This window comes from Gracilinanus agilis, chromosome 1 (assembly GCF_016433145.1).
Source record: "Gracilinanus agilis isolate LMUSP501 chromosome 1, AgileGrace, whole genome shotgun sequence".
NCBI lineage: Eukaryota > Metazoa > Chordata > Mammalia > Didelphimorphia > Didelphidae > Gracilinanus > Gracilinanus agilis.
Genome location: NC_058130.1, coordinates 92229808 through 92296759, shown reverse-complemented (window position 1 = coordinate 92296759; position 66952 = coordinate 92229808). Strand labels below are relative to the sequence as shown.

General features: G+C 41.1%; 3 protein-coding genes and 1 pseudogene across 6 annotated transcripts; 1 reads left to right on the top strand and 3 right to left on the bottom strand.

Moving 5' to 3' along the window:
- Positions 1–11620: 11620 nt before the first annotated feature.
- NDUFAF3 (NADH:ubiquinone oxidoreductase complex assembly factor 3) lies at positions 11621–30828 on the top strand. Its single transcript, XM_044656964.1, has 5 exons — positions 11621–11765; positions 27743–27935; positions 29840–29906; positions 30452–30552; positions 30696–30828. The coding sequence occupies exons 1-5, from the start codon at positions 11692–11694 to the stop codon at positions 30813–30815; spliced, it is 555 nt and encodes a 184-aa protein (XP_044512899.1). The 5' UTR covers positions 11621–11691; the 3' UTR covers positions 30816–30828.
- Positions 30829–33343: 2515 nt separating this feature from the next.
- Positions 33344–41582, bottom strand: IMPDH2 (inosine monophosphate dehydrogenase 2). 4 transcript variants are annotated; one of them, XM_044679471.1, is made up of 15 exons: positions 41380–41581; positions 40774–40822; positions 40392–40493; positions 40236–40310; positions 39725–39931; positions 39236–39323; positions 38953–39152; positions 38764–38854; positions 38424–38519; positions 37986–38057; positions 37077–37220; positions 36404–36548; positions 35893–36036; positions 35682–35765; positions 33344–35334 (listed from the first exon to the last, which is right to left on the bottom strand). In XM_044679471.1, exons 1-15 carry the CDS (start codon positions 41475–41477, stop codon positions 35313–35315), a joined length of 1617 nt encoding a protein of 538 aa, XP_044535406.1. In that variant the 5' UTR covers positions 41478–41581; the 3' UTR covers positions 33344–35312. The 4 variants fall into 4 exon arrangements, with proteins under 4 accessions (XP_044535406.1, XP_044535561.1, XP_044535478.1 ...); XM_044679626.1 differs by lacking the exon at positions 37986–38057 and having other exon boundaries at positions 40251–40310; positions 41380–41582; XM_044679543.1 differs by lacking the exon at positions 37986–38057 and having other exon boundaries at positions 41380–41580.
- Positions 41583–43829: 2247 nt separating this feature from the next.
- On the bottom strand, positions 43830–51968 carry QRICH1 (glutamine rich 1; the record flags this gene model as incomplete). The annotated part of the gene is made up of 7 exons (XM_044676846.1): positions 43830–44843; positions 45315–45405; positions 45852–46003; positions 46426–46534; positions 48174–48288; positions 50117–50271; positions 51767–51968. Coding segments are annotated over 7 exons (1017 nt in total), but the record flags the coding sequence as incomplete, so codon positions are not given.
- Positions 51969–59473: 7505 nt separating this feature from the next.
- LOC123250319 lies at positions 59474–60930 on the bottom strand (annotated as a pseudogene).
- Positions 60931–66952: the final 6022 nt, after the last annotated feature.

Here is a 66952-nt window from a genome sequence, read left to right as displayed (position 1 = left end):
CCGCCCCGCCCCCCCCCTCCCGCTGGGAGCTCCGCTGCAGCCAATCAGCGTGCACCTTCCCTTCCTCCGAACCCCGCACGGCTGGTGGCCGAGCTGCCGCTGCTGGGCTTCGGGGTTGGGCGGAAGGAGGGGTCACACTGCCCCTCCCGCCTCTACCCCTATCCGAGTGAGTGGCGGCGCCCCCTAACGGCCGTGGCCCCGACGGTTGAGAAAGTTCCTGGCTGCCGAGACGGGACTAGGCGGGGCACTCCCCCTGTGAGCGGTTGCCCTCCGGCCTGAGGACTAGAAGGCTGGGAGTGGAACAGCCCTGGGATGCAGCATCACCAAGCCCCCACTTCCAATCCCCGACGCCCGGAACTGCCCCCTAGGCCCAGGCCTTGTTCCTGCAGCCCTATCCTCCTGACTACCAGTTCAGGCCCTGCAATCCTACCCACCCCCACCCCCGGCCCCCAGGCTTGTCTGCTCAGCCCCAATCCTACTCCCGAGACTGAGCCTCAGTCCAGCCCCCGACGTCCTCAACCTAGTCTTTGCCCTCCTATGCTGTCCCAGAGACCTCTAGTCCTCCCACCCGCCTCCAGATCCCTGCGGCCAGTCCCTCCCTCACAGCTTCAATCGTTGCCCCCATTCTTTCCCTCAGTTATGCCTCCTCTCCCCTTCCTAAACGTTTTCCATTTCTTCCCCTAATTCCTCTCCCACAGCCCCCAGACCCTCCCCTAGATCCATCAGTCCCTTACCTATAGCCCTTCTTCCTCAAACAGCCTTGCCAGAGACCACAATTATGTACCCATAGCCTCAGCCCTCTTCCCCTGCTCAAGTCTTAGCCACACAGCCCCATCCTGCATCCTCTCATCTATTGTCCCAATTATAAATCCAGGGAAGAAGTAGCAAATGGAACTTGGCCAGAAAAATCTTCATTGTTAGAGAGGTCGCCCCAAAGTTTTTGTTTTTTCCCTTGAGTTTTCAGTCCCAAGTCGAGAGGAGGATGGGTCACTTTGGACTTTTCTCTTTCCCAAATTGAGAGGGGGATAAAGGTGAAAAACTTGAGATTAGATCAAAGGAAGACAAAGCAAAACTGGGAAGGAATCAAAGTATTAGTTAGCAGGGAGTGGAAAATTGCGGGAGATGGGGGTGGTAGAACAAATATGAACTAGGGACCAGGGAAGGGGACAATGTTGAGAGGCACCTCTAGGCAGTAGTGATAGTGGAAAGAGCTTAGGACTTGGAATCAGAAGAGCTGAGTTTGAATCCTTCTCATAATATTTTCTAACTCTGTGGCTCTTGGCAAACTTTGCCTTTGCCATTCTGAGAGTTTTTTCTTCTTTCAAATAGAGACAAAATTTGTACCATGTCCCTCAAGATTGTTGTAGGGAAGGCATTTTATGAATCATTCTAGAAATGGAAGCTAATATGAGCAGTAATACCACTACTATTAACAATTACTGTATGGTAACAGCCTCAGGCATTGTAGACCCCACTAGGAGACGGGCACAAACCAAGAAGGGATCCTGTCAAGGAGTTTGGAAGCAAATATAAGGAAACACTTTTTCCCCTCCAAATAAAGGCATTCAGGTGCTGGTAGTAGAAAAGAAAGGACTATGGCCCTGGCTCAATGCCCCTCCCCTTCCCTCCTCCCGCAGCTGGTGCTTGTTGGGAAACTTGATACCTGAAAACTGATCGGATTAGCCAGGTCCCCTTTCTGCCATGGCACAAAGCCAGCTTACAGGTGTTCAGGTCCCTTCTTCCCTCTCCTGTGCCCCTGTCTCCAGCTCCTTTCCCACAGTCCCAACACACTCCTCATGAGTCCCTCACTTTCTACGCTTAATAATTATTATCAACATCATTAGGATAGGACCTGCCTTTGAGATGTAAGTGGCCTAAGAATTAGTGTTGACTCTCCACAGCTACTGGAGCCTTTGCCAAGCTGGATGGTGCCTTCATGCTCTTTCTAGGCTGTTTTTCTGGGTGCTTGTTTCTGCCGGGACATCCTGGGCCCTGGAAAATCCATATTCCAAAAGAGGCCAAGGCTAAACTACTTGGCTTGGCCTTTCTTATTCTATACTCCTGTAGTAAACTAAGAGGAAAGTCTCAGTGAGGTGCTAGTGAATCATAGTGATGAAATATAGAACAGATTCAATGCACCTCTCTTCTACTCAGAAATGTTCACTTTTAGACCTCTCCATTGCTGTTGACAGTTCAGAAATAGCCCTGGGTTTGAAATTAGATGAGCTTGCATATTAGTTCTATCTATCTACCTACTTCTACTCTCTATGGAATAATTATATAACTTTGGACAATTAACTTCATCTGTTTGTGTCCAAGTTTCTTTATAAATGAAGGTTTGGACTGTAAGATCTCTTCTAATGTTCTATGATCTTGTCTAAACCCCTGATGATAGCATTCCAAGACCTCTACAATCTTATGCTAACTTAGCATTCTGGCCTTATGCTAGTCTATACAGCCCAATACCTTTTTTCCACTCTATATGCATCTTGCTTTTGTCTACATGTCTCTGTAGAGAGCAGCTAGATGGTACAGTGGATAGAATCCTGGGCCTGAAGTCAGGAAGACATCTCCCTGGGTTCAAATATGGCCTCAGACACTTATACCTGTGTGACCCTGGGCAAGTCATTTAACCTTGTTTGCTTCAATTTCCACATATGTAAAATGAGATAAAGAGAGAAATGGCAAATTGTTATTTCTGACAAGAAAATCCAAATGAGTTGGACATACCTAAAAAACAGCTGAACATTTGTAAGCTCCTTGATTCACAGGAGACAGACAGTGGATATAGTTTTATAATTAATGTATGAGGGAATTGTGGGAATAGAATCAACCACATTGGACTAGTCCATCCTGTGACTCAAATCTAGAATTAGCTCAGTTCCTTTCCATGCAATTATGGCTCTAGTCCAATTTCCATCTTGGGAGAAAATTGTATGCAATTATAGGAATTGTGAGAAAACTTTATTGCATTGTTTCACTCTATCCCTTTGTGGCTAGGAAGCTGGACCACCTCTACCTGTCGCTTAGAGACCCTTATGAAAGAACCTAGGTTATACTGAGACCCAGTTAGAGCCTAAGATTAATACTAGCAGCTTTCCCATAATTGTACATCTCATGCAACCCATCTGTCTAATCTGAAAACAGGCCCTGTACCAGTCAATTACTGTTTCTTTGTTCCTTTGATTGAATACAGACACTTGGAGGGGGGGGAGTTGGGCACTTTTTCTGATTTCAGGGAATTACACTTGTTTGCTCTCTCCCTTCTAACTTGGTAAACCTCTAATTTTCCCTCCAAATAAAAATCAGATTACCTAATCTAACAGGTTTTATTATATCCTGTTGTTTTCTTTTAATGCATAAAAATCTGTCACCCCTGTATTTGGGGTCCAGTGCCAAGCCGAGAAGGCCTGGTCCCAATTTGTTATCCAATTGGCATGCATTGCTTAATAAATCGATGTGCTTAGAAACTCGGCTCAAACTTTTGTTTCCTCAGTTATTTTATAACCAGCCACATGTGCTGAATTCATATATACTTAAGAAACCCTTTTTGTTGTTCAGTCATGTCTGGTTCTTTGTGATGCTACAGACCATAGCAAGTCAGGCCTTTCTGTCTTCCCCTATCTCTCAAAGTCTGTCTAAGTCCATGTTCATTGTTTCCACGACACTATCCATCTCATCGTCTGCCCTCCCCTTTTTTTCTTTTGCCTTCAGTCTTTCCCAGCATCAAGATCTTTTCCAATGAGTCCTGTCTTGTCATTATGTGGCCAAAATATTTAATCTTCCACTTCAGTAACTGACCTTCCAGTAAGTAGTCTAAATTAGTTTAAGTATAGTGGTTTGTAATGAAGACCTAAGCCATCTAGACCAACTCCCTGATTTTATATGAGGGAACAATGTTAAGTGCTTTACCAAAGGTCATAGATTTATTTGTTTAAGGCAGTGGTCGGCAACGTATGGCTCTCGAACCATATCTGGCTCTTTTGAGGGCCAAATATGGCTCTTTCTGCAGGAGCCATAAAGTCAATTTTTTTTCAGGTGCTGTTACACTGTGAGCACTGTACGGCTCTCACGAAATTACATTTTAAAAAATGTGGCGTTTAAGGCTCTCACAGCCAAAAAGGTTGCCAACCTCAGTTTAAGGTATTAAATTTTATTTTCCCCCCAATTACCTGTAAAAAGTTTCCAACATTTTTCAAAGAATGTTGATTATTTAATTCTCTCCCTCCCCCTGCCCCAATCCCCTATCTCCCCTTGAGAGGGTAAGCAATCTCACATAGATTTTACATGTGCAATCATTTAAGACATTTTTCCATATTAATCCTTTTGTGGAAGGATACTCAAATAGAAAAAAACAAAGTGAAAAAAGTTTGCTTTGGACTGGATTCAGATTCGGTTCCTTTTCTCTGAAAGTAAATGGCCTTTTTAATCATGAATCCTTCGGATTAGTGCTAGATCATTGTATTGCTGAGAATAGCTGTTATTCACAGCTGTTCATTGTAAAGTATTCCTGTCACTGTACAATGTTCTCCTTGTTCTGCTTATTTCACTTTCCTTCAGTTTGTATAAGTCTTTCCAGGTTTTTCTGAACTCCTCCTGCTTGTCATTTCTTCAGCAAAATAATATTCCATGACAATCATATGCTATAACTTTCTAACTATTCCCCAATTGATGGGTATCCTCTCACTTTCCAAATCTTTACCCCCCCCCCAAAGAAACAACTTTAAATATTTCTGTACATATAGGTCCATCCTCCCTTTTTCTTCTTTTTTTTAATCTCTTTTTTTTAACCCTTACCTTCCATCTTAGAATCAATACTGTGTATTGGTTCCAAGGCAGAAGATTGGTAAGGGCTAGTGTGAAAGGGAATTTTTGATTCTCTTTGAGTTCATACCTTACTTGATGCTAGGTGAGAACAAGCCAGAAACTTAAGAGCTGAGGAGCTCACAAACCACTTAGTGAGTTCACACCTTACTTGATGCTAGGTAAGAACAAGCCAGAAATTTAAGAGTTCACACACTCAGAAAGGTGTGGTTCCAAAAATGAGAACTCAGACAATTTGGAAATTGTGATTGTCCCCCATGAAAAGGGGCAGGGACAGGAAACCACCATGAAAATCCCTGAGGAGAAGGTTGGTGAAGGAATCTGGTGAAGGAGACTAGTAGAGAGTGAACTCCAAGAAGGAAGTTGGCTTCAAGAAGAAGGGTGGGCTCAAAGAAGAAAGTCAGCCTCAGGAGTCACCTTCAGCTCCAGTCATTGTCTTGGGTGAGTGGAGAGCTGGTTTTCCCTTCCTGTCTTCTGGAGAGAGTTTAATTCTGATCGAAGGTTAACAAGTCCTGGCTGAGCCAAGCACTGAAACAATATTTAGTTAGATAGGATTATGTCTTTTCTACCCTTTTGTACTTTCACTCTTTCTACCTCTTTTATAAATAAAAGATTTATAATTTTCATATATTTAGCCAAACCATTAATTTTAACACTTACACTAGGCAATTGGGGGGTGGGGGTGGAGTTAAGTGACTTACCCAGGGTTACACAGCTAGGAAGTATCTGAGGCCAGATTTGAATCTAGGACCTCCCATTTCTAGGCCTGGCTTTCAATCCACTGAGCCACCCAGTTGCCCCCTTTTTATTTCTTTGGAATACAAACTTAGTAGTGGTTTTGTTGGGTCAAAGGGTATACCAGTGATGGTGAACCTTTTAGGGACCAAGTGCCCAAACTGAACCCTCATGCAGCATGTGAGCCATCCTCTTAACCCAGACAGGGGAGGAAGGAAGCACTCCATTGGGCTGCTGGGCAGAGGGATGGGTGATGTAAAAAAATGTCCTCAGGCTTGGTGGAGAGGGAAAAGAGAACAGCCTTCTCTGGCACCCGTTCCATAGGTTCACCAACACAAGTATATACTGTTTTATAGCCCTTTGTACATAGGTCCCAACTGTTCTCCTGAAAATTGAATCAGTTCACAACTTCCCTAACAATGCATCATATCCCAGCTTTCCTATATCCCCTCCAAGTTTTGTCATTTTCCTTTTCTGTTATAATTGCCAAACTGTTAGGTAAGGGGTGGTACTTCAAAGTTGTTTTAATTTGCCTTTCTCTAAGAGTGATTTAGAGCATTTTTTTGCTTGACATTAGAATTTTAATTACTGTGTTTAAGAACTGCCTGTTCATATCTTTTGACCATTATCAATTAGGGAATGACTTGTATTCTTAGACGTTCAAATAATTTCACTATGTATTTGAGAAATGAGGCCTTTATTGGAGAGATTTGTAGAACAAATTTTATACCATTATATTACTTTTTATCCTATTAGCCCCTATTTAACTTTTGACTGCCATCTCCCCCAATTTGTCCTCTTTTCTATCAGTGTTACCCCCCCCCCTCTTTTTTAATTCCCTTCCCCTCCTATTTTCCTGTAGGATAAGATAGCTTTCTATATCCAGCTGATTGTGTATGTTCTTCCCTCATTGAGCCAATTCTGATGAGATGTATTTTTATAAAATCCACGATTTAATTTTTTGTTCCAGAAAAATTCTCAGGGAAAGAAGCTTGATGACTACTTAATCCAGAGAATGAGCTGTTTGCAGAAAGATTCCTGAAGAATCTACATTGCATCAAGAGATCCAGAATGAACTTTGGGGTATAATTGATTGAACTGATGGGGTTTGAACAGTTACTTTGAATGTACATTTTATGCCAATAAGGGACTGCCCCCAATTGTTTTTTTTTGTCAATGTGCCTAAAAAAACATTCTCTCCCTTCTACTCCCCTCTTATCTCTAACTATTGTAGTTAGAAGACCTTTGTGGGTACAAGATGATTATGTAAAGTGATCAATGAGGTGACTAGGCACCCAAGAATCATCAGGGGGGATTGTGTGAATGGAATTAGCTCACCCTCATTCATTTGTTCAGACTCTAGCCACCAGGGATAATGTCACCCCACCCAACTTAGAATTAAGTGGGAGGGGAAGGTCTGTTACCCACACATGATAGTAAGTAACAAATCAAAAACAAGGGATTGCCCTTTGGGCAGTCCAAAACAGTATCGAGGCTGCCATTTGTCCACTTGAAATTGGAGGTGGACTCAGGAAGTGACAAAAGATGCTACCTTTTAAATATGATGGTAACTTCCTGTGGAGGCAGTTGTAGCTTTGAACTTGGTGTTGAAGGATCTCTGGTGAGTTCTCAGACTGCTTCCCTTTGAATTGTCATGTGGGTAAGTTAGGCTGACTCTCTCTCTCTCTTCCCTTGGTGTTTCTGGAGGTTCTAGCCATAAGGAGGCCTCTCTTCTTGGAGGAGGCCTAGTGGCTAGAAGCCTTGTTTAATTAACCTCTGTGCCCCTCTGCTGGGGCCTTTAAATTCCTACTTGGTTCGGGCTTCTGGTCCAGGCCAGAGTTTCTCTCTCAATTTCCCTACCTTCAACCTTCCTAATTGCAAATAAACCACCATAAAAGTCATCCTTACTTGGATCTATTTTATTTTAAAATCGAGTTAATCAATTTCTGGCAACCACACCTTAAATACCTAGTTTCCCTTCTTACAGAAAGGTTCACATGCTCTCCTCTCCACCTTCCCCATCTTCCCCTCCATGTGCAACAATTTACTCCATTCTATTTTTCCTTTTCCTTTCCCCCTCCTCCCAATGCATTCTTCTTTCTCATGCCTTAATTTAATTTTGTATATCATCCCATCATATTCAACTCACACTCTTGCCCTCTGTCTATGTATAATCTTAATGGTTAATGACAAAGTTCTTTGGTATTATAAAAATCATCTTCCCATGTAGGTAGGTTCATAGTTTAACCTTATTAAATATCTTTTGATTCTCTTTCCTGTTTATCTTTTTATGATTCTCTTGAGTTCTGTATTTGAGAGTCAAATTTTCCATTCAGCTCTGGTCTTTTCATCAGGAATCTTTGAAAGACCTCTATTTCATTGAATACACATTTCCCTCCCCCAAAAGGATTATGCTTAATTTTGGTGGGCAAGAAGTCCTAGCTCCTTTATGCTCTGGAATATCATATTCCAGGTCCTCTAATCCTTTAAAGGAGAAGCTACTGTCATGTTATTCTGACTGTGGCTCCATGATATTTGAATTATTTCTTTTTGGCTACTTGTAATATTTTATCCTTGATCTAGGAGTTTTGAAATTTGGGTATAGTATTTCTGGGAGTTATCCTTTTAGGATCTCAGGAGGTGATCAGTAAATTCTTTCAATTTATATTTTGACCTCTGGTTCTAGAATACTGTGGCAGTTTTCTTTGATGATTTCTTGAAAGATGATGTCTAAGCTCTTTTTTTTTTTTAAATCATGGCTTTCAGGTAGTCCAATTATTCTTAAATTATCTCTCTTGGATTTATTTTCCAGGTCAGTTGTTTTTCCCATGTGATATTTCACATTTTCTTCTATTTTTTTTTCATTCTTTTGACTTTGATTGTTTCTTGATGTCTCATGGAATCATTAGCTTCTATTTGCCCAATTCTAATTTTTAAGACATGATTTTCTTGAGTGAGATTTTGCAACTCTTTTTCCATTTGGTCAATTCTACTTCATAGAATTCTTTTCCTCAGTTAAATTTTTATACTTCTTTTTCCAAAGAGCTAGTCCTGTTTTTCAAGAAGTTTTTCTCTTCAGTGTATCTTTGTATATCTTTTTCCATTTGACCAGTTCTGTTTTTGAAAAAAGTTATGTACTTTTGATTTTTGTGTCTCTTTTACCAATTGGCCTATTATGTTTTTTAAGATATTAATTTCTTCAGGTTTTTTTTTGTGCCTCCTTTGCCAAGCTATTGATTCATTTTTTATGATTTTCCTGTATCTCATTTCTTTTCCCAAATTTTCTTCCTCTTCTCTTATTTGATTTCTAAAATCTTTTTCAGTTTCTAATTTTTGGGCTTGAGAGCAGACAATATTTTTCTTGGAGGATTTGGATGCAGCAGTATTAACTTTGTTGTCTTCTGCATTTGAGTCTAATATGTCACCAAAATTACTTTCTCTGTTGAGTTTCTTTTTTTTTGTCATTTGTTCATTTTTCTGCCTTTTTCTTTTCTTTTAGTTAAAAAAAACTGTTAGGCTTTATAACTGTGGTCAAGGTAGTATGTTCCATGCTTCAGGTTCTTTGTGCAGCTGCCTTGAGAGTTGGCACTGGGGAACTCTCTGCTTTCAGATCTTTCAAGGAGAGGTGTGTTTAATGCTCTCCCTCCCTGTGTCTGTCAGTAATCCCAAATACTCTTTCACCTTTTTGAACTGTGACTAGGGACTCCTGCTCCCATGTGGCTGCAAGTATATGCTGTTGCTCCCCTCACCCTGAAATCTCACCTTCAGACTGCAATCTAGTTCTGCATATGGGTAATAGGACAAAAGTCTTACACACAGAGCCAGCAAAGGGACCTCTATAATCTCTACCTGAGCAGTTTTCTGACCCCACCTCTCCCCTTACCATCTGTGGCGGAGAGTTCCAGAAGCCTTGGCTATTGCTTCAGTTGTACCTAAGGCCTGTTGTCTTGGTGGGGATCTGCCCAGGTCTGTTCTGTTCCACCTCCAAATGCACTAGATATCTTGTGCCAGTCTTCTAAGTTGTTTTGGGCTGAAAAATTACTGCTCCATGTCTTTTTGTGAGTTATGCTGCTCCAGAATTCATTTTGAGGTGTTAGTGCTTTTTGGAGGAAAATTTGGTAGAAATCAGCTGGGTCTGGGGCAGCTGGGTAACTCAGTGGAGTGAGAGTCAGGCCTAGAGACAGGAGGTCCTAGGTTCAAACCCGGCCTCAGCCACTTCCCAGCTGTGTGACCCTGGGCAAGTCACTTGACCCCCATTGCCCACCCTTACCACTCTTCCACCTATGAGACAATACACCGAAGTACAAGGGTTAAAAAAAAAAAAAAAAAGAAATCAGCTGGGTCTGTGTACCTTCTCTGTCATCATGGCTCCACCCCTCCCCACAAAGGTCACAGATTTTAGTGACTGAGACAGGGGTTGAGCATGGGTCATCTGACTCCAAAGCCAGTTTTCTAGTTCCACTGTACCATGCTGCTTCCTTCTCCCTTCAGTCTTTGTTCAGATACAGATGTTCCCAGGTCCAGAACACACTCAATCCTGTCTCCATGTGCTCATGTCTTATCAAGGCCCAACTCAGCCTATATATCCTCCTGAAGCCTTCCCTGATTTGTCCATATTGTCAATCAAGGTGAAAGTCAACTCTCCTTCAGTTTATTTCAACTTAGAGCCCTTTACCCCAGGGCTCTAAGTCACAGAATGTAAAGTTATAAGGTTCCTTATTACATGATTGGGAATGTAGACTGGAAAGGACCACACCAATGCAACTATCAATAATATGGAAATAGGTCTTGATCGATGACAAATGTTAAAACTAGTGGAAATGCAAGTTGACTATGGGGAGGATTGGGGGGAGGGTGAAGGGGAAAGTAAGAACATGAATCATGTAACCATGGAAATTTTTTCTAAAAAATAAAATTTTAAATGCAAATAAACAAACAAACAAATGAATTAATCGGAAACATTTGGATAAGAGGGGAAAAAAAAAGAAGGTTCCTTATTGTTCTTAGTAACCTGCAAGGTTAACCCAAATCAGAAAAAGATTGACAAGTGGTCATGGTCATTCAGCCTTTGCTTAAAGACCTTCAATGAGAGGAAGATCCCTGGCCTTCTAAGGCCCATTCTATTTTTAGAAAGATTTCCCTAAGTCAAGCCGGGAATTGCTTTTCTGCAACCTCCAGTCATGCTCTGAAGAGATTTCAACCATATCAATCAAGGAAGGTCCTTCCCTCTGATGCCAAACAGAGCTAATCCAGTTCCTTGGTGATTGATAGACCTTATTCCCTTTTCAGTTTTCTCCTTTGCATTTATCTTACTCTCCTGTGTATCCTCAGGTGTTTTTTGTTTTTACATTTTCTCCCCCTCTTCTCATTACCATTTAGAGATGAAAACTATCTTTAAAAATAGTGTGTCCTTTTATTTTTCTATCTGGGGAAACTGAGACCCAGGGCTCCACTCCCCCAAAATTTGAGAACATGGGCCAGTAGACACTGCAGCTGGCAAGCTGCGGGGGTGGGGTAAGGGCATCCATCCACTCCCCCCCCCTCCCTCCCGTTTCCCTTTCCTTCCACCCAGTACTTTAGAGGGGGCCCAGGTGTCTGCTGCAGGCCTGAGGGAGCACCCGGGAGAGCTCAGAGGGAAGCGATGTTGCAGTGACACCTGAGCAGGGGAGGGACCCGGATGGCGCCCGGCAGGCTGCACAATGCCTTGGGGCCTGGTGGGGCCATGCAGGCAGGTGCCCACCTTACCCAGCGGGACACCTGAGCAGGGGCACAGACCGCAGGGTCCCCCAGCCCCCACGTCCCAGGGGTGCCCGGGGTCTTGACAGCAGGAGTGGGGGAAACCCCAGCCCCAGGGGAGCTTGGGGGCTTTCTGGAGACGCCAGAAGCCTCAAACAGTGAAACCGGCCGGGAGTGGGAGGTGGGGGAGGGCGAGTGGTGCCCGGTCCAAGGGGAGTGGCGAGAAAGGGAGTAGGGCGGGGTCTAACGAAAGGGCGGGGTCCCTCGCTGTAATGCGCACGGCACCCCACCGGACAGACGGGGGCGCTGGGCTCTGCTCTGCCTTCGCTACTAGGCTGCTGGCCGCTCTTGGGGCTGGCGCTGGCTAGTCCATCCTCGGGACCTGTCTAGGAGCCAATGGCCGCCTTCGCTACAGCTGCGCTCCGGGGACTAACGCGCTCTGTGCCCGTGCTGAGACCGATTCTGGTGGGGTGAGAGAGAGGCCCCTTTGCCCTTCACCAAGTGACCGTCGAGCTTACCCTACACACCGCGACCTCCCCCCCCCCCAGTAAACCCGCCCCGGTCCTACCCTCCCCATCTCCGCCGCCCGCATACCTACGTGACCGGGACATTGAGTGAGCTCCGAGGCGAACGTGACCCCAACACTGCTTGACCCCCCCCCCGCCCTAACTCTGCCTGTGCCCCTTGTCCCTAAGTCTGTTTGTGCTCCGTGCCCCTAACGCCGCGGGTAACTGCTTTTCGTACCCGCGTGATACTGCATGTTTCCTGACCCTGACATCATACCCCCAACCTTGAAACACATGTGCCTCACTTTTCACTGGGGACATCCCCGAGTGCCTCGTGAAGGTCGTTTGATTCCCACGACCTCTTGTAACCCACCCGGATAACCTTTGCATCCTAACCACTGACACTTTTGGGCACCCCTGGCAGGCACTGTGGGCCTCCAACCCTAACTGCCCCTTCGGATGCTGCATATTTCCTTATGTTTTTTGTTTTTGTTTTTGTTTTTTTTTGTATAGATATCTGAGGATATTTTTTCTTGCTTGCTCATTTCCTGCATCTTTTCTGTGAGTTTCTGAGTACATTTACTGCTGTTCTTTCTGCATTGTACCTGCTGTCTATAGTACTATGTATATTGACAGTGGTTTTCTTCCCCATTTTCCTTTTCAGTCTAAAGCTTTTTTTTTTTTTTTAAATTAAACTATGTTCAGATTCACATTTTCTTCCACTCCCTCCACTGAGAAAGCAAGAAAAATAAAAGCTTTGTTTAAATATATATATAGTCAAAAACAAATTGGTGCACCAAAAAAATTCCCAGTGTGCATATTCTGTCACCAGTCTATCAGGGAAGTGGGTATCATATTTCATAAAGCCTTTTTGATTAGGCTTTCAAGACATATATTCTTACAAGGCATTGTGTGCCAGATATTCAATCCCACTCCAGGATTTATCATTTGAGTATTTTTTTAAGTCATGGTCCACAAGTCAAACTCTGATTTCCAGACAATATATATATTTTTTAAACCCTTAGCTTCTGTGTATTGGCTCCTTGGTGGAAGAGTGGTAAGGGTGGGCAATGGGGGTCAAGTGACTTGCCCAGGGTCACACAGCTGGGAAGTATCTGAGGCCGGATTTGAACCTAGAACCTCCTGTCTCTAGTCCTGACTCTTAATCCACTGAGCTACCCAGCTGCCCCTCCAGACAATATTTTCTTAATCATCTGTTTAGTTTCCAAATTTGCTGCGTAGCCTTTGACTAGCACCATCTGTGCCCCTAAGCCCTTGTTGCCTAGAACTTTTTTTTTCTTAGCAGTCCTTAAAGTACCACCATAAGTTTTTTTCTTTTTTTTTTTAACAAGTTTTGGGAGGGTGCTCTGTCAAACCCTTAATACATAATTCCAGGATATAAAAAACATTGTTATCACGTTGACAAATTCTTGTTTTGTTTCCTTCTTTGGGGAATCCTCATTCATCACTATTTAGCTTTTCTTATGCTTACATATCTCACCTAACTGCACCTGTAGATCAGATAATTTTGTCTTGGAGGACTAGCAGCTGCTTCTTGGAAGATCTAGTTCCCCTCCTTTGGAAAGAACCTCTTATTTCGTCATGAACTCTTTTCCTTTCCATAAATCTGACAAGTAATTTCTTTCTTCCTCCTCTAATTTATAATGTCATCCTTTATGTCTAAACCATGTACCCCTTTGGAGCTTATCTTGGTATGCAGTGTGAGATGCTGATCTCTACCTACTTCTGGCCAAACTGTTTTCCAGTTTCCCCAGCAATTTTTATTGAATAGAGAGTTCTTTCCTCAATAGCTACAACCTTGGATTTATCAAATTCTAGGATACTGTGTTCTTTTGCTTTGGTATAATGTGTACCTAATCTGTTCCACTCATAAGTCTCAATTTTTTTAAAGAAGAAGTATCAAAAATGTTTTTCTTCCTTAAATTTATTTTTCAATTACATGTAGAAATAATTTTTGGCAATTATTTTCTGATATTTTATAGTTTAAATACCATCTCCACCCCCTGCTGTGGTAAAAAACGAATGTTTTCATGCAGTATAACTCTATTGCTTATGCTGTGACAGAAGACATATCACACATAAAATAAACTCATAAAGGAAACAAATGGAAGATGGCATGCTTTGATCTGCAATCAGACTCCCAACAGTTCCTTCTTTGACTGTAGAGAGCATTTTTCATCATGAGTCCTTTGTGGATGTCTTGGAAACTTGCTTTGCTCATAATAGTTTAGTCCTTCAAAGTTGATCACACTATATTTCCATTACTGTTTATAGTTCTCCTGGTTCTATTCACTTCATTTTTCATCAGTTCATATAGGTTTTAGTAGGTTTTTCTGAACTCATCCTGTTTGTCATTTCTTATGGCTCAGTAATATTATATACCACAACTTGTTCAGCCATTCTCCAATTGATGGATATTTCTTCAGTTTCTAGTTTTTTGTTGCCACAAAGAGAACTGAAATAAATACTTTTGTGCACATGGGTCCTGTAAAAAGGGGAAAATGGGAAAGATTATGGTTGGACTGGATATTTAAAGTTTGGTCACCAGGAATCAATCACTCAATTCCAAAATAACAGACCCAAGTCAGGATGACTTTTATGGTGGTTTATTTACAATTAGGAAGATTGAAGGTAGGGAAAATGAGAGAGAGAAACTCAGGCCTAAACCAGGTAGGGCTTCAGAGGCCCCAGCAGAGGGGGCACAGAGGTTAATTAAACAAGGCTTCTGGCAACAAGGCCTTCTCTAAGATGAGAGGCCTCTTGAGGCTAGGGACTCCAGAGACACCAAGGGAAAAAGGAAAGAGAGTCAGCCTAACTTACCCATGTGACAATTCAAGGGGAAGCAGTCTGAGGTCTCACCCCAGCTCCTCCACTGCCAAGTTCAAAAGGCAAAAAGCCCTTCACAAGAAGTTACCATCATATTTAAAAGATAGCAGTTTTGTCACTTCCTGTGTCCACCTCCAGTTTTACGTGGACAAACGGCAGCCTCAACCTTGTTTTGGACTGCCCTAGGGGCAGTCACTTGTTTTTGATTTGTCACTTACACATGTGGGTCACAGGCCTCCCCCTTCCTCACTTAATTCTAAGTTGGGTGGGGTGACATTATTCCTGGTGGCTAAAGTCTAAAGAATGAATGAGGGTGAGCTAATTCCACTTACACAGTCCTTTTCATTTCTCTGTGATTTCTTTGGAATATAGGCAATAGTAGTGGTATTGTTGGGTCAAAATTTATGCAGTCTTATGTCTTTGGGGCATAGCTTCAAATTGTTCTCCATAATGGTTGTTTCAGTTCACACCTTCACTAACAGTGTATCAGAGTTCCAGTTTTCCCACATCCTTTCCAGCATTTATCATTTTTCTTTTTTGTCATATTAGTCAATTTAGTAGGTGTGAGGTTATATCTCAGAGTTGTATTAATTTGCATTTCTAATCAGTAGTGATTTGGAGCATTTTTTTTCATATGACTAAAGATGTTTTTGATTTCTTCCTTTGAGAACTGCCTGTTCATAACTTTTTTATCATTTATCAATTAGAAAATGTTTTATATTTTTATAAATTTTAGTCAGTTCTCTATATATTTGAGAAATGAGGCCTTTGTCAGAGATATTTGCTATAAATTTCTGTAATAAGGTTGTTTAAGTATTCTATTACTTCCTTTGTTAATCTAGGTTGTTTATATTTTGATAAATATTCATCTTTCACTTAGATTGTCAAATTTATTTGCATATAATATAATATAATTGCAAAATAATTTCCAATAATTCTTTTAATTTTGTCTTCATTGGTTGTGATTTTGCTTTTTAAATTTTTGATACTGATAATTTGTTCTTTTTTTTAAAATCAAGTTAACCAATGGTTTATCTATTTAATTTTTTTATGAAAGCAGCTCTTTGTCTTATTTATTAGTTAAATGGTTTTCTTATTTTAAATTTTACTAATCTCTCCTTTGAGTTTCAGGATTTCCAATTTAGTCTTTAATTGGGGATTTAAAATTTGTTCTTTTTCTGTTTTTTTTTTGTTTGTTTGTTTTAGTTGCACGCCTAATTCATTAATCTGTTCTTTCTCTGTTTTTTTGACATAATTCATTTGGAGATATAAATTTCCCTCCAGGTACAGCTTTGATGGCATCCCATAAATTTTGGTATGTTGTCTTTTTGTTGTCATTTAAAACCCTTAACTTCTGTCTTGGAGTCAATACTGTGTATGGGGGTCGAGTGACTTGCAGGATCACACAGCTGGGAAGTGTCTGAGGTCAGATTTGAACCCAGGACCTCCCGTCTCTAGGCCTGGCTCTCAATCCACTGAGCTACCCAGCTGCCCCCTTGTCATTCTTTTTAATGAAATTATTGATTGTTTCTGTGATTTGTTGTTTGACCCTTTCATTCTTTAAGATAAAATTATTTAGTTTCCAATTAAATTTTAGTCTTTCTGCTGCCCTTTGTTTAATGTAATTTTTATTGCATTATGGTCTAAAAAGTATGCATTTAATATATTTTCATTTCTACATTTGGTTATGAGGCTATTATGTCCTATTACTTGGTCAGTTTTTGTGAAGGTGCCATGTACTACTGAGAAAAACTTATATTCCTTTCTATTCTCATTTAATTTTCTTTAAGAGGTCTTTCATATTAAACTTTTCTAATGTTCTATTTGCCTCTTTAATTTCTTTTTAGTTTTTGGGTGGATTTATCTATTTCTGAAAAGAGAAGGTTAAGGTTCCCCAGTTGTAATGTTTTACTGTCTATTTCCTCCTTATAAGTCATGTAACTTCTCTTTTAAGAATTTGGATATTATGCTGTTTGGTGCATATATGTTTAGTATTGATATTGTCTCATAGTTGCTGGTGCCTTTTATGAAGATATAATTTCTTTTGCTATTTCTGAAATCATATTTGTTACTCCTGCTTTTTTAACTGACATAGTAGATTCTGCTACAGCCCCTTAATTTTACTTTGTCTGTGTCTCCCTGTTTTAAATGTGTTTCTTGTAGACAGTATATTGTGAGAATCTGGTTTTTAATCCAGTCTGCTATTCTAAGGGAGTTTATACCATTCACATTCAGTTATGATTACTAATTGTGTGTTTCCCTCTATATTTTCTTCCATTTAAGCTTCTCTTTTCTTCTTTCAGCCTTTTCCTGTTCACAGATGTTTTTCTTCCTACCACCACCTCTCCCAGTTTGCCCTTTTTTTGGTCTATCATGCCTTTTCTCTTCTTTCCCCTCCCTGTAGGGTAAGGTATGTTACTCTAGCTGACTGAGTGTATTACCCCCACTTTTAACTAATTCCAATAAGAATAAGGTTGAAGCATTGCATGCCCCCCATCTTCTCCTTTGATGTGCCTCTTCATAAAATAGTTTTCCCCTTTTTATCTATTTTTTTCTTCTTCCTATGTGTTCCTCTTTCTCATCTTTTGATTTTTATCTATTTATGCTTCATCTTATTGCCCTAGTAGTGATAAAGTTCTTAAATATCTTAAGTACTTTAGGTATCTTGAATACTTCATGTACCTTAAGTATCATAGATATATATCTCAATTATCACTTTCCCAGATATGAATGTACTCAATTCAACCTTATTGACCCTTAAGTTTTCACTTTGTCTTTTTATGCTTCTCTTGAGTGATGAATTTGCTCTTTGAATTTTCTTATCAGATTGGTCTTTTTTGGTCAGGAAAGTCTAGAAGTCTTCTATTTTGTTAAACATCATTTTTTTTCCTTCTGGAGATAAGATTATGCTCAATTTTGCTGGGTATATAATTCTTGGTTGTAGTCCTACATCCATTGTGTTTTGGAATATCATATTCCATGTCTTCTGTTCCTGGTAATGTAGAAGCTTCTAGCTCTTTTATAATTCTGATTGTGACTACATGGTATTTGAATCATTTCCTTGTGGCTGCTTGTAGTACTTTTTCATTGACCTAGGAGTTTTGAAATTTAGCTATAATAGTCTTAGGGTATTTTATTTTGCGGTCTCTTTCAGGAGGTAATCAGCAGATTCTTTCAATTTTTATTTCCCTCCCCCCCCCCCCTTGTTCAAGGATATCAGGGCAGTTTTCTCTGATGACTTCATAATATGGTGTCCAGACTCTTTTTTAAAAAAATTTTTTTTTTTTATTTTAAACCCTTAACTTCTGTGTATTGGCTCCTAGTTAGAAGAGTGGTAAGGGCTAAGCAATGGGGGTCAAGTGACTTGCCCAGGGTCACACAGCTGGGAAGTGTCTGAGGCCAGATTTGAACCTAGGACCTCCTGGTCTCTAGGCCTGACTCTCAATCCACTGAGCTACCCAGCTGTCCCTCCAGACTCTTTTTTTTTTTTTTAAACCCTTGTACTTCGGTGTATTGTCTCATAGGTGGAAGAGTGGTAAGGGTGGGCAATGGGGGTCAAGTGACTTGCTCAGGGTCACACAGTTGGGAAGTGGCTGAGGCCGGGTTTGAACCTAGGACCTCCTGTCTCTAGGCCTGACTCTCACTCCACTGAGCTACCCAGCTGCCCCCTCCAGACTCTTTTTTGATCATGGCTTTCAGATATTTTGATGATTCTTAGGTGATCTCTCCTGGATCTATTTTTCCATATCAGTTGTTTTTCCAGTGAGGTATTTCAGATTTTCTTCCATTTTTAAAATTTTTAAAATTTTGTCTTATTGTTTCTTGATGTCTTATGGATTCATTAGCTTTTCTATTTGTCCAATTCTGATTTTTAGGGATTTATTTTCCTTTCTTTAGTTTTTGTGTTTCCTTTTCTGTTTGGCCAATCATACTCTTTAAAAAAAATTGTTTTCTTCAGTCTTTTTTTGGTCTTCATTTCCATCTGGTCCATTCTATTCCTTAGGCAGTTGTTTTCTTCAGTATGTTTCTGTGGCTCCATTTCCTTGTGGCCCATATTAGTTTTTAGGAAGTTGATTTCTGCAGTGAGTTTTTTTCCTCCAAATGTTGAGACTTTCTGTCAATTCTCTTATTATTTGATTTTTCAACTTCTTTTCAAGTTCTTCCAGGGATTCTTTTGGGTCTGACATCCTTTTATACATTTGTTTGAGGCTTTACATCTTTCCTTTTTGGCATTGTTGTCCTCTTTTGAGTTGATATTTTTGTCTTTGCTGTCACAGAGTATTTTTCTAAGGTCAGGTTTTTTTCTTTGTCTTTTGCACATTTTTCTATTTATTTTTTTCCATTACTGTATCTATCATTTGAGATTCTTCTCTGCTCCTAGGAAGGGGTAACATTGCTCCAAGCTTGCAGAGTGTCTTCTCTGGTGCTTGGGGTATGTTGTGAAGAAGATTATTATTTAGTTGTTATGTAGGAGACTTAGCAGGAAGGACTGGAGAATTCCACATGGAATGGGGAAGGAGGAAGTGGCTTGCTCTCTCTCTGAGAAGGACTCCATGGTGGTTGGGACAAGCTGTAACTGGCCGTGGGAGACCTCAGAGCTAGTGGAGTTGCACCCTGGTTCCCTGGGATCTTGGAGTGTGGTGAAGATTGAAAGCAGAGAACATCAATCCAGCAAGACAGTACTGAGTAGGGAAGTGGCCTGTGATCTGGTGAACAACTTGCAGACTTCAATCCCTACCTGGCTACATCAGTTCTGGAGGAGTTGGTTCCTGGCATCCTGTAACATCCCTGGAAGAGTTGTGAGATCCCAAGTTCAAGCCCTCTTCCCCAGGTCCTTAGCCAAGCTGTCAAAGCCAGGCAGAAAGCCAGGTTGGCTAGAGATCTTACCCTTTTTGATTCCAGTCCTGGGTTGTTAGCCATAATTTACCTAACCCCCTTTCCAATCCCCTCATATTATAATTAAACTGATTCCCTGTGTGTTTTTAGTAATTTTAGGTCCTTATTGTGTGTAAGTATTAATTTGTATTTATTCCAGACTGGGTGGGGCTGAGTGTCAGTTGGTCAGGCTTAACTGTTATTCCAGTCAATGGTCTTTCCTTTGTAGTTAAACCTGGTTCCCTGACTTGTAAAGTCTCACCCATTCTCCCTTCCTGTCTCCTATCCACCCCAGTGAGCCCACAAGTAATATTTAAGGCACCTTCCCTGGTTTTTCCCCATTATAGTCTGGCACCCCAGATGGCTGGGTAACAGGGAGGCAGGAAGTTCTCTCTTGGGCAGAAAGAGCTAGACTGGAAGTCAGGGGATTCTGAACATTCCGTGGAGGGGTACAACCATTGGCTGTGAGCTGAAAGTTCTCAGCCAGTGGTGAGCTACTCAGAACTGCTTACCCCCCCACCTCCCGTCTTTGATAAAATCTCTGTGGGAAGCCAAAATACTATTGAGGCTGGAATAGTCCCAGAGAAAGGGTTTTTCCCTATTTTTTTTTGCCTCTTGTTATTTGTGTGGTCCTGTTTAATTGTAAACTAATATTGTTATATTTGTGTTAGTTATTGTTATTAGTCATTCATTGTGGCTAATAATACCACTGTAATTTTGCATAACTAGTCGGTGTTATCAATGTTTGGAACAATGGTACTAGAAGATTGGATAGATTGTTTGATCTTGGGGTTGTGGCAAGGGATATTATCCATTCCCTATCTGTGGTTTAAAATCATACCCAGGTATTGTAGGGGTATATTAGATTTTGGATTTGCCCAACCTGTTCTTCACATTACTGTTCTGGATGTGATATCACACATACCCATTATTGTTCTAACTGGATATTATCATGAATAAATTAAAGTGGATATTTTTGCTTTCAATTATTGTTTTAAAATTGTGGTGACCTGGTATTTTAGGGATTCGGAGACAAAGCAGATGTCAAGAATGATGCAGGTTAAAATGGATAATTTGGAACTTTACATACAAAATGGTGGTGCTTATGGTCGACCTTCTGGTCCTGATAATAATAAGGGCAGTGTGACTATACTTTCTCAAGATGGAAATACTGGCAAAACTGTTAAATCCAAGATATCTAAGGCTGAGTTAGAACAACAGGCACTGAAAAAGGGGTTTTCCCTATTATGGGTAGGCCCAGCTGATTTTGTTTTCCAGTGTGTCTGTCAATGGGGGGCCTTACTGGCTTGCTGTGGTGAGGCCTGTAGCTTTTTTTTGTCTAGCCAGACTCAGTTTCCTGTTGTAAGATTTAAATTTAGTGGTTGGACTTAAATTATGTGAAATAATGTGGTTGGCCAGAGTTATTATATCTCAAGTCAGAAGTTTATTTACAAAAATAGTGGGAAACAGTAAGGTAGAGAAATGTGAGAGAGGTTAGAGAAAATATCTATACTAGTCCTCAGCCAGGAGGGCCGGTAGTGAGGAACTACTGGCCTCCCCCAAGATGGAAGCTATTCTCTTAGAAAACTAGGAAAGTAGTCAGCCCTTTTCACTCACCCAACTAGTAATCCAGGAGTCAGAATCCAAGGTTGATGCCTCAATCCAAGCCGCAGTCTAAGCCACAGTCTCCAGTGACGTTACCTCGAAGACTATCTCCAAGAGACACTCTTCACTAGAGTCACCTTCACCAGACTGATTCCTCAGGGATTTTGATGACTTTTATGGTGGTTTCCTGTCCCTGCCTCTTTTCACGGGGGCCAGTCACGGTTCCCAAATTGTCTGAATTCTCACCTTTGGAACCACACCTTTCTGAGTATGTGAACTCTTACGTTTCTGGCTTGTTCTCACCTAACATCAAGTAAGGTGTGAACTCACTAAGTGGTTTGTGAGCTTCTCCACCTAGTTCAAGCTTGTATTGATTCAATCAAAAAAGAGAGCTAATCTTGTCCTCACAATCTAGTGATGTACTAAGTAGGGGTACTTAAGTTATTGTCAAAGTTTTAACTTTAACTTAGGCAAAGAGAACAAAGGATTCTCTTTTCACAAGTGTTAACTCAAAGAGAACCAAGAATTCTCTTTCATATTGTGCTGCAAGTTCTACTGCCCTCTTCTGCTGCTTTGTTGCACATGTTAAGTACTTTGGGCTGACCCACTCCCAACTCTTCAGCTTCATTGTCTCAGGCATTTTGCAACCTCACTGCTTCAGGAGACGTGGCAGTAAGATGGTTTTGTGCCCTCTCTGCCATTGCTGTCAGTATGGAGTGCCTTAGGCAGAACCTTTCAAATAGTTTTGATGATTACTGCCATATAGTATAGTTTGAGATTTGGTACTTTTATGCCTCATTTCTTCCCACTTTTTTTTCTATTAATTCTCTTGAGCTTCTTGACCAAATTTTGTTCCTTCAGTTACATCTTGTTATTATTTCCCCTAATTCTACAAAGTAATCCTTTGGTAGTTTAATTAATGAGTAGTTTAATTAAATAGAACTGAATAAATAAATATATTTAGGTAATATTATTGTTTTTGTTATAACAGCTTGACTTACTAAGCACTTAATATTTCTTCATTTTATTTAGATGTCTGTGTAAAAAAGTGTTTTGTAGTTGTGTTTATATATTTGTTATATGTGTCTTGACAAATCGATGCTCAAGTATTTTATACTTTTGGTAGCTATTTTGAAATTTATTTTTCTCTCTCTTTGTACTGGATTTTAATGCTGTTATAGGTTTATTTCTTGCAAATTTTCTGAAGTTGTTAATTATTTAAATTAGTTTTTTAGTTGATTTTCTAGTGTTCTTTAAAACAATCATCATATCATCTGCAAATAGTGATAATTTTGTTTTCTATTTGCTTATAATTATTCCTCATTTGCTTAAAATTATTCCTCCTTTGCAACCTCACTGCATCTATTGATATAGATAGCATTTCTAGCATAATATTGAATAGCCATGGTAATAAGGAACACCTTGTTTTAACTCTGATTAGTTGAAAGACCTCTAGTTTATCCCCTCTAAAGATAATGCTACCTCTTGGTTTTAGATAGATATAACTTACCATATTAAGAAAAGACCCACTTATTCCTATGTCTTCTGTGTGTATGTATGTGTTTAAGAAACAGGTATTGTATCTTGTCAAAAAGCTTTGTCTATATCTATTGATATAATCATGTCTTTTGTTGTTCTCATAATTAATGTGGTCAATATAGTTTCCTAATATTGAATTAGTCCTTCATTCTTAGTATCCAGCCTGGTCATAATTGATAGTCTTTTTTGATGTGTTACTGTAGTCTTTTCTCTACTATTTTATTTAAAATATTTGCATCATTAACTAAGGATATTAATCTATAGTTTTCTTTCACTATACTTTAGGTATCAAAGCCATATTAATAGCAAAGAAGGAATTTGGTAACATTCCTTTTCCTATTTTTCTAACAGTTCATGTAGGATTGAAATAAATTGTTCTTTAAATGTTTGATAGAATATGCTCGTAAATCTATCTGATTTATCTAAAATTATTTAGACCTGACATGGGTAAATTGAGGTGGAACTTATTTAACTTTTGCTTTAAGTATTTAAATGCAGTGCCATTTGCTGCATGTATGACTAATACTGATATTAACTTATTTCTTATAGTGCCTTTTAGAAAAATGTGATTTTTCCTGTTTATTTCTTTAAGTGAGTTTATTTTTGTTATTGATTTGTCAAACGTCATGATTGCTATCTTTTCCTGTTGTTTTTACTCCATATGAAGCAGATTTTGCTGTAGTCTCTTAAAAAAAACAACTATGTATTTTTCTGTTTCCAGTATTCTTATAGACAATACATTGTTGTATTCTGCTTCCTAATCTATTCTGTTAACTTCTTCCCTTTTATAGATTATTTCATCCTCTTCATTTTCAGTTATTATATTATTAATTTTCTCCATCTCATCCTTTTACATTTGTCCTTTTTGTTATATATTATTTAGTAATTTATTTTTACTTAAGGCTAATTCCTACTGTAATCTATCCTCCCTCTTATTACCTATACCTACCCCCCTTTTGACACCTTTCACTTCTCTTTTTTTCCTTTTGTTTACTTGTTGAGTGGAGGAGAGCTAGATGGCAAAATGGATAGAGTGCTAAGCCCGCAGTCAGGAAGATTTATCTTCCCAAGCCCCCTGAAGTCAGGAGGCCCTAGGTTCAAATTTGGCCTCAGACATTTCCTACCTGTGTGACCCTGAGCAACTCACTTAACCCTGTTTGCCTCATTTTGCTTATCCTTAAAGTCAACTAGAGAAGTAAATGGCCAACCACTCTCCAAGAAAACTCTTAAATTTATTTATTTTTATTTTTATTTTTAACCTTTACCTTCTGTCTTGGAGTCAATATTGTGTATTGGCTTCAAGGCAGAAGAGTGGTAACGGCTGGGCAATTGGGGTTAAGTGACCTGCCCAGGGTCACACAGCTGGGAAGTGGCTGAGGCCGGATTTGAACCTAGGACCTCCCGTCTCTAGGCCTGACTCTCAATCCTCTGAGCTACCCAGCTGCCCCCGAAAACTCTTAAGTTTTGAAAAGACTTTTGAAAAGATTCAACAGTAACCTGTTGAGAGAGATTTCTGTACCCAACTCTGTATATTCTTTTCACTTTTGACTATTTCAGATGAGAGTGAGGGTCCAGTGTCATTTGATCCATACCTTTCTACCTTGTTTGTATAGACGTTTATTCACATACTTCAGTTATGTGAGAGAATTTCTTTCTTCTGTCTTGCTTTTCCCCTACTTGGTATATTCCTCTTCCCTTCCCTCTAGATCAGGGGTCGGCAACCTTTTTAGCCGTGAGAGCCATAAACGCCACATTTTTAAAATGTAATTTCATGAGAGCTGTACAGTGCTCACAGTGCGGCTCCTGTAACAGCGCCTGAAAAAAAATTGACTTTATGGCTCCTGCAGAAAGAACCATATCTGGCCCAAAGAGCCAGATATGGCTCTTACATTGCCAACCCCTGGACTAGAGTCTTCTTTTAAGGTCACCAAAACAGAACAGAGAAAATCTCAGGCCCTCTGTGATCATAGATTCCCATATTCCTGATAATAATAGAGTTCTAAGGAGATACAGGTATCATCTCCCCATATATGAAATGTAAACAGTTTATCTTTGTTTAGTCCCTTATGATTGCTCACTTATATTTTTGTTGCCTCCTGTGTTTCAAAGTCTCTATGCAGTTCTGGGCTTTTCATTGGGAATGCTTGGAACTTCTTTAATTCATTAAAGATAAATTTTTCTCCTTGTAGGATTATACTCTGTTTTGCTGGGCAAGTTATTCTTAGTTATAAGCTTATATCTTTTGCTTTCTAGAATAACATGGTCCAAAGTCTCTACTCTGTTAAAGTAGTAGCTGGGGCAACTGGGTGGCTCAGTGGATTGAGAACCAGGCCCAGAGACGGGAGGTCCTAGGTTCAAACCTGACCTCAGACACTTCCCAGCTGTGTGACCCTGGGCAAGTCACTTAACCTCCATTGCCTAGCCCTTACCATTCTTCTGCCTTAAAACCAATGCACAATATTGATTTTATGACAGAAGGTAAGGGTTTTTAAAAAACAAACAAACAAATGAATGAATGAATGAATGAATGAATGAATGAGTGAATGAATAAAGTAGTAGCTACCAAATCTTTCATGATCCTGACTATGACTCTTCAGTATTTGAATTTTTTCTTTCTCTGCTTCCAGTATTTTTTTTTTAACTTGCAAGCTGTGAATTTTAGCTATACTGTTCCTGGGAGTTTTTATTTTGATGTTTTCTTTAGGAGGTGATGTTTATATTTTCATATTGCTCTCTGGTTTGTAGGGAGCTGGGCAGTTTTTTTTAATATTTCTTGAAATATAATGTCTAAGCCCATTTTTTAGCCATATTTAATTTCTCTAACTGTGAATCCCAGGATCTTTTTTTGGCTTTCGGGTAGTGTGATGATTCTTAAAATTTTTCTTCCTTGATCTGTTTTCCAGGTCGCTGTTTTTAGGTATGAGATACTGCATGTTTCTCTTTTGTTTTGTTGTTTTTGTTTGTTTGTTTGTTTTTTACTTTGTTTTGGTACTTTTAACCCTTATGGGATAATTAACTTCTATTTTGGTCCATTCTAATTTTCAAATATTATATCTTGGGTCAGTTAATCCCCAATTCTTTCTTCCATATCTCTCATTTCTTTTCCATTTTCCCCCAGCCCTCTAATTTCTTATCCAATTGTTTTTCTAGTTGCACTTATTTCATTGATTTTTTTTAGCTTTTTTTTAAAGTTCAGCTTCATTTCTTTCAGGAACTCTAGTTGAACTTGTTCCTGAGTTATTTTCCTTTGCTTGGAGATGTTCTGGAGTTGTTTTGTTCTTCTGAGATTATCTTGAATGTCCCCATAATCATAAGAACTTCTTATGGTGTGATTCTTTGTTCATTTTTCCAGCCTTCCTTTTTTTTTTTTTTTTTTTTTTTTTAAACCCTTACCTTCTGCCTTGGAACCAATACTGTGTATTTGGCAGAAGAGTGGTAAGGGCTAGGCAGTGGGGGTCAAGTGACTTGCCCAGGGTCACACAGCTAAGAAGTGTTTGAGGCCAGATTTGAACCTAGGACGTCCTGTCTCTAGGCCTGGCTCTCAATCCACTGAGCCACCCAGCTGCCCCCTGCTGCTTACTTTTGTATTGAATCTATATTCAATCCACAGCCTGAAGATCCTTTGGACTGGCCACATCTTTACACATGTCTTTTCATCATTCCACATCATTCTGTGACCCAGAACCGAACAGTAAGGCAACAGATTCCCAGTTGTAGGCTGGCCCTTTTTTAGTCCATGATCCACATGTGTCTTCCTGACTAAACCCCATCCCCAGTGACAAGAGACCTATCTATCTCTCAGAGCCAGCCCAGGATGGAAAAATAACTTGTTTTTTCCTGTCTTTCCTGATCAAGACATGGCCTAGTATGTTTTCTGTATCTTTGTGGAGTAATTAATTGTGCAGGAGAAAAGGGAGTATGACCTCCTGCTACTCTGCCATTTTCACTGGTTTCCTTGTCATCTCTATTTTTATTTAAAAAAAAAACTCCTTACCTTCTGTTTTACTGAGGTAATACTGAGAAGAGTGTAATTGGGGTAAAGTGTCTTGCCCAGGGTCATACAGTTAAGGGAGTGTCTCAGGCCAGATTTGAACCCAAGTTCTCCTGACTCCAGGCTTGGTGCTCTATCCCCTGAGCCACCTAGCTGCCCCACTCTGTATATTAAGCTATCATTTAGAAACCCAATTCCAATTCTTAGACATCACTGTTAAAATCATTTTTTTCTTTTACATGTTTTGCCTTTAGTGGGTAACAGTGAGAAAAATTCAACTTACACTTATTATTATGGTCTTCAGTTTCTTGTCTTAAGACTTCATAATTTCTTGGCATTGGCAGTTTCTAGGTTTCTTCTGACAGTATCATTTATGCTCACATGAATTCACCAGATTTTTAATTTTGATACTGACTCCCTTGGAACTGCAGGAGGGCCTACAACTCTAGTGTTGTTATTCACCTTGTACTTTGTTAAAAAGTACCTTAACTGCCAACACCCTGCTTCCTTTCCCTTGCCTCACTTTGTCTTACCCAACTGATTGCCTTGCCCATTTCATTCTCAGGTGTCCTGACTGGGCATTTTTGAAAAATTCTCTTTCTCCTTAAATGCTTCTATTTAACTTTGATTCCTTGTCCTTTTTATCTAGCTCCTTTCCTATAGCTTCCCTCTATTCTCAAATCTTACCAAATTTCTCCTTTCTCAAATTCAGTCTCTATCCTTTCAATTTTCAAAATACCCCAAACTGCCTTCACAGTTCTTTCTTGTATAGATTGAATTTCTACTAGGTTTTCCCATGTGCGACACCCCACCCATATGACCTTCACATCACATTGTCCTTCCACCACGGTAATATTTTTGTTTGGCCCTCAGGGCCTCTTAATCTCTCATGTCTTCATCACAGTGTTCTCTCTGTGTGGACATCACAATTTCATGCCTCCTTCCTATATTCCCTTCACAACTTGACCCTTCTTGTCCCATTCACATGTTTCCCTAACATTTTCAGTTCTCATACATCCCTTCCCATTGGGGATCCTCCTCATGTCTCCTCTCTGGGCCACTTACACTGTATTTCTCCATCCAGGCTACCACAAAGAAGCCACCACTTGACACCTGTAGATGATGAGCTCTTCCAGAGGACCACCATTTCCTTGCTGGAGAAGGATTCACCCCATGTTATGTACATAGATTCCTATAGTCCCCGTGGCTTTACCATCAATGGCAACCGAGTTGTGGGGCCCTGTGCCTTAGTCCCCCATTCTGTCATGCAGTGGAATGTGAGTCCTTTCTTCACCTTTCTCCCCACCTTCAAAGACATACAGAATGGGGATCTGTTCTGTCCCCAACACCCAAAACCCAGGTCATAGTTCTCCTTTCTCCCTACTAGGCTTCTGAAGGCCCACAGGGTGAAAAGCATTGTGGAAACAAAACTAAAAATAAGCCTGTCCCCCTATTAATGAGCTTACTTTTTGAGAACTAGTATACAACATATACACAGATAAATACAAATTAATTTTAAGAAGACATTAACAATGGGGGTATTGAGTAGGCAGTAGCATCCAAAGTGAATCTTAAAGAAAGCAATGGCTTTTAAGAGGAAGAGGCCAGAGAGGAGCATATCCCCAGTGTGGAGCCAGCCTGGGCAAGTAACTAAGTGGGAGATGACAGCAAAAAGCAAGGAAGCTGGTTTATCTGTAACACAGCGTGGGCTGGGGAGTAATGTGAAGGTAGCCTAGAAGTGTTCTAGAATCAAAATTTTAGAGGGCCTCCAATGCTAAGCCAAAGAATTTCAACATTATCCTAGAGGAAATAGGACATTATTTCCCTCTTTTCACCTCCTTCAGTGAAAAGGAAGCCATGTTTGGTAACAAATATGCATAGTTTGGCAGAATAAATTTCTACAGTGGCCAAGGCCAAAAGAGAAATGTCTCATTCTGCACTCTGAGTCCATCTCCTTTTTGTCAGAAAGCAGGAGTCCTCTGTAATAAGTCCTTATTGCATCGATCAGTTTGTCTCGACCATGTTGTTGTTACTGTAGAAATTACTCTTTGGGTTTTGTTCACTGTACATAAATCTTCTCAAGTTTCTCTGAACCCATCCCCTTCATAATTTCTTTGAGCACAATAATATCACACCCCAGTTATATGGCATCATTTGTTAAGCCATTTCCCCAGTTGATTAGGCACTCTCTTCATTTCCAGTTTTGTTTTTGATGAATTTTTTTGAATATGATTAATTTGAAATGCTTATGGTCTTGGGAGCAGCCAGGTGGATCAGTGGAGAGAGAGCTAGACCTAGAGATAGGAGGTCCTGGGTTCAAATGTGGCCTCAGAAACATCCTAGTTGTAACCACCCTGGGCAAATCAATCCTCATTGTCTAGCTTTTACCACTCTTCTGCCTTGGAACCAATATATAGTGTTGATTCTAAACAAAAATGTAAAGATTTTAAATAAAAAATATGCTTATGATTTTTCTAAAAGATGTCCAGTAGACAGTTGGTTATTTAGGATGTGAGTAGTTAGGACTGATTATAGGATTTATTTGCATATAAATAATTCAAACATTTAGAGCTAGTGAGATCACCAAGAGAGGGTAGAGAGAAGAGCCCAGAACAGAGCTTTGGGAGACCTATTTGGTGGGCAAGGAAAGGGTAAATCATCCTCACAAAGGAGATTGAGGAATGGTCAGATAAGTAGGAGAACCACATCCATGTTAGGAAAGCCAGGGGAAGAAAGATTATTGGAGGAATTCAGCAAAGAGAGGACTGAGAAAAGGTTGTTAGATTTTGCAATTAAAGTACTTAAATAACTTGGATCTCATAGTAACCTTTAAAAGATTAATGTGTCAGCCAAGTGTTGAAGGCAGAAAACTGAATGAAGGGGATTTTTAAAAAATGAGGAAATGAGGCAGGAAGTATAGGCTAGATTGGTTGTGAGAGAGCAGATGGAAGATAGTTTGTGGAGATGGCAGGGTCCATTGTAGAGTTATTCAGGATGCAGAAGACCTGAACATGTTTATAGGCAGCATCAATGGAGTCAGAGGATAAGGAGATATTGAAAATGAAAGGAGTTTTTGAAGGAGCAAGTGTCCAGAGGAGAAAACCGAGGAGAGAACTTGGAATGATGTTTTACTTCATGTGGGCACTGTTAACCCAAGCTCTCCCTTCCTTCCTCTGTCTAGGTGGGGAGCCATCAGGATATCACAGAAGAGAGCTTCTCCCTTTTTTGGATGTTAGAGCCTCGAATTGGTGAGGAGAGTCTGGCAGGGTCCTTAGTAGGGAACTACTGACCCCTGGTCGAGGGCTTTGACACCACCCTTGGAATTTTCTGATTTTCTCAAGGCCTTTAGAACAACACCCTGGCTGGCAATCTGTCACTCTATCACTGCATTTTTTCTCCTAATCATGTTTGTTCTAAGAGTTTAGGATTCGAGTTGGACAACAATAATAATTGACATTAATATAGTGCTTTAAGATTTGCAAAGCACTTTAAAAATATTATTTCATTTTATCCTAATAGCTTCCCTGGGAGGTAGGTGCTTTTAGTATCCCTATTTTACACATGAAGAAACATAGGAAGACAGAACTTTTTACTTGTCCAAGGTCACACAGCAAGGGTCTGAGGTCAGATTTGAACTCAGGAAGATGAGTCTTTCTGCCTCCAGGTCTAGTACTCTGTTCAAACTAGATCTCTAGGAAATTGATAGGGTGAGCAACCCCTACTTTATCCAGGCAGGGACAGGAAAGTAGTCACATCAGAACTGGAACATGTGTTCCTTTCTCCTTCCTGGCAGAAATTGTGGTGGTGGGCACTGGAGACCGCATGGAAAAGCTACATCCAGAGATTTTGCAGGCTATGAGAAAGCGGAGAATTGCTGTTGAGGTACAAGACACGGTAAGTAGTCTGGTTGGTCTTTGCTGAACTCTAGATGTGCACATGCACCCTCTTTCTCTCTCACATTTCCCATCATTTCCAGCTCCCTTTGGAAGAGAAAAATCTATGCTAATTTTAATTTAGTTTTGGTTTGTCTCTTGCAGCCCAATGCTTGTGCTACCTTCAACTTCTTGTGCAATGAGGGCCGGGTGGCTGGTGCTGCCCTCATTCCCCCACCTGGAGGCTCACTTGGGGCTCCAGTTCCATCTTCACATGTAGAATAAACTCTCCACTCACTTTTTGTGGTTCAGTGTTTCCTTTAAGAAGGGTTCATTTTTCCTTCCTTCCAACAAATAGTTCTAGCTTAGAACTGGGGATACAAATACAAAAGCGAGAGTTTTTGCCCTTGAGCTTATAATAATTAAAGGAGCCAGCAATAACCAATGTTATGATAGAGGGGAGGTAGAGAGAGTCTATGAGGGTGAGACTCTCTTCTAGCTCTCCCCTCCCGCCGAATATACACTGCTGAGACTTTAAGAGGGTGTCACCCCTAAACTGGGTGACCTGGATGGTCTTGCCACCCCACAGGATTTGGGGGGCGAGGCTTCCCTATAAGATGAGGTATGGGGGACCGCAATCCGATTCTGAATGAGGGCAGGGTTCACGCAAGCCTCTCCCGAGGTTAATCAACTTCATAGCGGGTGGTCTGGCTTCAAGATGGAGGCAGCCAGACCATGCTGTGATTCCCCTCCTCCTCGTCTCTCAGGTACTGTTATGAGTAAGATTAGATTAACTAGTTATTAGGTATTGATTATATATTGATTAGGAAGTACCTAGCAGGAAGGAGCTGGAGCTGGGAATTCCAGGTTGGAATGAAGGAGGAGGAAGTCTATGTGTGTTCTGTGTGTGGACTCCATTAGTGGTAGGCAAACACTGTTGCCAGCCTGGGAGAACTCAGAGCAAAGGACACCTTGCATCCTGTTTTCCCCTGGATCCTGTGTGGTGTGGCATTTAAGGAAAGAACAAGAGAAGAGGACAGTGCTTCAAGCAAAACCCTTACTGCTTAGTTCCTGAGACAACTGTAGCTCCTGGCATCCAGACATCATCAGTGGATTGCAGTGAGAAATCCCAAAGCCACAAAAGCCCCAGCTGTACTCAAGCCTGGCAGGTTCCAGGTGTGAGGCAGAAACCCAGAGACTCCAGTATAGCTCCTTGGGCCCTGTTAGTTAGATAGCTTAGATTAGTGTAGTGAATAAGTCCTTCCTTGTCCCTTTGGGTTTTGTTATTAGGTGTTAAGATTTTAGAGTATTCATTCTTATGCCTCCTTTTAGTTTCTAATTAAAACCCAATTTCACCTTGTTACCTTGTCAGTTAATTCAAGGCCTCTGGCCAGAGTGACAGTTGGCTGTTATTTTTCCAGTTGGGAGTGGTGTAGCTGTACAAGACTTCAGTGTTCAGTTATAGTCTCTCTTACATCCCAGAGAGTGTTCCCACAAACCCCATAGTTGATTTTAATATTCCTGGTGACCCCATTACTTATATTTTCCTACAGTACTCTGGAACGCTATCTGACTAATGAATGGCTTTTATTAATATCAATATAGGGATTGGGGAAGGGGATGAAGGGCAGAGGGATTTTGGGGTGCCCTCTTCTCTATTCCTATGGAGTCCATTGCTTAGGTGGGAACCTTATTGGTTCTAAGCTTCTCCCCTCACCCTTTCTCCTTCTGATTCTGATTCTATCCTTTTCTATAATTGCAAGTTAGACCTGAAAAGGTCTCTTGGCAAGGTTGGGTAATGGGGGAAGGAGTCTAAGAGATTGCTTTCAAAATGGAGTCCAGACACTGAGCTGACTCGATGGTTGAAGTCTTGCTGGGTGAGAAGTGATGGGATGCCTTTGACCAGGGAATCCGGGTTTCATTGTCCAAAGAAAGATCCTCAGGAAGCCCTCAGGACTTCCTCCCTCTCTCAGTCCTCTGCCAGATGTCCTTCACCTCTTCTTCCTCTTCTGGAACCTCCCAGAATCCTCTGCTCTTAACTGTCAGCCACTCCTTTGGCTCCTCCTGTCCCATCCACCTTGCGCAAATCCCATCTTTACAAGCTTATATTCTAATAGGGGGCAAAAATACACAGGGAAGTGGTGACCAGGGAGGGAATTCTGGGAGATTAAGTAGAGCTCTAGAGGAGTGCTTTGTTATACCAAGTATGATTTTGGTTAGGTCATTTAATCTCTGAACCATAGCTGTTTCTGTCTGTAAAATGGAAGTCATCCTTGCCTCCCTTCATAAGTTTATTGTGAAAATAAGAACATAGACTTTATAAAATATGACAAACAAACTGAGGCAAAGCAAACAGAAGTCTAATGTGCCTTGACTAAGGGTGGTGTTCATGTGCTCAATAGTGAGATAGATATGGCTCTTGGTTCAGAAGTTGGTTATGAACCCCCCCAACCCTCAAAGAATCCCCTGCATGTAGATCTGCCTCCAATGCTCTGGGGGTCACCGTGAAGAGAGTATTCTGCAGCTTTAGAGAAATGAGCTATTAAGTGTTGTTTTTAACTATTCTCATCCGGCCACTGCTTGGTAGCCAAGAGAAAATTTACCCCCTCTCCCTGCCCCTATCCACAGTCCCTTCTAGTTTATCATGGACTCTTGGATTTTGAGAACTGCTCTAGAAGCAACTGTTGTATGTATGGGGCATGAGCCTAGGCCAGCATTATGTTCTTCTACTGTCCTAAGTAACTTTGGCACAATGCAACCGTGTTGTGTGAACTCCACCTGGAATTGGGCCAAGAACACTGGGCCAGTCGCAGTTACTCAAATACACAAGAATTTATTAAATACCCACAATATGCCAGACAGTGTCCAAGTTGTTTGAGATACAAAAACAAAAGTGAAATCCCTGCCTCAAGGTCACCATCTAGTGAGAGGACAAGAGGCCAGAGAGAGGGGTTGGAAAGGCTTCCTTTGTAACATAGGAATGGGCCTGGATGAAGGTTTTAGGCCTGAAGAACCGTCAGTGCATAGGCATGGAGATGGAAGGGGGAGGGCCAGGTGAAGGGAACAGCAAGGCAACTTTGGCTGAAGAGGTAGGATGGGGATAGGTTGGAACTTCTGGGTTTTCCATAATAGGGGAGCACTAGAGTGGGGGAGGTAACCTGGGAGTCATTTTCACTGATTAAGATCTGAAGCCAAATTCTAAGGGGTGTGAAGATACATACCAGGAGGCTACACATTTGACTGGGAGATAAGTGGAGAAGGGATATTGGACAGGATCCAGGAATTTGTTATCTTCACTAACTGAAATTTAACATTTTATTCAGTTACAAATGTGGGCAACAAAGCATTCTGAGAAGGAATCCATAGCTTCACCAGGTTACTAAGGGGTCACACCCACAAAAAAAGCCAAGAACTCATGCAGACAGTGCCCGGGACTTGGCTTCGCAATTTCACCTCTGTGTAAAGGGAACTACTGGACAGACTACCAATGTGGCTCACCTAAGAGTTCTGGGATGTTAAAGTCATAACCAGCATGTGGAGACAGAAGACTTGAACTTGGGTCTTCTTGGCCAGCTCTCTATCCACTATGCAACACTGCCTCTCAAGTGTGAAGGCAGATTTTATGTGTGAGGCAGCAGTAGGGGTAAAGTTGGAGACCCCACATAACCTTAGGCCACAAGGCCAAAGAGAACACTGTTGTGTGCATGGATGCAATTAGAAGACTGTCATCAGGTCTTAGATGATTCCATCAGGTCTGGCCTTCTTTCTTCTTGGCAAAGCTGCCAGCCCACAATCTGGTGCCCTTTCTCCCTGGCCAGCCTTTTCTCCTAGTACTCCTTCCTTTTGGGCTCCAACCTTGGCATCCCTTTCAATGGTCTCTGCTGCTAAAGCCCGTGTACTCACCACTTAATTCCCAAATTCTCTACCCTCCATTCTCTCTCCTTCCCTACAGCCTCAGTGGTGTTCTCCATCTCCCTGTTTCTAATGTGTAGGTATCCATCCAGCAGAGTAATTTGGGGAGGGCTGGGCCTATCCCATTTTCCACTTTGTGCCCCTGGTGCTCTGCTGCTCTCTGCCTCACACGAGACACCTAAAGCCGACACTTTGGTCCTCATTTCTTAATAACTTACTAACATCGAGTATTCAGTCTGTTCAAACTTCAGAGACCTGTGCCATACTGAGTTAGCTGCCTTAGTGCATTCTACTTTTGGTTAGTTCTTCAAGGAGCAATTTTTCTTTACACAGAGCTAAAAATTTGCCTCTTTCCCCGCTGCTCTTTCTACCTTCCGCGACCAAGCAACAGAAGAATAATCCTCATTTACGAACAGCCCACCAATTACTTGAAGATGGCGATCAAGTCTGGCAGCCTCTCCTTTGGGCTAAACATAGTCCATTCTCTACTTTGCATCTAAAGCTCTGCCCCTATGGTGCCCAAGTCCCATCCCCCCCCCTTTCCTGCCTCCTTGTGTGGTCTCCTCCCTCTTTAGACTGGAGGCTCCTTGTGGGCAGATTTTATTTATATCCCCTATGCTTATCAAATGTACTTAATGGATATTGGATTTACATATAGCAGCCTTCTTCTCAGACTGTTTGGGGTTATCAAAGGCAAAGTGAAACCTGGGACCCAGAGAAGAGATGACAGAAACTGCCGAGCATTAGCCTAGCCCCTGTTCCCCTTTCCTTCATCCTATCTGACAAAGGCCACAGACCACTATATCCAGCTTTTTATTGAAAAACCTAGAGGGAGAGGTGAGAGGCAGTAAAGACAAACAAGGCCACTTCTCAGAAGAGCCGCTTCTCGTACCTGTGGGGCAAGAAGAAAACTGTGTGTGAAAACAGCAGGATGGGCCTATAGGAATCCACACAAATTTGTCTTCTCATCCCCATCTCCTTCAAGAAAAGGGCAGATAGGGCAGCTAGGTAGCTCAGTGGAATGAGAGTCAGGCCTAGAGACAGGAGGTCCTAGGTTCAAATCTGGCCTCAGACACTTCCCAGCTGTGTGACCCTGGGCAAGTCACTTGACCCCCATTGCCTACCCTTACCAATCTTCCACCTATAAGTCAATACACAGAAGTTAAGGGTTTAAAATTTAAAAAAAAAAAAAAAAACAAGAAAAAAAAAACAAGGGCAGATGGGATTTGAGACACTTACGAATGGAGTCCATGAACACCGCCTTCCACCTGTGCAGATGATGTCCTCTTCTCAAATTTCAGTTCCCCTGAATACATCATGGCTCTGAAGAACAAGAGTCAAGGCCAGAGCATGGGTCAAAATGTATGATTCGGAGACACAGTCCTGCTTCTCCCCTTATTGCTAAGGCTAAGCCCTGGGAAGGTCCAAGCCCTTCTCATACACTCCTTACCTGACTTGAGTTAGACTCTTGGCACCAATATCTTGGCAGGAGTGCTGGATGCCAGCAATCAAGTAGGGAACAAATTTGTGGATGGAACCTTTATCTTGCACAGCTCCGGACACCCCTTGAGCTACTTTGATTTTGTCTGCTTCGCTGTGGGCAAGGAGGCAGAGATGTAAAGGTCTGTCCACCCACTCCCCCATTCTACAGCACAGCCTGGCCTTTCACTTCCCAGCTATAGCCTAAACAGCCTCAAAGTGGGCCCAGGATCCTTTGAGGGGTTGGTCTAGAGCCACAGGAGACTCGGAAACCACACCTTTCTTTCACACCAACCTCCCTCCCCTCAAAGAAAAAACATAGATACCCTCTTCTCATTCCCCATTTAAACCCTGAGGGATGGACACCAAGCACTAGGCACTAGGAAGGTCCAGAGCAGGTTTTCTTTTCTAAGCCAGTTCTATCATGGAAAGCCTTTCCCTCATCCTGAGTGGAGTTACTGTTGGGCCCTTGAGTCTCTCACCTGAAGTAGCGGTTCTGGCTGCCAAGGTTCTTGTCCATGGCATCAAGGGACCCCATCCCTCGATATTTCTTTAATCGGATCCCATCAGAAAAGAAGTATTCACCTGGGGCCTCAGTGGTGGCCGCCAACAGAGAGCCCATCATCACTGTGGGTACGAAAAATCTGCTCAGCAAGCCCCTCCCAACTTCCTGGGACATACATCCTCCACAGAATGGGGAGGCCAGGGTCTCTGGGCTATAAGGCTCCAGGTCTAGTCCATGGCCTCTGCCTGTCTGATACATGTAGGATTTTAAGCAGTAAGAAGCCTTAGAGATGAAGTCAAAAGCCTTAATTTTGCAGAAGAAACGGGTTCAGGAGGATTGGGATTTGCCCAAGAGAAGTCAAGTGTAGAGATTTTAATTTTGTTCTTCTGCTCCAAGCCCAATGAGCCTTTAAAAACAACAACAAAATCCCCTTACTTTCCATCTTAGCGTCAATCCTGTGACTGGGTTCCAAGGCAAAAGAAGTGTAAGGGCAAGGCAACTGAGGTAAGTGACTTGCCCAGGGGTACACAGCTAGGAAACGTCTGAGCCCAGATCTGAATCCAGGACCTGACTCTCAATCCATTAAGCCACCCCAAAACATTTTCATTTCAGGGGTTGCTCAAGATTCTCGACTCAAACAAATAATTTACCTGTGGAAGCTCCAAGGGCAAGGGCTTTGGCAATGTGGCCCACATTTTGGATGCCACCATCAGCAATGACTGGGACACCAAAACGTCGTGCATATTCTGAGACTTTGTATACAGCTGTCGCTTGGGGCCGCCCACATGCCAGCACTAAGAGAGGAGATGGAGAGAATGTAGGGTCAGTTCAGTTGAGTAGATCTGTGGGAACAGCACCCCAGCAGACAGACTTAAGTGTCCTCAGTTATGCTTTCATCAAGGCTGGGCAGAGGACCTGGGTGGGATGTCCTCATTAAGGGTAGTATTTATTGTACCCTTCTATGAGATACTGGAAAACCAGAGAAGCTCATGAATGAAGTCCCCAACCCTGGCTCCCACTAGGCTCAGGTTAGGCACATGCAGTCCTTCCACCAATGGGCAAGCCCTGTCAATGACCACGGGATGGGATGGAGACTGCAGGTTAGTGGTCACACAAGCAGGCAACGGCCTCAGCTAGAGAACCCTCTCTGAAACCAGCTCTGCCCACACCTGGGCTTTTCCTTCTGTAGCTTAGGCAAGACGGCAGCTTAGCCAGGGCTTTTAGGAAAGAAGGGAGGAGCAAAGGATCCTGTTCCTGCCTCAATGATGTAGGGAACTATAAGCAAAGTAGGGACCCGGGTCAAATTTCAAATGGTGGTGGTTGTGGGACTTGCCAGTGAGTTCTTCTCTTTAAAATGGAGGTGCGCACAGGAGAGGGGGAAGGGGCCTAGGGGCTCCATCTAAGGGCAGCCCAAGACAGACTTTCTGCCTATCAACGACCCTGCCTCCCCCCAACACACACTGTCAGCGCCACAAACCCAGGGAGCTACAGCTACAAAGTCAACCAAGCAGCCGGGCAGTGGTCAGCCAGGGGGCCTGGGCCGGCCAGGCCGGACTTACTATAGGTGCCCGTGACAGTAGAAGGGCATTTAGGGCTGTGGGACTTTATGTCTGGAGGGATCTTGGGAGCCACTAAACAAAACAAACAGACCAGAGTTTAGAGAGAGAAGAGCAGAGCTGAGCAAAGGCGAGCAGGAGCAAGGCCAGGCCTGGCAGGGAGGGTAGGTTGGGGGTGGGGGTCAGAAAAGTGAACGTGTTACTGGGCAGAGGAAGCTGCTATGTATACCCAGGGCCATGTCAATGAGAGAACAGCAAAGGCCTGGCCTAGTTCCCTTCCCAGCCCTCTCTAGAATGCCCCTGACATCCAGGCCTCGGCCACAAGGAACCTGTCTAGCTGTTTGAAGCCAGCTGAGTGGGCACTCCTTGAGGGAGCCTTTCCTGAAGGAATCCCACTGCTATCTGGGGATGTTAGGGGCGCCACAAGAGCTCTGCCCTCACCTTCCTGGGTAATGCAGATGGAACCGCTGCCCATGCCAACCCGCAGGGCGTCCACTCCAGCGTCAATGAGGTTTTTGGCTTGTGCAGCTGTCACCACTGCAGGAGAGAGATAAGTGTCTCAATGGGGGATCCTCAGAGCCTCCACGGAGGCAGGCAAGCAGCTTGGGGGCCTTCAAATAGAGAAGCCTAATGGACTTTGCCTCACCAAGCCCCAGGAATGGAAAGAATCTGTGCCCTGACTAAGGTGGTCCCATCCTTGGGGTTCTCAGCACTCCATCAGGAGGGAGAAGAGTGGGTGCTCCCCCCTCCCCCAGCTAACTGCTGCCCTGCCCAGCCTCACCATTGCCGCCGATAACCTGGAGGTTGTTGTATTTCTCTTTGATGTACTTGATCATGTTAATTTGGAAAATGGAGTTTCCTTGGGAAGAATCCTAGGACAGGGAAGGGAGAATTGGGATGATTAACTCTGGCAACTGCAGCATCCAAAGTTGGGGTGGCTGGTCCCAGGCCCTCCTACCTCCCTGCTCACCAGCACAACCACATCAACACCAGCCTGGGCCAGCAAGTCAAGCCGGTACTTGTCATCCTCATGGGTGCCAATGGCTGCTCCACACAAAAGCTGCTTCTTGGTGTCCTTGGAGGCCAGGGGGTAGTCCCGATTCTTCTTTAGGTCCGTGCGGGCAATGATGGCTACTAACTCATCATCCTCATTCACGATAGGTAGCTTCCCTGGGGAGCAGTGGAGGTGCTGCTGGTGAGGGACAGCTGATGTCTCCCCCCACCAGGTATCACCTACACACACCCATCCTCACCTTTCTTGCTCCGCTGCAGTATTTCATTGGCTTCCTTTAATGTGACGCCTGCAGGAGCCACCACCAGATCTTCCCGCCTTGTCATGATCTGATGAAAGAAAGAGCAAGCTTGGATGCCTGCACACAGGAGCTCCTGACCTTTCTCATCCTTCAGGGACCCCTTGGCCAATAATCCTCACTCCTCTGAGATGCCAGAGTAACAACCAACAGATCCCTTTCTCTAGCACTGTGCAATTTACAGTTCTGTCTGGTAGGAATGTTAGCCCCACTTTACATGAGACTGAGGATTAGAGGTAAAGTAAATTGTCCAGAGTCACATAAATAAAAAGTAACAAATAGTAGAACATCAACCCACATTTTCCCAGACCTAAGTTTGTATCCGGGCCAAGATCAGCTTGTTCTCTCTATGATCTACCAGATTGAAGGGAAGCCCTGTGCCCACACAAATCTATAGGAAGTCCAGGTCCTACCCAAGGGGTAGCAGCAAACCTCGCCCAGAAAACGGTCATGTTCCTCCTCCTTAAGAAAGTCAATGTCACGAGAGGAAATGATGCCCACCAGGCGGCTGCCCATCTTGCCATTGTCTGTGATTGGGATTCCACAGAAGCCATGCCTTGCCTTGGCTTCAAAGACATCTCTGACACGATCTTTGGGGCTCAGAACCACAGGATCAGTGATGAAGCCCTGCTCATATTTCTAGAATACAGCATAGAGAAACCCAGACGTTAAAAATGGGAAATCTTATATGGCCTGATGTCAAGTCCCAAACTGTCATCATTTCCCCTCTGGCTGGAGTAATCAAAATGGCAAACATCCCTAAGCTTAAGCCAGTGGACTTTATTAGTTATGTCCATATGATACCCAGTATGTAACTCCTGTAACTGAGAGACTATGTGGAACACTCATGTATTTGGGGGGGGGGGGGCGGGAAGCAACTTTCTGGGATGGGGATGCAGGCCCACTTCTGCCCACTTCAAATCAAGAGTCCTGCCCAACTGACCTTCACTTTTCGTACTTCGTTGGCCTGGAATTCTGGGGTGCAGTTATGATGTATAAAGCCAATACCTCCTGTAAGCTGTTGATAAACAGAAAAGTCAGTCTTCCATCTTTGCCACCAAAACCTCCTTCTCTACTTCTCTGCCCTCAGAGGACTTACTGCCATGGCAATGGCCATCCCAGCCTCCGTGACTGTATCCATGGGAGATGACACAAGTGGAGTTTTCAGGGTTATCTTCTTGGTAAGGGCTGATGTTAGGTCCTGCAGACAGAAATAGGCCTGGTCAATAACGAATGAACCAGCCTGGCCCGAGAGAAGTTGGTGCCCTCCCAAGACTTCTACCCTACTGGTCTGAAAGCTCCCTGCCACCAAACCTCATTTCTTTCTCAAATGAAAACTGTAAACTGCCGAAAGGCCAGGCAAGTAAGGGGTGGCATACTTTACCTCACCTAACCCCAACACTTCAGCCTGGGCAGTGTGGGTGCCATTGTGAGAATGGCCCTATCCCCACCCTCCAACAGGGGCTTAAGTTTCTACTTACCACTTGATCAGCTGTGAAGTCTATATATCCCGGGAGGATGAGGAAGTCGCTGTAAAGAGGGATCAGCCAATGGCACAGGTGAGTGTTAGGACGTCAGCCCCAGCCACGTTCCCAAAGTGGTCCTCATTCACTTGGGTTCCGGCACTCCCCTCCCCCGCCATGAGATCCAGTATCCAAATTGTCCTGCTGGCCCTTCCTCTTAGGTCATCAGAGCTGGTCTAGGGCTGGCGAGTGACAGCTCCATGTGCGCCGAGGAAGTGTTATTTTGGGCCTGAAATTCCAGCCACTGCTCCTTCCCTCCCTGCTCTATCCACACCGGGGAGACCAGCCCCTTCCTGGCGGTCCGGTCTCCGGGCCCTGGCATAGCCATCCTAGTCTGGTTATATACTCCTACCAGCGGCACCTCCACTCCCACCTCCCCTAAGACTCTTTAGATAGCCAGGAATGCTGCCACTCCCCCCCCCCCATTCCCGGGGCCCCCAGCTGGGAGCTCGCGGTGCCAGCCAGCCAGCCCACTCCTGAGGAGCCTCAGCCTGCGATCTCTTCTCCACACGGACTCGACCCCCCGGCCCACCCCAGGTGGTCGCGCCCGAACCCTTCCCTCACTTGTACGTAAGCCCGTCCCCGCAGTTGAAGAGTTGCTGCGCCGTGAGCCCATCATCAGGAACGTAACAAGTCCCGCCGCTGATGAGATAGTCTGCCATGGCGGGGACGGGACGGGAGCAGGGGAGGAGGAAGTGGGCTGGGCTGGCGGGAGGTCCGACTCCAACCGCGTGGGGCTGACGCTTCTCCCGCAGAGGCCCGCAGACGATCCACGGCGCCAATATAAACCCGCCCGCTGCGTCATGGCGCAGGAGCGCGTGGGGCGTGCCCGCCGTCGTCACGGCACCGCGCACGCGCCCGCGCGAAGTGAGAGGGTGATGCGTCGTGCGAAGCACGCCCCGCCCCGCTGGCCAGAGGGATGGCGCTTACGCAAAAGACGCACGACCTCCGCGCGAGTAGGCGGGGCGGTTCTCGAATCTGGAGTGGCCGAGTCTGGAAATTTCCCAGCAGGGATTCTGAGCCAGAACGTCACATGGTGTCGATTCTAAGGTGGAGCCAGGGGCTGCTAGGCAGCAAAGTTAGTTATGTCATAACTCTGTGCCTCAGTTGTTCTATCCGCAAAGTGAGGCAGTGAGTGAGGGGATCCAAGTACCGGGCTAGCCCGAGGAACAGAATTTAAATCCTGCTGCTGCTTGCTTGGTGACTTTGGGCAAAGAGTTGACAAACTCTCTGGACCTTAGTTTCCTTGTCTGGAAAAAGAGGTGCTGGATTCTGACAGCTTCCAAGAAACTCATCCTCCACTTCTGGGAGGCTCAGGGGTGGTCAATTTAGCATTAATCCCCTTTTAACCATTTTTGTCCAAGTTCTCTCGTGCCCTGCCTCTTCGTCCTGTCCCCCTGGAACACCAGTCCTATTCCTTCTTTGATCCTCCCTCATTCCCTCATGTAGCTCTCAAGAAAAACCCAAACCTAAAATTAAAAATTAAAAAAAAGAAAAAAGAAAAACCCAAACTTAAGAAAAAATATCATTACCTAGCATAAATCTACAGGTCTTGGGTTCATTCTCACAGGGTCCTCCTATACCAAGAACTAATGAGATTAGCGAATTTACCAGTTGCTTGCTCGGTATTCCTGCTTACAATAACACTAGTAACATAAGGAACTAGGAGAATGTGGCATTTGGTAGAATTTGTTAAAATGGCTGGTCCTGTCTCTGAACAATAGAGGGGGTAACTTTTGGGGTGCTAAATGAATCCTATAAAGCAGTTGGTAATGGAATCCAATTAATCAAGATCTTCAGAATGGCAGCTAGGTGGCCAAGTGAATAGTGAGCTGAACCCAGGTGTTCATATCCAGCCTCTGAAGTGCCCTCTTAAAGATAATAGCACCTATTTCTAAAGTTGTTGGGAGGATAAAATGAGATATTTCTAGAGCACTTTGCAAACCTTAAAGTGCTATGTAAAAACTAGCTATTATTATTGATACAATAGACTGAACTGTTAGCCCAAGAACCAACATAAAACCCAAGCTTTCTTCAGGAAGGCTGGCCACTTTCCAAAGTGTAACTATTTACATATTCACCCTTTTAAAAAGGCTAGACGGGGCTCCAGCTCTAGATAAGAGCTCTACTCCTGAAGTGATATTGTTTGTTCAGCCTCAAAAATAAGTCAAAATAAGGGTAATGTTAAAGGCCAAATAAAATTGTAGTCATTTACAAAAAGAAGTGTCAGAAAGATGTTTATAGGCGTCAAGAAATCATCAAAAATAAGAGGTGCTCTCCTCATGGGCTGAAGTTCATTTGTCTTATATGATGCCAAGGAGATGTCCTATTCACAAGGATCAGTTGAGAGCAGGCAGCCGAGTCGACATTAGGTGACAACATAAGGTTCTTCTCAAGATGAGCCATTCTCCAGGCATGGATTTTAAACAGCAGGTAAATCTTCTCTCTGCCAGACTTCTCACAGCACTTTAGTGCTCATTTACAACAGGGGGAACAGGGAAATGGGTGGGGGAAGGAACTTCTTTTCAGAATATTAGCAGTAAGGAAACGCTTCTGCAAATGTTCTCAGAAACAGTCAATATACCTTAAGAGAGTCGGAAATACTCCTAAAACAATCTGAGAATTTTTTAGTTACTTATACTTGTGCTTAGTAGCTCCAAGGGAGGTACTCTCCCTTCCCCATATTTAATCCTAGACCTCAAGGGACCCTTCAGCCCTAACATTCTCTGGATTAGTATCAGGAGACTTGAATTTGAGTTCCATCCTTGCCACTGGGTAATTAATCCTGGGTAAATTATTTTCATCTCGTCAGGCCTCAATTTTCTCATTTAATAAAATGATAATATGAAGAACAGATGAGATCTTGCCTTTACATTCTGAGTCCTTCAGAAATAACCACTGGATAGGAATGGAGTTCTAACTCCACTAAATGGCAAACTTAGAGGTTAAACAACCTAACTCTGTCCCCCATTTTTGCTTTCCCTTCCCAAATAAAGACGCATTGTTCAATAGCATGTTGAAAAGACGTGCTTGTCATTCTTAATAAACAACTAGAGTAAGAATACATAAGAGAAACAGTGTTGTATCTTTATATGATACACAAGTGTATGTTACAAGAATTCCATCAGGCACATGTGCCTCAAGTTTTAAGGCCTCAATGTTAGGCCCAAAAAAAAAAAAAAAAAAAAAAAAAAAGCATGGTAAAGTTTTTACTTCAACATCTAAAATGTCATTTGTTTTAACGGGGCTGAATAGAAATTGTCTTTAATAAATCATAATTGAAGTTCTCTCCCCTTATTTTTCTTCCAATAAGATGCCAAGTTAATGTCTGAGCATGAAGAAAGAAAAGAACATGGCTATACCAGCGACAGGCAAGGCCAGCCAGGCCCCTGGGGAAGGCAGACATGGCAGGCACCCCAGGGCCGGAAGGGAGGTCCATCCATCATAATTTCCATTCTCTCTGGAGGTGAGAAAGGGGCCATATTTTCTCCTCTGTAGTCCAGGCCCCTTCCTCAGGCCCCGACAAAAATGAAAAAGAAAAAAGAGGGAAAGAAAAAGAAAAGAAAAAAAAGTTAGCCAGCAACTTTCCAGGGTGTCCAATTCTCTCAGAAACATATTGTTCCAGTAGGCACAACAGTCTGTCTTGGGTTTATGATGATGCATGGTGGGTAGGTTTTACTTTTATATTTTCTTTTCAACAGAAGCAGCCAAAAAGGGCTTCATAACTACACCAATTAAAAAAAAAAAAAAAAAAAAAGAAAAAAGAAAAAAAAAACTGAGGCCTCTTCTTTAGTGTGAAATCTGTACAGTTTTTCCTTATATCTCCCCATCTTGCTCAGTGCATGTTACTGGCATTTGCCACAGCAATAGCTTCCTGAATTTCTCGTATCACCAGGATCCGGGTAAGCATCTGCTCCATTTGCTCTCTGTTGATCGGTTGGACTGAATACCAGATTGGGCTGTTGGGTGCCACCACTGGCTCAGGCGTCAGGTAAAATGTGTCGTTTCGGCCTTTCACACTCTGGGGACTGAGGGAAAGGGAAAAAGTAGTAAGGCTAAATTATATCCTCACCCCTTCCCCTTCAATGAGCACACCTGGGCTCCTCACTCCCTGGGACAAAGAAGAACAAAAAGTAATGGCAATGTCAGAAATAAGCCAAATCTTCACACATCACTAAATACTTCATATTTCATACAGTACATCAGCAAATGTGCTTGTTATTTGATTTTTTTTAACGTTTCCATCAGTTTTACTGATTTACTTCTCTTTACGGTATTTTGTAATAAGGGATGATTCTCCAGGATGGAGTAATCTAGATGATAATTTATCAATAAAAGCCTACCTTAAAAATGAAAACGTGTTAGCTTTGTGTCATTTAATGGTTAACACTGCAGTGTGGGGGTGGATCTGAAACTTCCTCAATTCCTCAGCCATGAGAATTCCTTTCCCCAGGGTTCAAATTCTCCCCTCCCAACAAACACAGAGAAAGAAGTCTCACCATTTGAAGAGGTAGAAATCATAGAGTTTTATGGGGCACCTCAGTGGATTCTCTGGATTCTCAGTCTGCTCAGCATACATATCATCTGTAACTACAGAACCCATCCCCACCACATATCATGTGTCAGATTGCTCCTCTGCAGGTCTGGCTAGAACACAGCTTGAGATAAAGACATAGACAATTCCAGAACCCATGCACACCCACACCTCAGATCAATGAAGGCACCTCCTTTCACCGTTTTAGGAAGAAACATGGAGCTCACAATGCTTTCTCTTGAACTCTTGCTTTTTGCAAGGATAAAGTTAGAGCTTCTCACCTGGCTGGGCAGAAGTGGGTTTAAGGATTACAGGATTTGACAAGGACCAATTTTCAGTTGCTACCTGCAGCAGATCAGCAAAATGGGGGATAAAGGGTGGCAGGAAATGGACAACTGGAGCAGGTTGGTTACTTTCTGCCAATAGTCATCCCAAAGTAAGTCCTGTCACAGCACAACAGGAAACAGGGTCTGCTACTACCCAAAAGGCTCAACCTTCCTACCTTTCTGGCCAGTCTGGTGTATGCCAAGTGCCTTCAGATACCGGATACTTGTGCTCTTATCCTTGGGATTTGAAGGGTTCTTCTTTGTCTGTCGTAAAACTTTGGAAAAGGCCAGTTTCATATGCTGATCTACTGTTTTCAACAGAAAGTACCTAAATTGTAAAGTAGAGAGATATTAAAATGATGTAACACCCATGAGAAGGATGTAGGAAGGACAACTTTACTCACCCACTGCCCACAAGTAGCTCAGAGAAGTATCTGAGGTCAGACAAAACAATTTAAAAAGATGTCAAGGAACCTAAATAGCTATGTAGGTGGATTCTGGCTCACCACCTTGGGGTACAGAGAAACTTTGGTTAAAAAAAAAAAAAACCCACAACAATTTCACAAACAAATTGGCTTCCTTGGATCCTAGGCTGCTCAGTACCATGGAGCTTTCTCAGTACCATGGGTATTAAGGGGTAAGGAAGGAAGAAAACCTTGACTAATAAGCATAATGACTTTTTTCTGCCCCTCTCTAAGTAAGTGCAATTACCATCCAATATTTAGGATTCCATTCTCCAAAAATACTTACTTTGTGTTAAAAAACATCAGCGTGGTGAGAAGTGTAGAAGGGGAGTGAGCCCCCAGCTGCTTACACTCCCACAGCATCTCTTCTGTCACACGGCTGGGCAGGACATAACCTACAATAAGAGGGTGTTGTTATTACATGGATATGGTAGGTGAGTCAAGGAGACATATGGAACAATCTGTGTTGACAGGAGGGAACAAGGTGTAAGAAACGGAATATACAGTTAAATGAATGTTAATGGAATACTCCATTAAAGATCATGGAGTGGTGACAGCACTCCAAACTTTAGTTCAAGATCTTCTACTCCTTTTAAATGGTCTTCAGGTCTTAATAGCTACATTCCTAAAAAAAATCTCCTCTTTGCATCAGAAAGCAAATATATTAGGGAATAAAAGGAAGATTGGTTCAAAGCAGTGTGGACTATTAACCTCCCCCTCGATAGGCCAAGGCAGAGATGACCTCCCATCTGAACTACTCTTTATAACAGTGCTGTGTACCAGGAGGTACTTGCTCTGGGCTTGCAGGAAAGGAAGATCCATAACAAATCAGAGCTACCTGGAACTAACTTCCTGTGGCAATAGTTCTAGACTGCCTTACTGAGGTACACTGTTAGGTACAGTCTTTAGACTTCCAGATACTCTCCTTTTTCCAATTTGTTGGTCTCTAGAGACCTTTCTAGAAACCAAGTCTACTGGCCAGTTGGCTATTCTAGGCATGTCCACTAGATGGCGATCAACTACAAATACAGGACTGAGGGCCAAGACCCTGGTTTATGTTTGTATCTTGGCTAGTAGTTGGGTGTGTACTCACATCTAACTCTCTCAGTAGATGGGGCACACTCACTATAGTAGGCAAAGACATACCTATTATTTACAACTTTCGGCTTTTCTCTGAATCTGTTTCCAGAAAAAAAAAAAAAAGGGTACATGTTATAGGCCTAGAAGAATGGAATTAACTCCATAATTTCCAGAGAGACTAGAAAGCATATAACAGGCTGGCAAACAGAAATAAAATGACTTCAGTGTTTGGAAAGCCCCTGAGGAAAGGTAGAATGTCTCTGAAGGCTTTTCTGGGCATACTTCCTCCCATACGTGTTCTCTCTGTTCCTTTTACTCAATATTAAGTAATTTTATCACTGTGCTTGCTTCACATGAACTAAACTAGAACATATCAATTTAATACAATTTATATCTGGAAGGATTTTGGAGAGCAGTACTCTTAACATTCTCATTTACCAGATAAAGAAAAAGATGACCTAAACAGAGGAACTGATTGGCCTATGGTTACACAAGTCAGTAGGGAAACAGTTTCAAATCCAAGGCCAATGAGGCCAAAAATAATTAAAAAACAAAACAAAACAAAAAAAAAACAATTGGCAAGCAAAAAATAGGTGAAGCACTTGATAAGTGTTCATCCTATTTGAGTATTACTACACTATGACTGATGTCTGAATTATTGCAACACTGTCTTAAGCACATAGTAAACCATATGAAAAACTTTGAGATTTGAAATGCTTTGAAGTTTGTTTCATGCTGGCATCCCCACACATTTTATGTTGTCCAGCAAAGCTAAGAAGAGTTTCCCACAGGAGTGGTAATATGAATGCAAAGTACCCCAAGAGGGAAAAGAAAAGACTTGATATTTTGGACAAAGAGCAGCTTGGTCCTAAAACCACCATATTTTTGTTCTTTCTCTTAGAAACTTCAGATAGTGGCAGGAAACAAGTTGCTTTAAACAGAAGAGTGACTCACCGAGAGATGTGACTCGAGGCTGAACATCCTTCAGAACTTCATGAAGCCACTCCGTGAACCGAACATAATAAAGATCTGAAAATATGTCATCTACGCGGCCATTTTCAAAAAGATACTACAAAAGAAACAGAGTTACAATAGAAGCAAGCAATCTTCTAGTTTAGCTCTTTCCCGATGTTTATCCCCCCAAAAAACACAATAAGAGAAACATTCCAGACTGTAAGCTTCCTCTAGGTCCAAGGATACTTCCTGGTCACTAGCCATGGGGGTCGGGGGGGATGAGTCTTAGTTTTCATTGAGGCTCCTCCAGGCAGAGCACAGGAGGACTTTCCTGGGGAAACTTTTCCTACCGTGGAAGTCACAGCTGATGGACAGTAACAAAATTTCCATCCCAGTTCTGGCCCATGAATTTCAGGTACCCACATGTTTCCTGTGAGGTAGAATGTGTTCTTAGGAGGGGCCCTCCAAGAAGGGGCTTCTTCCTTTTGTGATCCTCTCATCCACTTCACTGTTCACTGTCTGCAGGAAGCTGAGGGGTTGGCAGTCCAACCCTGCCTTCTGACACTGCCTCCATCATACGATTCTTTCTTCCCTTTTCTGCACTTGCTCTGGATTCTCTCATTAAATGGACATATTCACAAAAACTTAATTTATTTTTCCTTACAAAAAAGACAGAGGTTTAATAAAACCTCTCAGGAAGGCAGGATATTCCTTGCCCATAAAACACATAAACTAAATTGTATAAGAGACTAAACATGGGGTGCTTTAGAGTTAGTTTTCTATATCCTAGCCAGATTGCTTACTCCTCTCTATGCTCTGATAATTTCTTCTCTCAAAATTTCTTGAACTATTTAATTTTTCAATGGCTTTTCATATTTCTAAATCCTGTGTTTCAATGGCAATACCATCCCATTCTTTTAGGACCATTATTTCTGTTACCCATTATTTCTTGAATTTTTACAATTTTCCCTGTTAAAATTAAGTATGGTAGTTATTATCATGCCCATTTCACAGAAGGGGGCATCTCTGAAAAGGCTCAGAAAGACTCAAGTGACTTACTAGTGGCAGCATGAAACAATGAAGACGCATTAGCTATGTTGGAAGAAGACTTGGGTTAAAATCTCATCTGGCACTTGCTACGTATGTAACTTTGGGCAAATCACATCCCCACTCTAGAGCTCAGCTTCCTCCTCTGTACCTACCTTAGAGTGATAAAGACCTATATTCAAGTCTTGCCTCTGAAACATAGTGGCAGTGTGACGCTGGGCAAATCATTTACCCTCAAGTACCCCCAGGCAACTCTCTAAGTCCCCTATACCAATGAAATCAAAGGTCCTGTTAAAACAAACACAAACATGAGGGAGTTTGGACTAGGTGGCCCCTGAGAACCTTTCTGGCACTACTTCTATAATCTAGATGAATCAACTCATGACCACTGCGAGGTAGATCCCAGAAGAGAATCAAGATTTCCTACTTCATCAGGATTATTTTTACTATCCTCTTATATCTGCTTACTGAAACTCAGGGTGAAAAATTTATTTCTCTCACTATACTTTATAACAAAATGTCATAAATGTACCTAAGCCAAAAACCATTTCTATATTCGTGGAAGCAGGGCCATCAATCAAAATGTTATGCCTTTTCATTGGTTGGGTAAGAGAAAGGCAGATCACGAGCACAAACCTTGAGTTAAAATGAGCACAAAGGATATCTGTAAAGTGTTACATTAATTTCCATTAAACAGTGTTAAATAAAAAACAAAAGAACTATGAATGAGAAATAAATATCAGACTGATTACCATCATATTATTTTGTTTCCATTTAAAATCAAAGTATTCAGTTTTAATTAAAACCCCCAACCACTTCTATTATTTCTGCCCTCCTACAAATCCTAGCTAGAATTACAAATAAAATACAACTCTGGGAAGATTAGTGATTCCTACCTTCTGAATACACAGGAAGATATAGTACAGCACATCTGGGTCATAAGGTTCACCTTCTCCATTTCGAGCTTCCCGTGTCATTAAACATAGACCATAATTCAACTCTGCCACAGCTGAAGAGATGAGATCTTCCTGGAACCTCAGTAGCTGGCGACCTGAAACAGAAGTTACAAAAATTAGAAAGTGGCCCAGTTGTGCCAGTGAAAAGAACCTCTATTATCAAGCCACAATCAGAACATGAAAATTTAAGGTTTACAGCAGATTCGTTATAACTAGTTATGACCACAGAATTTCTTCTTTTTGTTCAATTCCACTCCATTACCAGTTACTTATTATAGCTGTATAAGAAAAATTACCATTCCTAATTAGAAGTAGGCACAGTGGAAATAGTGCCAGCCCTGGAATCAAGAAGACCTAAGCTCAAATCCAGCTTCAGAGACATACTAAATAACTGTGTGATTCTGGGTAAGTCACTTAACCTGTCTAGTTGGTTTCCCAAACTGGAAAATGGGGATAATAACAGTACTGACCTCATGAAGATTAAATGAGATATTTGTAAAGTGAGGATTAAATGATATAATATTTGAAGAATGCTTAGCATAGTGCCTGACCCATTGTAGATACTTAAGAAAGTCTCCCTCCCTTCCTTTTATTCCCTCTACCAAAGGCTGGCAAAATATTTGCAATTAGGCCCCAAATGCACAACTATACAGGTGGTTTTTCCATACAAACCTAAGAAATGAAAACATAGAGACAGAGACTTTAGAAAGTTCGAGGAAGCATATACGGGTATTATAAGATTGGAGAATAAAATAACCAATAGCAATAGAGTGCTTAAAAGACACAAAGACCTTTATAAAACAGTATTTCATTTGAACTTTATAACTACTCCATAGAGAAATAATATAAATATCTATATCTACTTTGGAAATGTGATAATTGAGGCTCAGAAGAGGTTAAATGATTTCCCCAGGCCTGATCTTCCGGAAACCAACAGGAGCCTACAGTTGGTATCTCTATTTTACAAGCTCACACATACAAGGTAACTCTCTTGATTGGAATACACTCCCAGGTCTTGCTCATATGCCTCAAAGTGAACTAATTTGCTGTTCAATCTGACTTCTAATATATACATTTCAGACATGTCTATCAAAGGATACAAAACTTCAAATGGTTAAATAGCTGAAAGTCTGGTGATAGGAGGTCCAGATTTCAAATCTGGCTTCAGACACTTCCTAGGTATGTATATAAATCATTTAATTCTAATTTCCTAGCTTATACTCCTCTTCTTAGAAATGATACTAAGATAGCAGGTAAGGGCTTAAAATTAAAAAAAAAAAAAAAAAAAAAAAAAAGTTCCCCCACCCCCAAATGAGTGGTTAAGAATAAAGTTTTGATATTTATAAATCCTAAATTATCTGCAATGTCTTCTGTGATCAATTTCTTGAATCTAAGTCTCTTGGCAGTGTTAATTTTCCCCCTAAGAAATGGGCAATATAATGGGAGTAATCCAGAATGGGAATACAAAAAATAATCTATCCTACAAGATTGTTTTGTTTTTTTTACCTCCATTCTTCCAACCCCTGCCCTTTTATAGGCCAACAGTAAAAAGTCAGGTGGTAGCCAAACTTTCTAGCCCCAAACACTTACGGCCAATGGGTGCCAGTCGGTTCTGAGCATCCTTCTCAAGTTCAGCATTCTTTGTCTGGGCCCAGCTTTTCCAAACCTCAAGACCTTCTTCTGGCTTTAGAGAATTAGGGAGTAGGAGCTCTGGTGAAGGCTGTGGCTGGGTTTGTGGCTCAACTTCAGCAACTTGGACGGTCTGAGCCTGTGACAGATAATTCACAAAGGGTTATGATCATGAGCGCACTCAGAAATCAGATGAGTGCTATCAATGAGCCATTACCTATTGCTTTGGCTAAGTTCTTTCTCCACTTACGTCTTGGTTTCCTCATCTATGAAAAGAAGAGGTTGAACTAGATAGATAGATCAGGGGTTTTTAACCTGGTCTCTAAAAACTTGGTTGTTTTTTTTTTTTTTGGGGGGGGGATCATTTGGTTAATTGGATTTCAGTAATTTGGTTTCCTTTGTAATTTTATGCATGTTATTTTATGCATTTAAAAACATTATTCTAAGGACTCCATGGGCTATATCATACTGCCAAATGAGTGTACGATACAAAAAAGGTTATGAATCTCTGGGCTAGGTGATCTCTAGGGTCCCATCAAAATCTATGATCCTAAGGCAATCAAACAAACTTTAACATAAATATCATCTTTCTCTGATATATTAGGCTTAGGAATACAGCTCATCCCTATGGAATATTTTTACATGCAAGAATCTAACGTAAGTCTTTCTAATTCTCTCAGTGAAAACATTCTTTAGGCCCTTAACAGGCCTGGCCTTCAGTAAAATCAACATTACTTGTTATAGACACCAAATATCTTTTTTACATCTGACATTCCCAATGGAATAAATTCTAAAATTATATTGCCTTGGATCAAACAGATAAGAAAATACCAACTGCAGATGAGAAATGACTAAAGCTTTGTCTATCTTCTCCACACAGTTGAAAAAAAGCCAATCTTTCACCCAGGACACTTTAAGTAAGTTTATACAAGGAGGATGCCCTCTGCTGGATGAAACAGACTAAGATCCTAGAAACAAATTACCATTAGAAAGAAGCAAATAGTCTTGGAGTATGTAGACACCAAAAAGTTTCCACAATTTTCTATGAGAGCTAAAAACCAATGATAGTTTGAAATGGGACTTTTGGTAACAGTTAACTTTTAGCAAGTCGATCTTAGACTTTCCCCATATTTCCTTTACCTTAGATTAGCCCTGGTTGACAATTTATTTACTCTGGGACTGTCAAGAAGCCCAGTTGATCTGCTCAAAATCATACATGTAATAAATTAGCAAAGCTGGGATTTAAATGGACATCTTTTGACCTCAAACTTGAGATTCTTTCCATTATACCATCATACTTTGTCTGAATAAATGGATTTGCATATGGAGATTCTAAGTTATTTCTCTGGTTTAATTTTCTCATCTCTAAAATGATCAATTTGTACTAGATGACCTGTAAGATACCAACATTTTATGAAGTAATGAATAATTTTAGACAAGAACAAAGAGAAACAAAGGGAAACATGAACATACTTTATTACTAAGTAAAAAGCTGGACAAAGTTTCTTTTTTCTATTCAACAGTTTCTCACAAAAAAAGTGGGAGGAAAGTCATAACCTCCTAGGGTTGACAATGGAATTTAGATGTATTTGCAGGAATCCATTTGTCATCCACATATATTTGTTTTACATCCTAATAGATTTTGGCTCTCAGAAATATATAATATAAAAAATGTTCTAAATTAAATTTTCCTTCTTATTTTAGCTATAGTATACAATAAAGGATATGAAAGAGAGTTTTCTGGATAAGATAGGTACCTGGAGGCTCCAGCAAAAACCTAAAAATAGCACCAGATTGGAAAAAAAAAAATTGAGAAACCCAATGAAGAATTATAGCAAATAACTTCTTCTACTGAAGGTTGGCCAGAAACCTACAGGTAATAGGAAAGGACTAGTGCCAGAAAAGCCAATAATCTTGCTTAGGCAAACCAGCTTAAGAGCTGCTCAGAAGAATTAGTGGTGGGCTAGATACCTGTGTAGACTGGAAGATCTCCTGAGAAAGTCTCAAGGTGGTTGAAAACCTTCAAAACTACCAGGAGAAATAGCCAGAAGTATGGTATGTCTATATTCTGAGTTCCATAGCACTTAGTCATGAGCCCTAAACCTTAGAAAAGCCAAAAGGATTAACCCAGGGATGTGGAGGTCATCTCAGGAACCCAGAGCTGAAACCAAGTAGGGCCAACAAGAAGACTCAAAAGCAAAGCAGGGAATGATGGCGCTAGGCACTGGCACAAAGTACCCAATTCAAGAAATAAAAGTTGGAGATGAGTAAATCAAAGAAGATATCAACCAATATAAGAAAATGACTACAGATCCAAAGATATATCTGGATATGATGTGGAGGATTTCTATAGGAACTGGGAGAACCTCAATGAACTGATGCAGAGTAAAATGAGCAGAACAAGAAGAACAGTGTACACAGAAAGTAAAACATTGTGGAATAACCCAATGTAATGGACTTTGTTACTAGTAGCAATGCAACAAGCCAGGACACTCCTGAAGGACTTACGGGAAAGAATGCTAACTGCATTGAGTGAAAAAACTATGGGAGTAGAAATGCAAAAGAAGAACATATGATATCACTTATCACATATATAAATGGGTATGTGATTTGGGGTTTAGGTTTTAAAAGATCGCTCTATAGCAAAAATGAATAATAAGGAAACAGGTATCAAGTGATAACATTTGTACAACCCAGTGGAATTGCTTGTCAGCTTTGGGAAGGGGGAGGGAAAGAAAATGAATCATGGAAACATGGAAAAATATTTAAAAATAAAAATAAAACAAAATTAAAGGTCACAGGCTAAATTCTGAAATTACAGGTCAAAGAAGAAATATGATTAAGCTTCCAGAAAGAAATAGTACAGGTACCAAGTAACCACAATGAGGATTACACAGGATCAGACAGCTTCTAAAATAAATAAGAAATATTGCAAACAATATTTTAAAAGGAAAAAGAGAGAGACACAAGCAAGAATAACTTACTCTATATAACTAAATAGTTTTACAAAGGTGAAAAAAAGGTGTTTAATGGAATAGAGAACTTTCAAGAATTTGTGACCAGAGGTGACTTAAGACTTTAAAGGATAAATACCAAGAACCAAAAGAAACCCAGAAAAGTACATTTATTTGGGTAACTAGAGGGGGCTGCATATTAATAGTATTAATGATGTAGTCCCTCCATAATGGGAGATGCAGATGAGAAGCATTTTTACCTAGTTCACCTAGCACATCTCTACAACCTAGAAAAGGAATGAAGTTGAATTCTTATTGGAAAAGCCAAGAAGAGGTCACAATGAGTCACCTCAACTAAGGGAAGCTTAGAGAGATAAAGAGGTGTGCTGAAACTAGGGTGGGAGCCGGACAGGAGCAAAGATGCACTTGGTATAGCGAGAATAATTGCAGCACACAGGAACCAAAATGGAGAATATCAGAGTATAGTAAGATTGCTCAGGATTCCTGAACTGGCATTGGATGCAGGAATGGGTGCCATCTGACAGATGTTATCCATTATCCACTTCTGGGTCACAGATCCAGGAAGTAGATGAGTGGTCATGAGCAAAAGTAAGTACTAAGGAAGAAAAAAGTTCTGGAACTACTGCTGTGCAGCTCTAAGTCCAGGAAGAGAGCAGTGACTCAGTTCTAGCTTTTAGGTCCACATATAAACCTGCAACAAAATACAAGGGCAGGAGTCACAAAACAAAGTAGAGCAAGCAGTTCAGTGACTGAATCCAGGAATGGACTTTTTTTTAATTTAAAATTTTGTTTGTTTTTTAATATTTTTCCATGTTTACATGATTCATTTTCTTTCCCTCCCGCTCTTCCCTCCCACTTCCCAGACCTGACAAGTAATTCTACTGGGTTGCACAAATGTTATTACTTGATACTTATTTCCATATTGTTCATTTTTAGCAACAGACTACTGAAACTTAATTATACACAATCCAACACACAAATCTGGGTCAGGAAGATATTATAGTGATAGATAAGCGCAAGACAAAAAAATAGAAAAAGAGCATGCCTGGAAAACACATGTAAGCAAAACCTCAAGGGGGGGGGGTACAGGGGGAGCAAACTGGACACAAGCCTAATAAGAATTACTACAGAAGGGGCAGCTAGGTGGCTTAGTGGGTTGAGAGTCAAGCCCAGAGATGAGAGGTCCTGAGTTCAAATCTAACCTCAGATTCCTCTTAGCTTTGTGACTGGGCAAGTCACTTAACCCCCATTGCCTAGCCCTTTACCATTCTGCCTTGGACCAATACATGTTATTGATTGTAAGATGGAAAGTAAAGTTTAAAAAAGTTCATATAGGAGTTAAAGAATTTAGGGGAAAAAAGACATAAAAGAAAATGATTACTAAAAACAAATGAAGGGGCAGAGGAAAAAGTAGGAAAAGAAATGTGATCCAAGAAGGAAAGAGAATTAGCAGTTTGGTTAAAAAATATATGGAACCTTAACAAAGAAAATAACTGCTTAAAAATTAGAACTGATCAAGTGGAACCTGATGATTTCGTGAAACATCAAAAAAAATTTTTAATAGAAGAAAAATTTAAATATACCAGAGGAAAAATAATTGATACAGAAAATAGACTGAGAAGAGATAATTTTAATATCATCGGACCACTTGAAAGCAATGAACAAAAAAAGTAGAGACATTTAAAAAAACTTTAATATTTTTTATTTCCCCAACTATATACAATAACGATCATTTACATAAAATTTTCAAAAATATAATATCCAAATTATTCCCATCTCTCCTCCCTCCCTGAGATGATAAGCAATTGGATCTGGATTATACATGTATGATCTTGCAAAACATTTCCATACTGGTCATGTTGTGAGAGAATACTGAGAGAGAACCAAAACCCTAAATAAAAACACACACAAATGAAGTGAAAAATAGCATGCTTCAATCTGCACTTACACTCCATCAATTTTTGGAGATGAATAGCAAAGTCTTTCACAGTTGATCAAGATACAATATTGCTGTTACTGTGTACAATGTTCTCCTGGTACTCCTAATCAGTTCATTTAGGTCTTTCCAGATTTTTCTGAGATCATGCTGCTCATCATTTCCTTTAGTGCAACAGCATTCCATCACAACATATACCACAATAAATACTGGAAGGGATATGGCAAAATTGGGACATGATGCATTCATTGTTAGTGGAGTTGTGAACTCACCCAACCATTCTGGAGGGCAATTTGAAACTATGCCCAAAGGGCTATACAATGCAAATCCTTTGATACAGTAATATAATTACTAGGTCTGTATCCCAAAGAGATTAAAAAAAGGAGGGGAAGCGGGGAGGGAGGAGGAGAAAGGATCTACTTGCACAAAAATATTTACAGTTGCTCTCTTTGTGGTGGCAAAGAATTAGAAATTGAAGGGAATGTCCATCAAGTGGGGAATGGCTGAACAAATTATGGTACATGTTGGTGATGGACTATGATTGTGCTTATAAGAAATGATGAAGAGGATGATTTCAAAAAGAGCTGTAAAGATCTACAGGAACTGATGCAGAGTGAAATAAGTGAACCAGGAGAACATTGTATATAGTAATAGTAATACTGTTGAATGATCAACTGTGATACACTTAGCTATACAGCTCAGCAACACAATGGCCCAGGACAACTCTGAAAGACTTATGACAAAGAATATCTACCTCTAGAGAAAGAACTATTGGAGTCAGAATGCAAATGAAAGCATAAATTTTTTCACTTGTTTATGTGGGTTTTTGGTTTTATGTGATTATTCACTTACAAAAATGAACAATATGGAAATGTTTTGCATTTCCCAGATTGCATTTCTTGTCAGCCCTGGAAGTGGGGAGGGAAGAGAGGAAAAGAGACAAGTTGGATCATTTAACTTTGGAAAACTTACGTGTAATTGATAAAAAACAAAAACCCCATATACCAAATCATGGTCAGTTTCATTCCTTGACTAACAGACACTACTTTAATTTCCAGTTCTTTATTATCACAAAAAGATTTTTGTACAAATAGGTCCTTTCCCCACTCCCTTAAAAAACAAAGAAACAAAAAAAAACCTCTTTTAAGTACAGACCCAATAGTGGATCAAAAGGTTTGCACAGATTTATAGTCTTTGGGTATTGTTCAAAATTGCCCTTCAGAATTGGTTGGATCAATTCACAACTCCACCAACAATTTATTAGTGTCCTGATTTTTGCTACATTCCCTCCAGCATTTATCATTTTCCTTTACTGTCATATTACCCAATCTGAAAGGTGTGAGGTGGTTCCCTCAGAGTAGTTTTAGTTTGCATTTCTCTAATCAGTAGCGATTTAGAATTTTTTTTAATATAACTACTGTAAAAAGGTGGGGCACCAGGGATGTAAATGTGCCCTAATGGTTTGTGGGTACACACACTGAGTTGAAGGAGAGACAGGACCAGCCAGGATAGGGAGACCAAAAATCAAGAATGGCAGTTAGCCCCAACTGTCACTCTGTTCACCGTAGGCCAGGGCCTTTGGAACCAGCAGGCAAGGTAAAGGGTTTTAACAGTTTTAATTATGATTAACTAATAAAGGTGGGATAGGGGATTCTACACTTAAAAACCTAAAGGGCAAATTACAGGGGCAAGGGGAGGACTTGTCTACTCTTAACTCTAATTGACCTAGGCCAGGCAGGGCTCAAGGGAGCAGTTCTGGAGTCACTGGGAAGGCTGCTTCAAACCTGATTCCAGCCAGGTTTGACCAGCACAGCTAAAGGGCCTGAGGGTGGCTTTGAGGGTTCTCACAGTAATCCAAAGATGATTACAGGATGCCAAAAGCCAAGGTGGTCCAAGGTACCCAAGTAGAGAGAGTGTGTTTGAGATGCTGTCCACCAGATCCCAAATCCCTCCTCCACTTGGTGCAACTCTGCAGGTCTTGTCCACTTGCTGAAAACCACCACCACTCAGGACCCCAGGGAATCAGGATGTAGGGTGTCCTTAACTCTGAGATCTCCCAGGGATAGCAACGGTTTGTGCCCACCACTAATGGAGTCTCTCTCAGAGCACAAACCCTACTTCCTGCTAGGTCTAACACTATATGTAACTAATACTAAATAATCTTCCTTACAACACTACAGCTATCTGACTTTTTCACCTGGAAACTGTTCATATCCTTTGGTCATTTGTCAATTGGGGAATGCTTTGTATTCTTATAAATTTGACTCAGCTTTCTCTATATATGAGAAATCAAGCCTTTATCAGAGAAATTTGCTTTAAAATGTTCCCCCCAGCATATTGGCTTTCCTTATAATTTCAGTTGCATTGGTTTTTTGTTTGTACAAAGTCTCTTAAATTTAATATCATAAAAATTATTCATTGTTTTATCTTCCCCTTCTGTTCCTGTTCTTTCTCTCTCCTTTCATTCTGTCCTTCCTCACAAGTGTTTTGCATCCAACCATTACCTTCCCCAAATCATCCTCCCTCCTTCTTATTCCCTTCTTACTTCCCTCATAGTGAAATAGATTTCTATACCCAATTGAGTATGGATATTATTTCTCTCCAAGCTATTTCTTTTTTTTTTTTTAAACAAAACAAAATTTATTTATACATGAATGTTGAGGGCTGGCCTAGAGTTGAACAAAGAAAGAAAAGAAAAACATCAGAAGAAAAGGAAAACAGTCTGTGACAGAGAACTGGAGAGAAGAGAGAAGACAGGCCTTCAGGAAGGAAAAGGCTACATACACATAGATATAGATACACATACACACACATACATAAGATGAAGGCAAAAGAAGCTGGGCAGTCAGGGTCAGGGCTCTTGGCTGGTCACCTGCTTCATGTAGGTTTCTAGCAGGTACTTTTTAAAGGCTGTAGGGTTTGTCCAAAGCTCAGCAGCATGTGTGTTCAATGGGCTATCAATATTGGGTTCTCCCAGCAGGCTCTGGATAGAGAGTAGGATGGTCCTGACATCTTGTCTTTGAGAATATCCAAACAGATATTGCCTTGGGTGTCCACATTAGGATGATAGCAGGGTGTGACAAATTTCACTGTGGATATGGATAGCCACTGGGGAACTCCAGAGAAAGCTTGTACCTCAGATCTTCATATATTGTCCCAGCTGCACCATGGATGGTCCCAATTCATTTGAAGAGATTGTCTGACTCTGGGAAGTCAGAAATACCTCTATCTCCAGACATCATTAGGGTCATCAATTCCTGTTGTAATCTCTTGCCCACGGACCCTCGGGCTGCGCCTGCTCCAGGCTCAGCCCCCTTACAGGAGGCAGCTGCAGCTCTGGCAGCAGCTGGGTCGCAGTTCTGTGAGGCCATTGGGGACAGGAGATGAAGGAAGAGAAAACTCTCCGGCGGTAACTGCCTCTGAGCTATTTCTAATGAGAGTAAAGTTTACGCATTGTCCATCATCACCTTCATCGTCTCTATCATTTTAATAGCTTTTCCATACCTCTTCAGGTGAGATAATCTACTCTACCTCTCCCTTCCCTCTTCTCTCAGTACAACCTTCTTTTTCAACCCTTGATTTTTTTGGGGTGGTGGTGGTAATATATCATCAGAGCCAACTTATTCCCACACCTTCTATCTATGTATACTTCTTCTAACTGTCCCAATAATCATAAAATTCTTAAGAGTTAAAGTATCACCTTTCCATATAGCAATGTAAATAATTTGACCTTATTAAATTTATTTTCTCTTTTCTGTTTACCTTTTTATGCTTCTCTAGAGTCCTTTATGTAAACATCAAATTTTTTTGTTCAGGTCAGGTCTTTTCATCAGGAATGCTTAGAAATCTTCTATTTCATTAAATGACCATACTCCACCCCCCCATCCCCGATAGGATACACCCAGTTTTGTTGGATAGGTGATTCTTGATTGTAAACCTAGCCCCTTTGTCTTCTGGAATATCACATTCCAAGTCCTCTGGTCCTTTACTGTAGAAGCTATTAAGTCCTGTGTAATCTTGTCTGTGGCTCTTTGATATTTGAATTGTTTATTTCTGGCTGCTTGCAATATTTTCTCTTTGGCCTGGGAGCTCTGAACTCACCTGTAATAATCCTGGGAGTTTTCCTTCAGTGACCTTTTAAAAGATGTGATCAGTGGATTCTTTCAATTTCTATTTTAATCTCTGGTTCAAGAGTATCAGGACAGTTTTCTTTGATAATATTTCCTTTCTTTTTAAAAAATAACTTTTACCTTCTGCCTTAGAATCAATACTGTGTATTGGTTCCAAAGCAGAAGAGTGGTAAGGGCTAGGCAATGGGGGTTAAGTGACTTGCCCAGGGTCACACAGCTAATAAGTATCTGAGGCCATATTTGAACATAGGACATCCCATCTCTAGGCCTGACTCTCAACCCACTGAGCTACCCAGCTGTCCCCATTGATAATTTCTTACATTATATATATACACTTTTTTTTTCTTAATCACAGCTTTCAAAAAGTACGATAATTCTTAAATTATCTCTTTTGGATCTATTTTCCAGGTCAGTTGTTTTTCCATTAGGCTATTTCATATTTTTTCTGTTTTAAAATTATACTGAATTTCTTTATTGCTTCCTGATGTCTCATGAAGTCATTAGCTTCCACTTGTTCAATTCTAGTTTTTAAGGAACTATTCTTACTAAGGGTTGCACTGGTTAGGTCCACTAGTTTGTCCTATGCTGGTGCTGAGCCTTACCAAGGGCTCAACTCAGGCTTACACAGCCAGATGAACTGAAAAGTTGAGATGGGGCTTGGAATTTTGAAGAGTATGTGTGAGGTTTCCTCTGCTGTTTGGCTTAGGCAGGGTTTCAAGATGTTGGCCTGGGCCTGGATTATGAAATTCAATCAATGGGGTGAGAGTGGGGAAAGGCCTACTGTTATTGCAGCCTTGTTGTGGACTCCTTTCCTCTCTCACCCCAGGGAAAGAGACCTTTCCCTACTTTCCTAAATTATCTTCTGCAAGAAAATTGTCTCATGCTGTCCCCTTATTGGTTCTGCTACTCTAGTATCTTTTTTTGATTTTTTATAAAACCCCGGCCTCAGATACCAATACTAAGTACTGGTTCTAAGACAGAAGTACTGGTTCTAAGACAGAAGAGTGATAAGGGTTAGGTTAATGGGGGTTAAGTGACCCACCCAGGGTCACACAATTTGAAAGGGTCCGAGGGCAGATTTGAACTCCAGACCTCCTACCTTCAGGCTCAGCTCTCTACCACTGAGCCACCTAGCTGTCCCCCTAGTAACTGTTTTGGAGCTTTATTTTAAGGTTGGTTAGAGGGGGTTTTCTTTTCTTTCTTTTTTTTTTTTTAACCCTTAACTTCTGTATATAGGCTCCTTGGTGGAAGAGTGGTAAGGGTGGGCAATGGGGGTCAAGTGACTTGCCCAGGGTCACGCAGCTAGGAAGTGTCTGATGCCAGATTTGAACCTAGGACCTTCCATCACTAGGCCTGGCTCTCAATCCACTGAGCTACACAGCTGCCATAGAGGGGGTTTTCTGAGAGATTCTGGCATTCCTGCCTCTACTCTACCACTTTGGCTCTGCCTCCACAGACTTATTTTAGTAAGTCATCAAGGAAAATTTCCCAAATAACAGAGATCCAGAGAGGCAAAACAGAAATCAAAACAATCAGTCATCTCCTGAAAGAAACCCCAAAAATAAAACTCAGGAATATAATAGCCAAACCTGGAATTCCCAAGTTAAAGAACAGTAAGAAAGAAAGAACTGTGTAATACAAAATTTAGCAGTAACACTACAGTGAAGTAGAGGACTTGGAATATAGTATTCCGCAGAGAACTTTAAATATGATATTCCAAAAAGCAAATGATATAGGATTGCAACCAAGAATAATCTATTCAGCAAAACTGAGTATAGTCTTTAAAAGGAAAAGAAATGAATATTTAATGAAACAGGACTTTCACAAATTCTTGAGGAAAAGAGCAGAGCTGAAGAGGAAATCTCACATAAAAAAGGTCTCATGCAAAGTATAAAAAGGTAAACATGATGAAAAATCATAATAGACTAATTACGGTTAAAATAGTTTACATGTTTATATAGGGATAGAATACATGCAACCCCTTAGAACTCTATTAGCACCATAAACTTCAGAGGAAATTTGATTAGACAGAGGGCCTCAGTATTATGTTTGGCTGATATCAAAAGAAGAATGGAAGAGAAGGTGAAAGGAATACACTGGAAGAGGGAGGAGTGAAAGAAAGGAAAAAACTGTCTCACATAAGAGGGATGCACAAGAAAGCATATTTATACAAATGAGGCAAGAAGTAGGCAACTTGAACCTCATTGTGGGAGGGAAGGGAAGAGAAAGAGAGAGAGGGAGGGAAAGATGGGCATAGAAATTCATCTTTTGTTAGGGGAAGGGAATAAAAAGAAGAGTAGGATAATGGAGGTATTAGTCAGAAGCAAAATAGACTATTAAAGAGGGCAAAAAAGCAAGTGAAGAAAAAGTAAAATAGGATGGAGAGGGAAACAATCATAAGAAGGGGACTTATTTATCTGGATCTGGAAAATGTTAATTAATTTAGGATATTTTTCCATGATTCATGTTCTTTCCCTCCCCTCCTCTCACCCTGCCCCTCCTGTAGCCAACGAGCAATTCTATTGGGTTTTACATGTATCATTGATCAAGACCTATTTCCATATTATTAATATTTGCATTAGGGTGATCACTTAGAGTCTACGTCCCTAATCATATCCCTATCTACCTATGTAATCAAAGTTGTTTTTCTTCTGTGTTTCTACTCCCACAGTTCTTTCTCTGGATGTGAAAGAGGGAAAATTTTAAAAGGGGAGGAAATAGTCAGAAACAAAACACTTTGTGGTCTTTAACTACTACAGATCAAAAGGATATAGAAATTATGGGGAGGGGATCACTGTCAATTGGGCTTTGAATGAAAAATTATATATACAAATGTTTAATTAAACATTATTGTGTTTTAAGAAATAACAAGAGATTATTTCAGAGAATTCTAAAAGTAATAATGGATGCAGAATAAGAATAATTTATACAATAACAACACTAAATAAAAACATCCCTGAAAGACTTAAGAACTCTTGATCAAAGCAATGACTGATAATGTCTCCAGAGATCTGGGAAGAAGTATGCTACTGACCTCATGGGAGAAAGGCGATGGATGCAAGTGTGGACAGAGATGTACATTTTTGGATATAGTGTGGATTTGTTTTGCATAAACTATGTTATTTATTATAAGACAAGGTTTATTTCCTCCTTTATTTAATGGAGGAGAAGGAGAAATGAGGGAAGATAGTGATACAAAAAAGATAACCAGAAGAGAGGGGCCCATTGAAAAAAAATTTTAAGTGTACAAAACATAAAAGAAGAAAGTCAAATTTTTTAAGAAACAATTATCAAAAAAGCATTTTCATGTAAAATCCTCATGAAATGTACTATTTTATATTTAGAAATGCTCATTTGAAAAAATTTTAAGATTAAAAAATAAAAACTATATAGCTTTAAAAAAAATCACAGCAAATTATCAATAAGTATATGATGTTCCAAATATGCTAATAGAAATCCAAATAGAAAAAGATGGCAAAAGATAGAGATAATCAATTTTTGATGGGCCCTGACAAATAAGGTACATTAATATACTATTGGTAGAGCTGTGAATTGGTCTAATAATTACAAAAAATAACTAAATTTATTGAAGAAATTTAAAAAACTACTGACTTCTGACTCTGAGATCCTCCTGTTACTGGACATTTTACCTAATTCAGTCAAAGGAAGAAAGGTTTCATGTTGTTGTTACTGTTATTAGTAATGTGTGACTCTTCATGATCTCCTTTGGGGTTTTCTTGGCAAAGATAATAGAGTGGATTTGCCATATCCTTCTCCAGTTTACTTTACAGAGGAGGAAACTGAGGCAAACAGGATTAAGTGTCTTTGCCCAAGGTCACATAAATGGTAAGTGTTTGAAGCTGGAATGGAGGTCAGTTTTCCTGAATTTGGGCCCACCACTCAATCGACTGGACCTCCTGCTGCCTCTCAAAATCTCATGTATTACCAATTTATTTCTAGTAGTAGTATCTTTGTGATAGGAAAAATCAGAAACAAAATAGGTGTTCATTAACTGAAGTATGGATGAACAAAGTGATATCTGGATTATTCTGAAATAAGATTTTATTGTTGTCTTTTGTTTTTTACATTACAGGAGTTTTGCTCAGTATTCCTCCTACCCCCTAGAGGGAAGTAAAAAATAATATTTTTTTAACGACAAAAGAGAGGAGAAAATAAACTTAACTGATTAATGAATTTTAAAAGTCAAAAAATTTGCAATGTATAAAATCTTTGGACCTGCCACCAATGTGAAGATATGGGTTGGAAGTATTCTCTCACTGTCTCTTCTTTTGAGCCAGACTTGGTAATTTAAAAAAAAAAAATTATTTTTTTTAAACCCTTACCTTCCGTCTTGGAGTCAATACTGTATATTGGCTCCAAGGCAGAAGAGTGGTAAGGGTAGTGTGAAAAATATATGTAAGGTAATGGGGTCACCAGGGATATTATAAATAAACTAAGTGGTTTGTGGGATCACACTCTAGGATTTATGAGAGACTGGACCAGGTTGGAAAGACCAGAGTTTACTGGATTCCCACAGGAATGGCAGTTGATCTTAACTGTCACTCAGCTTCTCCTAGGCCAGAGTCTAGAAACAGGTTGACAAGGTAAAAGGGACTTAACAGCTTTAATTATGTTTGACTAAAAGGTGGGAAAGGGATTTCTATACTTACAATCTAAAGGATAAAACCGCAAGACAATGGGAGGACTTATTCTACTCTTATCTAAGTGATCTAAACTAACAGGGCCCAAGGAGCTGTAAATGGAGTCTCTGGGGTAACTGCCTCAGACCTGGAACCTGCCAGGCTTGAGTACAGCTGGGGCCTTTGTGGCTTTGGGATTCTCACTGCAATCCACTGATGATCTCTGGATGCCAGGAGCTAAAGTTGTCTCAGGTACCAAGTAGAGGAGGTTTTGCTTGAAGCACTGTCCACCAGATTTCAAACTTCACCTTTCCCTGGCACAGGACTCTTGATCTTCTCTCCTTTTGCTAGATGTCACCACTCAGGATCCCAGGGGAAAAACAGGAAGCAGGGTGTCCTTTGCTCTGAGGTCTCTCAGGCTGGCAACAGTTTTTGCCCACCACTAATGGAGTCCTCACTCAGGGCACAGACACACTTCCTCCTCCCTCATTCCATCCTGGGATTCCCAGCTCCAACTCCTTCCTGCTATGTACTTAATACCTAATCAATAACTACTCTAATCTAATCTTCCTCACAACAGTAGGCAATGGGAGTCAAGTGACTTGCCCAGGGTCACACAGCTGGGAAGTGTCTGAGGCCAGATTTAAATCTAGGACCTCCTGTCTCTAGGGCTAGCTCTCAATCCACTGAGCTACCCAGCTGCCCCTGGTAATTAAATTTTTAATAATTTTTCAACCTTTGACTCTTTCTCTTTACATTGTTGAAGTTATCACGTGCATTTTATTTTGGCTCTGTTTATTTCACTCTGCCTCAGTTCATGTAGATCTTCCCATAATATTTTGTATTTATCACATTCATCATTTCTTACAGCAAGATAATAACACATTTATGTACCACAATTTGTTTAGTTTTTCCTCAATAAACAGACATTTAGTTTGTTTCTCATTCTTTATTTCACAAAAAGAGCTGCTATAAATACTTTGGTATGTATGGGACCTTGTTCTTGTCAATGGCTTTGGAGTATAAGCCCAGTAATGAAATCTCTGGTTGAAAGTGTGTGGACAGGGTATCTAGGTGGCTCAGTGGATAGAGTAGAGTGTAGATAGAAGGTTCTGGGTTCAATTCTGGCCTCAGACACTTCCTAGCTATGTGATCCTGGACAAGTCACTTATGCCCCATTGCCTGGCCCTTAATGCTCTTCTGCCTTAGAAGCAATACATAGCATTGATTCTAAGATGGAAGGTAAGGGTTTAAAAAAATAAAAGCATATAGATATTTTAAGTCACTTTATTTGCAAAATTACAAATTGCCTTCCAAAATGATTACACTGATTCACAGCTTCACCAACAACATACATCATTCATGTGTCTATCTTCCATACCCAATCCCACCAAGAATGAGTACTGCCATATTTTATAACCTTTGCCAATTTTTAGGGTGAGATAAAATCTTAAATGTTGCTTTGA

Coding starts and splice junctions, on each gene's coding strand:
- NDUFAF3 (XM_044656964.1), top strand. CDS start 11,692: ATGGCCGCCTTCGCTACAGCTGCGCTCCGGGGACTAACGCGCTCTGTG. Junction 29,907..30,451: donor GATGTTAGAGCCTCGAATTG/GTGAGGAGAGTC, acceptor CCTTCCTGGCAG/AAATTGTGGTGGTGGGCACT. Junction 30,553..30,695: donor CTGTTGAGGTACAAGACACG/GTAAGTAGTCTG, acceptor TGTCTCTTGCAG/CCCAATGCTTGTGCTACCTT.
- IMPDH2 (XM_044679471.1), bottom strand. CDS start 41,477: ATGGCAGACTATCTCATCAGCGGCGGGACTTGTTACGTTCCTGATGAT. Junction 38,855..38,952: donor GTGTTGATGTGGTTGTGCTG/GTGAGCAGGGAG, acceptor TCCCTGTCCTAG/GATTCTTCCCAAGGAAACTC. Junction 35,766..35,892: donor AAGAGTCTAACTCAAGTCAG/GTAAGGAGTGTA, acceptor CTTGTTCTTCAG/AGCCATGATGTATTCAGGGG.